Consider the following 68236-nt stretch of genomic DNA (forward strand, 5'->3'; position numbering starts at 1 on the left):
GCTCCAAACCAAGCACCAAACTGGCAAAAACTCAGTGGCATAACAACGAATCCACCCAATTGACGTCTGCCACACCCCCCTTATTCCAGTCCTTTCAGGCATCAGGGGGGTGTGGAGGAACAGGTGATCTCACCAAACATCCCACAGCACACATAGGATCCAAGGCAGCATCCCAATACCTGAAACTACAAGACAACTAAAGATGTCCCAGAGCAGTTTGGTGGCACGAAAGGGAACTATAACAATGCTTTAATGCCATGGCTTATGAGTATAAACACAGTAACAATGAATCTACGTCAAGAAGGTGTGGGTGAGTATTGGTTCTACAAACTTTAGCAACTGTAAATAATGGAGTAGACTTTAAGTGCAGCAAATGAGGTCAGAAAGATGTCACTTGGACATAACAAATTTGTACCTGAACCTGATCGCACACTGTCACTGGGCTCAGCATTAGGGAAGGCTCTAATAGGGTGGGGTGTCAGCTACAGTGGCTTCTCTGCAGATGCAGGGCAGAGCAGCTCATTTCACAGAGAGCACATTTCAATGGGAGTCAAATTAACCACGTAACCCCTGGAACCTCTCTGACTGCATGATTGACGTTGACCAGCGAAACAAAACCTGCCGCGTCACCGAGAAACAACAAGCCCAAAGAGTGGAAGTATGGTGTTGTCACACTGTCACTGTGTGCTTTTTGAAGAGCACAAGAGCACAATCTCGATTAGTCTTTTGTCTGTCACATCGTATCTGTCATGAATCGCTGTGTGGCAGGCAAGCAGGAGTGGTGGACCCAAAATGCAGAACTCAGACACGGAAGTGAAACTTAAGGCGCAGCTTTATTGCTGGGAAAAACCTCGTACAACCAAACTCACCAAAAGAAAACCAAAAGTCAGAACAGAGGAACCAAGGACTGAAACACTGGAAAGAAACACTAAACTGGAGCAGGAGACCAAACACTAGGAACATAGAAGCAGAACACAGGGATGAGAGACAGGAGGGGAACACACCTGGGAGAAATCACAGCTGACGAGACAGGGGAAACGTAAACTGAGCACACTCACATATGACACAAACCTTCACAATAAAACAGGAAACTCAGACACATGGAACCAGACAAGACATTGACCTAACCAGACAGATTCACAAACAGATGGGGTGACACCATAGACAGAGACAGACTCAAAGGCAGACCAAATATAACACACAGAACTCAAACAATAATAATCATCATCATCATAAACTAGAAAATGATAACTAAAAGCGCTGGGTCACCGACCCAGGACCATGACAGTATCATCGTCACAGCACAAAGCAAACGAGAGGTGGAAGAAGAAAGAAGGCACTAGAAAACTCTTCAGGAGTTATATTTGCACTGAGTGCAGCATAGTGGGAGCTCGGTAGACAAATACTCTCACATCTTAATTTTTCAATTAGCATGACTCTTGTTCTCTAAACATATGCAAACACAGCGGGGCGTCTATTAAAATGCAACTCTAGTGTTGAGCCTAATTAGACTAAATTGGTTGGCTTGTATTCGGAGAAATTCGAATGCAGCTTCTTATCCATGCTTTACCACATGTTTTGCCCCAACAACAAACAAAACAGAACTCGCTGCCTCATGCATATGTGCCCAGCTTCGAAGGAGGGACTGAGTTAGCCTGTCTTGCCATTCTGTTCTAATGTAGCTGGGGTTTTTTTTTCTCTCACATTATTACTATAACATTATAAAATCTCTTTATTGTGTGTCCTGATTGCTTAATAATGCATTTGAATGGGGAATTATAGTTTTAATGTGATATTTCCTTTGATTATGTGATCCTCTGCACTTGCATTTTGCTTCATTATCACTTTGTAGAGGGAAATAACTCAAACTAATAAAATGTTGCTGACTTTGTACCAGTGATGTTTTGATAGGAGCAGATCTCCAGTGGGTTTTTTTGCCAGCGTCACTGGAATATTGGAGAGCCTTACAGCACAGCAGGCAGCAGGCCAAATGGACGCTGTGCATTGCAAAAGGGATGATCTGTCTTGGGTGCGCTACGCTTTGCCGATGTAAACAGCTGCCTCCGCATCCTGGACAAGAAGACTATGTTGCAGCTGGCCGCGTGACGACCCAATCCCAAGAGCGGACCAGCGCACGAAGACGGTGAGTTGCGGTAACACTGTGTTAGACATTAAGCCACGTTAGCCTCAGTTGTGTGCAGCCACATATTTTTGGCTTGAGATAATCAGGTTTGTCATACTAAATGCATTTTTTATCTGTGATGCAATGGACCAGATGGCAGATGAAACAACGCTGAGAGCTGATGCAAAACGCAAAGGGAGTGTAAACGGTGGTGAGGAGAGCTCCACATGGGTTAAAGGAGGTGAGTTGTAGATTAGGTTTGTAGAAAAACAGCTCAGTGTCACTTTGGAGTTGTCACGTCTCTTAGAAATCTCTCTTGTGATGATCCTTACTGTTCCATCACTTTGCTTGCCTTGTGCAGTTATTTGACTTTAGTGACTGTGAACAGCCCTACAGTTTGAGAATGATTTCCCCAACAAACCCCCTGTTTTCAAATCATCTACTGTTCTTTGTTAGTTGCTTGCTTACATGCATTCTTTATAGTCTGTAGGCGATTTTTTGTTGTATACTTCCAGTTTGCATTTAGATTTTAAACATGAAGTAAAATTATCTTCAGACCCACCGCTCGGAGCAACTGTGGGGTCTAATGAGTGAGCGCGGCTCAGTGAAACACTGGAACAAAACCTGAAAAATGCATAGTATGCCCCCAGGCCTTATTTCTCTATCAGTTAATGGTCATGGGCATAGACCAGCTGCACTTCTTACTTAATTCATTTGATAACCCGAGAGCATCATGCTCATTCTCAGCTCAAACAAGTTTATTTTAACTTGTACTTCAAATAGCAATCCTTGCCTTCTTCACTTCTCATTCAATCACGGAGACATGACATGTAAAAACACAAACAATTCTAATGAGACATAAAAGAGTCTCGCATGCTGACAAAAGGTGATAACACGAGACACCATGTTTAACTCTGTTATTTGATGGGAGCAGTTGTTTTTTAAACTAATAAAATCTTAAAAATGGACAATGCGGCCCTGAGCAATGTCCATTTTTATCTCTTCTTCAAGAATTTAGGGAAAACAAATACATTTTATTCACTCTCAAAAATTAATAAATCATCGGGCATTAAATCTTAAGTAAAACACAGAAAGGAGTGGTGAATATTTCATTCGGAATAGGTGGTGAAAAAGTAAACAGTCTGCTGCCAGCAGAGTAATTCATTATTATCTGTATTAATTAACGTATTAATTAACAATAACAACCCCTTCATTCCAGAAATTCCACACTTTTCTGGGAACTACCAGCACAGGCTAGATATGTTTTTATCTTTTCATTGTGTCAGCTGTCAGAATGGGATATGGCCAGCAGCGTTTCGTTTTTCATTTCCAGTTATGTTTATCACTTATTTACTATCTTGCTGAGAGTTCAATGCAAGAGTTGATCCACAAAGATGTGTGGTAACTTTCTATTATTGAAATGTACTGAAATCATTTACAAATCTCCCAATTACTGGATTTCCAAAAATACACAGTTTACACAACATCAGTAATGTCTTTACTTGTGCTTATCAGGATGCAGATTTTCTGTGACTGATGGCATATATATATATATTTATTTATTTATTTATTAGGGGTGCAACGATGCACAAAATTCACGGTTCGGTTCGATACTTTGGTGTCACAGTTCGATATTTTTTCGATACAAAAAAATGTTCAAGCCTCTTTAATTTGTCATTTATTAAAATTATAAATGTATATTTTAACTCAAAAGTACAGTTTTTAAATGTAATGTTGCTGAAACAACAAAATAAAAAAAATAAAAAATCTATCTGTTCGAGAAATCACTCATCTTTGGAAAAGAGAGTTTATTACAGAGAAATGGCTCTTTCCAAAATAAAAGCTATACTATCCGCTTCTTCTGGGCTATATTCTCAGCAGCATATTAAACATATCAGGTCCCCATAAATGGTAAATGGCCTGTATTTATATAGCTCTTTACTAGTCCCTAAGAACCCCAAAGCGCTTTACATATCCAGTCATCCACCCATTCACACACACATTCACACACTGGTGATGGCAAGCTACATTGTAGCCACAGCCACCCTGGGGCGCACTGACAGAGGCGAGGCTGCCGGACACTGGCGCCACCGGGCCCTCTGACCACCACCAGTAGGCAAGGGGTGAAGTGTCTTGCCCATGGACACAACGACCGAGACTGTTCAAGCCGGGGCTCGAACCGGCAACCTTCCGATTACAAGGCGAACGCCCAACTCTTGAGCCACGATCGCCCCGGAGAATCATGTGCTAATGGCTGTCTAAATGACTCTGGTAAAGTTTGTAGCATGCTTGCTTGTTGTTTTTGTCTGCTTCCACTTGTCTTTGCACTAGGATGATGTCGGAGTAAATGTACAGTGATATTCGTTGTGTTCCCACTAGTGCTGTCAGCGTTAATCTCGTTAAAATGACATTAACGCCATAACGCAGCAAATCTCCGTTAACAAGTTACCATGGATCGCCCCATGCGTGGGGCTGGACAGCGTCAACACGTTAACAAGCTAACTGCGCTAACGCACTAGTTCCCACCAGTTGAGCATTGCGTGGCACATCTGACATACTGTTTTACTTTAGTCCATGACGCACTTACCATCAGGGTCATGCTTCACATGAAAACCAAGATAGTTCCAAACGTCAGATCTGAATGAGGATGGGGGAGGTTCAATTTCGTCTAGCGTTGAGGCGGTTGCCATATTGCAACGAGCTTAGCTTCTGTCTTGCTAGCTTGCGCTGCGCTCAGTGGATCTGCATTCGACAGTGCAGCCTAGGCGGAGTAGTCGAACGCCCGATTCACTGAGCGCTCAACACAGACAGCATCGTCAGAAGAAAAGTTGATAAAATAAATAAAAAATGTTGTATTGTTCGATACATACTCATTATGACACCTATGTCCAAATTATAACTACAGCAGACTTAAGAGCATTAATGAAATCAAAAACAGAAGCCTACATGCATATATACTAAGCATCTGACTGTTTTGGTTTAAGGTGGCTGCTCTTTTAGAATTTTCTGCTCCTTGTTTGATGTTTAAAATGCGGCAAAATACTGTGACATCCCTAACACTAGACCATATAAACTATATCTCTTAGCTTAACTTCTTGATCCCCTTGAAAAAGTAGTAAAACTTGCCACTTACTTCTGCAGCATTACATTTTTATGGCTCCAGCTCCACGTCTGTTCACTCTTGGCTATTCTGTGACCATAACTACAAAGGTCCAGAAGAACATCTCTCCATTTTTTTAATTCTCATTCTAGTCTTACATCTGTATGCTAATTTTTAGCTAGCTCTACACAGAAAAAGAAAATATTGTGGAAATAGCCTGCTAGTTCTGAAGGCCAAACTGATAGGCCAAAATCTCTACAAAAAGGAAAAATAAATGTGATAGTGAGAAGTTGTAGGTTTTACAAGGATTTAGGTGCTTTGTTTTAAAGTTTGTGTGTGTAGGGAAAGGATGGGGCAAATGAGCTAACCCTGCTAAAGCTAACCTACGCTAAAAGTTTCCTGTATCACCATTCACGATTAGTGTATGGACTTTAGGCAGCACGGTGGTTAGCAAGAAGATCCCGAGTTCAATTCCACCATCAGGCCGGGGTCTTTCTGTGTGCAGTTTGCATGTTCTCCCCGTGTTTGCGTGGGTTCCCTCCGGGTACTCCGGCTTCCTCCCACAGTCCAATAACATGCAGTTTGTGGGGATAGGTTAATTGGAAACTCTAAATTGTCCATAGGTGTGAATGTGAGTGCAAATGGTTGTCTGTGTCTATATGTTAGCCCTGCGACAGCTGGGCGACAGCTGGGCTCCAGCCCCCCCCCCCCACAACCCTGAAAAGGATGAGCGGTTGACAATGGATCGATGGATGGACATTAGAGTGATGCCCCTACTGTTCACCACCCTAAAGTACTATGAGCAGCTTTACACAAGATTACCTGCAAACCAGTGGAACCAGTTACCTCTGCTCTCTGTACTCTTGCACATATACTTGATTTTGGGACATCTCCAGTACTCCAGTACTTATTTCAAAGACTACAGTAGATGTTGTTTGTTGATTCTTTACTGTAGGATTCATTTGTTTAACATTTCATCTATTCGACAGAAAGAATCGAAAGTGAGGTTCAAGTCAGCAGCTGGAGACTTGATACCTCTACAGAAATGGAGCCTGGGGAGACAAGCAGAGACACCAAGGCTAAGCTGCCTAGAGAGCGTGACGCCTCCGCTGCCCCTCTTTTCTCTTTGAAAATGTACCTAAGGAGATCCTCCTCTGCAGAAACGTACAGCACAGACTCTCTTTCCTCCTCGCAGCAAAGCAACACAGGAGGTAAATGACACCAGTACTTCACTCTACTGTTTAAGTCTGTCTTCAGTGCCACTTCTTTTCTCGAGACGTCATTAAAATTGTTTTGAAATTAACTTTTTATCCAAATACAGCTTTTCTGCTGTTGAAATAAATGATTAATATGCAGGATAATTATGAAAATGACAAATTGCAAGCTTTATGTCTTACTATGCTGTGAGAATGCTTAAATATAGTTAATACAATCAATTATGAAAATGTCTGAATAATTTAGAAACTCAAACTGCAGCAAAAAAGAGAAATATTAATGCAAAAAAGGCCACAAGTATCACTACTTCAGATCCAGATGCATAACTGATTACAACACAGACTGTTTATGTTCTGATGCAATTCTTTTAAACTAAAAAAATTAAATAAAACTGTAATGTTGTAACAATAACCACTGTCTTAAATATGGTTTAATATGCAAGGAAATAGAAGTATGTCTTTTTATTTATTGACAATGAGAAAAGATGTGGCTCTTGTCTTGTAGACGCAGACACACTAGAGTAAACGTCTCACGAGTGATTACAAGCAGTCGAGATGACCAACTGGTCGCCCAGAGGATGAACGTTCAACACCTTCAACCTCTGGATGATCACTTTCAATCTCAGGGCAATTGCACATGTCACCTGGCGAGAGGCAACTTGTCTCCATTCAATTGCAGTCTGTCTCGGATGATTGCAATCACTTTCCGTCAGGCCGACAAAGACCGTGCACATCAAGAGATCGTGTGCAAGCTTCAAGTGTCACAGAAAAATAATTGTTTGCGTGTAATGTTTGATGAAGCACTCCGAAGAAATACGCAAATGCTTAAAGAGAAGGAACAACAGGAGGCAGCACAGATGCAGCGCAAACTCCAAGACCCAGAGAAAGAAATGGAAGCATTGCAAGAATTTATAAACACAGACAGATTGCCAACATGTTGCAAATAAGTGTGAATTAGCCAATGAGCACAGCTCATCTGCAACACATCTAAACTGTACTCAGGTTACATTCCTCTATAAAAGCCTGCCGAGCGCCTTTATCATTTTGTAATTAAACTGCCATCCTGCTGCAACTACATTGCTATGTGTGGAGCAATTATGAACTTTAGCCTCAAATCTATGAGGTTATGGCTGGACTCTGAAAGTAGTGCCCATGAATTTCTGTTTAATTTTGTGATTTGTGGTCTTTGCTGAGTTAAAAATTACAAAGTTATCACAGTTAATCACCATATTATTGATTATAGATACCAGCTTGACCCCATTCAGTTGCATGCTGACAGCAACTGACCACAGTTACAAAGCTGTAGCACTACATACAGAGATATAACTTGGACTCATTTCTACTTCCTACCATATTAAAAGGATATGATGATGAAATACATGTAGTTTGCTCATATGTTGCATCTTATCCATTCACGAGAGTTGTTGTCATTTAGGTTGACACGAGGTTGTTTGTTGTAAAGCTGTATTGTATTGTATGGGTCCATATGCTTGACAGTGGCTGAAATATAGATGTAGACTAAATAAGCTAATGTAGGCGATTCACAGACATAATGAAACTAGCAGCAACAACAGTGGGCACCCACGATTAGTGTCACCAGTTCAGTATGAGATTAAAAGTACAATGTCTTTTTCTCTTCCCGAGTTTTGATGTTCAATATTGATTAAGCAAAAAAGTCTATATCAGCGATCCCCAACCCCCGGGCCATGGACCGGTACCGGTCCGTCAGTCGTTTGGTACCGGGCCGCAAGAGTTGAGGGTCGGGTGTGAAATTTATGGTTTTCAGGGTTTTGATCGTTATTTTTTAAATCGCTTTTATCATTAACACGGTTTCCCTGCGTCTTTGCTCGTGTGTTCTGAATAAATCTTCTTTTTTTGCACCAGTACTAGTTTTATTTTGTTGTATTTATCCACAACACCTTAAAGGCCAGTCCGTGAAAATATTGTCGAACATAAACCGGTCTGTGGCGCAAAAAAGGTTGGGGACCGCTGGTCTATATTATATATTGCCAAAGCAGAGTTGCTCTTTCACCTCTTTGATATAAAATATCCCTTCATCATTTTATCTTTTTAGATTTGTGTCATTAGTGTAACAAGTCAAATTTTGAACTATAACCAGATTTTGTGAATTCTGAGTCCAAATTTGAAGAAATGACATTAAGAATCAGTTCACAGGAATGAGACTGACCCACAACCTGTCTTCTCCAACATGTACTTGAACTAAGATCAGATTGAAACCTCCACATATTTATATAAAAGCTTAGGAGAACAGTGAAGCCTTGCAGAGGGTATACCTTCTCTGAATTCTCTGCAGTGCAAGTCATAAGGTCGTTCCTATGACACTCTTCAGTGAGTAACTGTCTGCTCATGGTCAGTGTCATTTGATGATCTCACACTTCATAGCACCCATGGGGGAACCATTTGGCAAAGCATGCTGGAAAGACACATAGCATTGTCTCACTGTAACCACAACACACGTTGGAAGTGCTCCTGGCAAAGTATACAAGAGAGACTTCTGGTAATTGATTATGTCTCCAAACAGCTTTCCTGCTTGTCTCTCTGTGAGGGAGCGAGGCATGATTTCTTAAATTATGCATGTGTAAAGGAAGGAAAGGGGGCTTTTAAAATCTTATAAGATACAAGTGAAGCCCAGCTCTTATAGGAGCAGGGATGATTTATGTCCCGAGATATAATTTAAACGCTATCTATCACGCATTATTTCAAATAGGTCATTGTAAAAGTGTGAAGGGGTTGCAGCCCTTTATGAAGACAAAAAAATGTATATTGATTTAAAAGAAGAAAAAACACACTACTGAGTACATTATTTTCCTGATCATGTGTGTCTCTCTCAGTTGACTGTGCAGGAATTGTCTTGAACTGTCTCTTCTGTCGGTTCTACGATATGATCCACATGCTACCTGACTCCTGCAAGGGACTCGCCAATCACTGCTGCCCCAGCTACAAACACGTCATTACCACAGCGGAGTCTGCATCCAGCAGTGATGATGACTCATACATAGATTTGGATTGTGGTGTGTTTGGGTCCTGTCATGATGCAAGTGACTGCCTGGAGCTGGCTATGGAGGTTTCGGAAATTTGTTATCACTAGTAGGAAACTCATAATATTCACCAGTAAAAGCAGAAACTTACCATTAAACATGTGACGGTTCAGTGTGACGTGGAGGATTTCTAAGGGCTAAAACACAAATAAATACCAGTGTGATATTACAATGATAATAAACATGCATTATTTATCTGTGTATGCTTGTGTTTATGTCTCCTAAATATATGACAAGACCTGTGTACAATGGAGACTGCCTGTTCCACTTCTTTAAATATTTAAGTATTAGATAAGGTCTACTATCCAGTCAGGTACATAAGTACTTGGGCAAAGATATACTTTTTGACATTTTACCTCTTTACACTACTACAGTGGATTTAAATAGAAAAAAGGCAGACTTTCACCTTTATTTCATTTTATTTAACAATAGTACTTCAATAACTCTTCAGCAATTACATCCTTTTTTCTTTCTTAGTGTCCTGTTATCCAATTCTGAGAAAAAACGGAAGCAGATGCTTGATTTTATGCACCTGTGACAGGGGAAGTGACTGGAACACTTGAATATAATGATTGGCATGGTTCAACTATTTAGCTAAACCACATTATTATTATTAATATTATTATTTTTGAACTCTTCTTGCCAGTTGTTATAAAACCTTACATTATAGCAGTAAAAATCACCACCTACTCTAGATACTGTGTGAGTGAATGCCTTAACAGTATGAGTAATTTAGTGTTCTGCATTTCAGTTTTACAGTATATTCACTATGCAGCAAGACGGCAGCGGCATCGCAAACAATTCAACGGCCTTGAGGCCAGCAAATTCCACTGCAGCTGTGTTGATACACACTCTAACACACCAACAAGCACTCCAACTTCAACACAATAGTCTTTCTGAAGTATGGAAAAAAAAAATCTTGAAGCCTGTCCCCTGTTGAGCGTGCCTATTTCAGTTCAAGTGCCACTGGAAACACAGGAGCTGTTAGATATGGCATTTGTAGAACACTTGTCCTTGTCACTCCCCTCAACCTCTGTTCTCAAAGACAGTTCTCTCAAGTGGTAGATTACTGTTTGGATCTCTTCAGTCTGAAATATGTCCTTGTCACATTATGGGAAATGGACACAGGAGCAACGCTGCTATGCCAGTGAGAACGGTATACAGGACAACATTGTTCTTAAGCATCATCTAAGCATCATCATCTATCCCGGAGAGGTCAGCGTGAGTGCACGGAGACAACACCGTGTTACTGGATTATGTTCAATTACTGCACCAAACATTTGTTTTCTCCCATTACATATAAAGACAGAGTAATCTCACTCTGCTAACGAGAAGACCATTGTAGAGCACTCCTGTTTTGCTGCTGCACACCATGGTAATGGTACTATATTGGTACAGTGCTGAGACTGACTCTTTGAAAGACCTTTCATTGTCATGTTTGCAGTTGTTGCACCCTGATCACTGTACAGAACGTGTCCCAGAAGTCAACTTCAGACAGTGTTTATGAGTCTAAACATCATAGCTGAAGGACAGAGTCATGTACCAGGTAATGTCTTAGTCAGCTAACCATACAGTATTAAAGCTGCTTGGTTACGGCTTCATGGCAAATTTTCTTTGTATCAATTTCACTTGAATATTGTTTTTGTTCCCAAAGTGATTTTTTTATACATCTTACTTTACTGAAAACATGTTTGAATTTAATAAAGTGGTTGATGTAAATGGTCAAAATAACCATGAATTGTAAACTGTAAAGTTAATTGTACAGTTGCAGCCTGTTCTCACTCCTGAGGCGTAATATGCTGATGGGTTGTCAAGTCCCGAGGCGTTCCTGAGGAACGCGAAAGGTCACCTTTTGCGTTCTTATGCTACGTGCCGGGTTATGGATGAAATCCAGTAGAATAACGCTCCCACGGTAATACACGTTCGAGCCATGTAGTCCAGCCCTAACCGGAACCTGTAACCTTAATCAGCACTTTAATGACGTTAGTAGTGTTTTCCAAAGCAATTTAAGTAAAACAAATCTACATGTGTAGATTCATTCCAAACGGTTCCCATGTTCACTCATTTTTCCGATGTTGTAATATAGGGACGTGTTGGGTGCCCGGAAGCGTAATATACCGACGATTTGTCACCTAGCGTAAAATGTTACGCTTTGGGAGTGAGAACGTGTTGACAGTTGCTTGAGATGCTGTAGGTAACCAAATGCATGTGGTACTTTCTGACCTTGAAGAGCTTTCTAGTTACGAGCATTAAAAACAGCAACTCATGACCTTAACTTTGAGATGAACACTTACATAGTTAACTTTAGCTTAGTTTGGACACAAGAATCACCTGATGAGTGCTACTTAAACATTACAAACAGCAGTTTAGCAACGATGACTGAATGATACGGGTGTGAACAGTGTTTACGTCACTCATCACATCGCTGTTAACTCACATGATGCTGGGCATTACGAGCACTATTTTGAGTATTTTCTGGCAACCTGACAGAGTGGATTTCAAAAGAGCCTTCTCTGTAACTGCATCTGCAAAAGAAAAAAAATAACCTCAATGTGACATTTGGTAAAGCCTGAATACCAAAAGCATGAGCTAAACAGATAAAGTCACACAAAACCCACAGAGGACACATAACATGGCGACAAAATTCAATAAACTCCTGTCTGAAGAGAACTTACACGTTCACTCACATTAAAAGCAATGCAGACAAGGACACAAAGACTTGAATCCCCTGATCCTTGAACATTAGCGTATTCCAGCACTGATTTCTCCATTCTACAATCTGTGTTACTAATGCTTACCACACTACTACTACCATGGAAATTATACCGGTTGATTTCATTTCAGATAAAAGTTCAAGTTTTCATGACTCACAGCTTAATAAGAGACAGCAGCACAAGGAAATTACTTTTAAAGGCAAAATATAAAATGTTGCAGTGCATTTATCAGCAACTCTTCTGCATGAATTAAAGCTGTACCCATGACATTGCTAACGATGTGTTAGGTACAGTATTGGTCAATAAGATTAAAGTAGCATAGGAACACTACTCTTCATAGAAGCCAAGACTTGATTGACTGGTAATATTAAAACCAGGTCAGAGAAACTACACAGATAATAACACAAATCCTCCAGATTTCTTTTTTTTAATATGATAGTTTAATTGTTTTGCTGAAAGTTGTTCTTTAGTCGCAGAGTACAAACAAGGATTAGTGTGCATTCATCCGCAAATCATCTGCACCTCCGGGAGGCTGTTTTATGTTTGCAAAACCAGACTGAAACACTTTGAAAATGTTCCAGAAATTTTCAATTTCATTTTTTATTTTTTGGAATTGAATGCTAAGACATGACGAAAAGGAGCTTTTTTTTTTTTTTTTTTTTTTTTTTTAAAGAAAAGGGAATTAAATGTTGCTCCTTTATTTACATGATACTGCTTGCATTTATATTCCTGTGCCACAAATCTAAAAAAAAGAAGAAAAACTTTTCATCACCCGTTTCATGCGCTCTCCTTGTAAGGTTTTGTTTAAAGCTCAAATGTGTTGTATTTTTAGATAGAATAAGTCCTCTGATGAGAATTAGGCTCTAAACCATGTGACTATGTTTGACCTCCTAAAAGCTGCGCAGGGCCTCAGACGGCACCGCGCAGACAAATAAAAGTAGATACTGCACATGCTGTGCAAAATTGCATGTTGCGGGTTACATCTACAGGGAGCACTGCTTGTGACCAATTTTCTCATTACCTGGTGCAGCACAATTACAGAGCTGAGTGCTCTAGCTCATACTGCTCCATAAAACCTATTGGAGGTCCTTTGTGGCTTTTCTAACATAAAGCGCGTCTGCATAAACAGATGCCAGTTTTAAAGCGAAAACATCTGCACATCTTAAACTCACTGGATCTCTTTCAAATTACCTGATGGCTCTGGGAGTTGTGCGGGCTTTAGGAACTCTAATGTTTTTTAATAACATCCAAATGGCCTGTCCTTTACTGGCCAGGTTCAAATGCCGTCCCATCCCGGCCGAGCGGATGTGGACAAGGTCAGGTGGTTTTCACTGCTGCGCAACACATGCGTGCACCTTAATGGTCACTCAGAGGATACTGTTAACCCATTAGCTTGCATAGTGCTCCTCTAGTTCCTGGCTTAAATCAAAACAGCTGGGAAGAGGGTCAAAAAGAAACAGAAATGCTGAAATGATTAAATGTGAAATGGGTTGTTGCTAACAAAACACTTCAAACGCCGCGTGCCGCTCTGCTGTTGTGTTTAGTGACACAAGACTCGCATTAGCAAAGTGATCTAATCGCGTGCTGCTTCGCCATGTTTACATGCATCTCTGCTCACTAATCGGATATGAGGTTTCTTCGCAGAGTTCGGGCCCTGATCGCTTCATTAGTGTGAAGCTGCTCTTCCTCCTGAGCACACAGCACTAATACCATCTCCCTTCAGACACAGCGCTGCAGCCCAGAGTGGCCTCCTGAGGAAGCAGCACCATTAAATATTAATGCCATGTGTTTAGAGGGTTTTTATTTCAAACAGCGGGTTTGTCAGCATCTTATGTGGCGTTCTTCAAGATTAAGTCCATGTGGAAAACGGGGGTCCCGATGCTTTCTGCAGCATTGTGCCTTCAGAATAATTTAGATCTGTTTTTCTAATGGTCTTTCTGTGTTAATATCGCCAACATTTTCCATGATTTTCTTAAGCAAATGGAGCATTTTTAAGTGGGCGAGAGTACTGCCTTCTGTACCTTACAGTGTGCTGTGTAGCTGTCATGAGGTGAAGAATGTTTGGGTTCATTTAAGTTGACATCACTGCAGAAATGTGTTTTTTATAAGCCTCTTTTTCAGTTCCACCCATGATGCAGAAAAATACCATAATGCCCAAGAAAATAACTTTTGAGCGTCTATGAATTACGACGCTGGAAGACAATCTCGAAACATAATCAAGTTCATACATTTCCTTTCTTTGTTGGACTGCTCTGATAAAATAGCGCGAGCTCGTCTAAACGTAATAAAAATCAATCAAAGAATTTGTCATCTGTCCTCATTTGTTCTATTGTCCTAGTTTACATGCCAATTTCACAATTACCCCCTCGAATGAACCTGACCTCGCTTGCATATAGGGAAGTGGCGTATGTGAGCATCCTCCTCAATTAGGTCAGGGGCGTTAATAGTACAGCAGAAAACGAACACTCCCCACAACATCCTCCAGGAATTGCGCCTGACACTACTGACTGCCTTGAATCTATATTTGGGCCAAGCGTGTGGATGTGTGTCACCCAAGACTACCCGCCTAATCTCCGCCACAGAAAGTAAAGTGAGTTGTGGGCCCATGGGCGGAGATCGTCAAGACACAAAGGAATCTCCCAGCAGGCACAGCAAAAACCAGGCCCTGGGCAGGCTTTTATGATACCTTTCAATCAGTGGATGATTCCCAGCTGAAATGACAGGTGATTTGACTCAGCCTGCAATTAATGACCTCATTTTAACAATTAAGAGCAGGGGAGGAAGAGGAAAGCCCCCGAAAAAGACAACGAGTTGAGCCGGGGGGCGAGTTTTGATGCCTCGATAGTGCAAGACGGTAACGTCTCCGCGTGTCAAACGTGACTGGAGCTTGTTGTCGCGGCTCAGGTGACCTCCTCCTCTTTTAAGCAGGTGGAATCCTGCAGGGAGAGCACACAGTGATGAGGAGCAGGCATGGGGAGGGGGAGGCTGTGGCAAGGATAGGGCGAAGAGGTGACTGGAGGGTGGCAAGGGAATGATGGAGTGCATCAAGCTGTGTGCCCACCCCCCCAACCTTCTCCTCCACCTTCTCTTACCCCCACCCCCCACAGCATAGAGGAAATTAAAGAGCTGTGTAGCAGGAGGAGAAGAGGAGAGGAGGGTGGTGATTTAGAGCGTGGCACAGGGGGATGGGGACCCGGCGCATTGGAGTTAATTACTGAATAATGAGGAACAATTTATTGTGTTCTTGTTAGAGACATCAAAATGCTGCTGGATACTGCCTATAGAGAGGAGCATGCCTCTCTCACTCCTTGTGCATCGGTTAAAATGTGGCGTTTAACTCAAAGTCATTAAAAAGCCCCCACCTTGCTTTGCCTTGCCTTATAAAGTGGCGGTGTTGCAGGTCTCCTGGGCAGATGAGGGGTCTTAACACATTGCCCTAAAATACTTCCACTTTCCTCCAGGCCTTCTGAGTGTACACTAAAACCTAATGACATTACCTGAGATGGGCTTCTTCTTGTTTTCATGGCATGCCACAAATCGTCCTGATTTTTAGACACAGCTACAGATTAGTTAGCTTCCTAACAAGGGACGCTATCAGCTCCTAAGCTAGCTAATTAAGACACTGCTATAAAATCTCCATAAGTAAAAAGAAAAACGGTCTCCTTTTGATCTTCTAAATGTTTGAAAAGGACTCATTAACACAACCACCTTTTGCATTTCTAACATTACTAGAGAACGACTGCTAGAAGAAGGAATACCATCCCTGATGTCACACTCTGTCAGGTAGCATGGGCTGAGGTTAGCGTAAATTTTCTTCCCTTCCTTTATTAAACCTGTAATCCAATTTGTTTTATAAATTATATGCCACTTCTAATCCTAGAATACAGTGTTTGCTTATTGTTTTAGTAGTTAACTGGACTTGCCAACAATTGCAGCTTGCGTTAGTGTTGTTTCCTTACATCTGTTTTTTTGCCAACTTAACTTCAAGGCTGTCATCCACACTAAGTCTCATTCAGATCTCCACTGATATTTGTAATGTATAATTTGAAATTGTAGATCAGGAATAATGGTGTATCTGAGTCACATGGTAGCTCACAGGCTAGCTAAATGCTATATCATACCCTGCTTTATAGTCTGAACTAAAAATGACCAGTACTGTTTAAGACCATGAACTCTTTACGAAAGCATTTACTGAAGAAATAAAACAATTGAGAAGTAAGTTAATTTTGTCATAACCTTCCATACAAGTCAAAGCAGTTGCCCCCTGCTGGCCCTTAAGGCCAATTCTATTAAGGAAACATGGAGTTGTAGCTACCTCAGTCATGTCTAAACTAGCAGTGGGGAAAAGAGGCATGAGCAGTATAATCATGTGCATTCCTGTGTGCCTTGGATGGCCCCAAGTTGGGAAGTTGTTCCTCTGACTTGGTGGTCATGTGCTTTTGAATTTTTGAATAGAAATATGTAAAAAAGCCATGAGCATAACAAAGATGTATTTTATACTTAAACAATGTGTCTACTGCAGTTTTCAGTACATAATAAATCATTACAGACTTACCTCTCTACCTTTGTATCACAGTTAGCTACTGCTACTACTTCTAACTAGTCTAGGTAACTGTGGTAGCTCTACAAGACAAAGGTTAGGACCTAACACCATATTAAAATTCAATTTTATCAAGCAATTAAAAGAAAATGCCACATATTTGTACTGTTAATTAAAAATGGCCAGCTATCAGCCAAACTGTTACTTTCACCTGCCAAATTTCTACTCATATGATGTCAACAAGTCAGCACTTCATACAAAATTTTTGCAGACAGAATTTTTACATGAATATTCTCATTCAGGAAACCATTTGTACCCTCAATTCAATGACACAGGAATGCACAGTAGCTATATATATTGATGTGGTTGTAATTTTGTTTGTGTTCACAAAGCACATTATTAGCCAATACACTATATTATTATTAAACTATATACTGGCAAAAATGGAATCCATTGGAGGTCCAGGGAGAAAACCACTGCTGACCAAAAACAACACAGAGGCTTGTCTCACATCTGCCAAAAACCATCTTGATAATCCCTAAGACTTTTGGAAATATATTCTGTGGACTGATCAGACAAAAATTTGAACCTTTTGGAAGGTTTGAATCCCGTTAAAATGAACACAGGATTTTAAAAAAACAACAACAACAGTTAAACGGTCTATGGTTGCTTTGGTGCTTCAGGACCTGGACAATTTGACTGAGAGAACCATGAATTCTGCTCTCTACTAGAAAATTGTAAAAGAGATTTTGTGGTCTTGGGTTTGTGCCCTGAAGCTTGAGCACACCTGGGTTACGCAGGAGAACAACGATATGAGCCACACCAGCAAGTCCACCTTTGAATGCCTTGAGTGAGTTATGGCTATTCACATTCAAAAACCAACCAACGTTGCTCAATTAAAATGATTTTGCAAAGAAGGAATGTGAAAGACTGCTTGTCAATTATCGCAAACCTTTAATTGCAGTTCTTGCTTCCAAAGGTGGCACAACCAGTAATTAGGTATAGGGAGGAAAATACTAGCACAGTAGCCTACACAAAGAACATGATAAACGTTAACGCAAAAGGTAGCAGCTAGTCTGAATATATATTAAGAGAAAACAGCCATTCCAATAGCTCGTTCATACTAGCTTTATGTGTTGACGAAGTTACTTCCTTTTTTGGAGCAGTGTTTGGCAAACCACCAGTTTTTCCCTTTGTCGTAGTCCTAGTGTTAAAACTCATCTATGTGCAAAGTCATTCATATCATACAGGCTTACAGATTACTCATGCAAGAGACTTGTAAATAGCTTTCATGTTGCAGAAGTTTCATGCCAATATTCTTTCATTATCGCTGTAAACACGACTCTTCACACCTCGATGATGCTTACTGCGTTCCTCGTAAAAATTGGCTGCGTATAACTTAATTTATCAGGTAAGAAAGTGAAAAAAGGAACGCTGAATGGAACTTGACTTTATTCTCCACCAGAGAAAGACCAAGGCTCTCCTTTCTTAGCAGCAACGTGTCAGACCTGCTATCGGTCCTTAGCAGAGTGTGAAGTATCCCAACTCTTTGATGTGTTAAATATGAAATCTGACCATAGAACAAAGCAGCTGTCAGCAACCAGCACGTGTCAAGAGCAATCCACGCCAATTATTATTGAATTTCTGTCATGCATGCGTCTGCCGTGCAGACACTGAGGTGTGTTACTGTATCGCAGTGCTAACAAAGACTTCAGACAGTCTTCAAAAATAAACATCACAGGCTTCAGTTGTCTATATCAAAAGGTTGCTGATGATCGTCTGCAAATACAAGCCAAGGCTCACCTTTTGTCCAGGCTTCATCGAGAAAGGGTTAAATAATTTGCTGCAAAACAGTCAGAAGCGTTGCACACACTGTACTGTGACCTCGAGAATATGGCTTTAACTTTGTCAAAGGGTCCCATATTAACAGCAACACAATCACTGGATCACAAATCACACAATGTAAGTTATGAGAGCTACATGCTGTGTCTCTGGTGACATTGAGGGAGAACGTGAGAAGGTGCTTGCTGAGTGTGTAGCCATGCTGTGTTGCCCAAATAGATACGTTCCATCTGAGAGTGATGCAGCCTTCGGAATGATCCCGCTAGACAGATGAGTGCTACTTGAATGTTAATGAGGGCTCCTTTAGACACGCATAAATTAAATGATTAGATGTCTGCAATCATGCAAGGTCCTTAGGTGTCCCCTATTTATGGCATTTGAAATGTAGCTGCCTTTATTTACGACATGTCTCCCCTGCACAGGCTTCGCCACCTGAGCAGCCCAATGCTTTCAAAAGACGGGTTTTTTTTTAATGACCTGTAAATGAATCACTCTGGCAGAATCGTAAGAGAAGCGGAGCCCTGCCTCTTTTTCAAAACAAAAAGGGAAAGTGTGCTGTCCTCTGAAAGAAAAAAAAAAGAAAAAGCTCGCAGATGTTTTGAATAAAAGCCGCACTCCAGACAGGGAAAGATGCAGTAAAACATTTGTTTCCTATACGCCGCTAACAGAAAGATACACTGTCGAGCCTCAGAGAGGGGCCTCAGAGGACTGGCACAGTCTCTGAACGCGGTCGCCTAACAATGAATCTTCCTCCTCTCCAGTTCACACGCTCTTCATTGTCGTTTTCTAGATGCAACAACAGCTATTTTCATCTTCATGATTGCATTAATTACAGCATAACTCACATCTCTTGGCTCCAGTACTGTTTTCCCTGTAGAAAACAGCGTGTCAATGCTTCAACAAAGGAAGGGAACAGTACATATACTCAGCTGGCACTTCATTAATCAACATAAGAAATCAGCATGGCTTGTCACTTATCTAGCTGAGTCTGCTACTGAAGTTGTATTATATTCTCTTTAAATGATTCATTCGAGTTGGGAAGATTTTAATGAGATTTAGACTGCATTCATATTACCGTAATACAGCCAGATACAGTACATGCAAACACCTCAATATGTAGACATAAAGCCTTGCGATGGACAGGCAGTGAGCGGCTGCTTCACTGTTGAATCATCTTAAAGACTCTTCACTGTCCCAGGAAGACTCTGGGGTGCACAAGCAGCAATAATAGGAAGCACCTAAGTTACAGCCATCTGCTCTCAAGCCAAAGCCGAGGTTTTTTTGTGTGTGTGTTTTTGTGGCAGCAGAGAGAAGGGGCTAGAGAAATTTCTTTTAAGATTCTTGCTTTTTTCCCCCCTCTATTTATTAGGATAATGAATTTCCGACTGCAGTGCCAGTTCCACTGAGCCTGCTTCTCGGCCTAATTCTCTGTAACATTTCCTCATTGCCGCTGGGGAACATTATATGAAGGCAGGGCTTACAATACCATCAATATGCCCAAGACGACAATCGGACGTCTCATAGATATTAATGAAAGTGCAAATTAAATCAAAGTTGGAGTGCAGCTATCGGGGCTATGATCAATGCCTTTTGCACAGTCAGATTTAATATGGGGTTTGTAATTTGAGTATCCAAACAAAATGTGCATCTTAATGGGAAAGATGAAAGTAATCCCACATGGGGAGGAAATAATACATTAGCTGCATTGTAATTAGAGAACTCAGAGTGCAATGTTTCCCCAGTATTAATGTTGAATAAAAGCCTGATATATTTACGATGTGGAGACAGGATGTGGACGTTTTGAATTGTTTTTAGACACCTCGAGTCGTCTTAGGAAGCATCTTTAAAAAAACAAAAAAGACTATAACGATGTTGGGTAAATGCATGCGTAGGAAACAAATACAAATGATGAAATAAACTGTCAAATGTTAGAGCAAAAAAGCAGACTTGTTTTTGTTAAAGCAGTGGGAGCACATCTGTGTTATCACAGTCATAATGAAAGAAAAACACCTCAGGTATGTTTTGATTTAATTATGAAATACTTGATCTGAATATGAAAAATCCCATGTTTTTTAAGCCAAGCTGCTACAACCAAACAGAACAGAAGTATGTGAAACATGATTTTGGTAAAAGGTTCTTAATAAATAGTGATTGAGCAAGTCTCCCCGCAAGCATTCAAATGAAATACGATATAATAATGCCTCACTTTTATTTATTGGCAATCCTTCTGAGTACACACACAGCAGCCAGTTAAAGTGACCCCATGTGAAGTCGGCAGGTAGCATGCAGAGAGCAAACAGCAAAACAGCTTTTCAATGAATAACACATGAGCCAACAAACGTTGCTAGACAATGATCCAGTGCGTTCAGCGAGTCAAGTGCAACACACACAATCACGAGAGAACACAAAGAGCTAATCAAACTTGATGCAACCCTTCGTGATCAAAATGAAACAGCAGCTACTAGTAGGCGCCCATGCTTTTGTAAAAGAAAGTTAACTTAATTAAAAAGATATGAGCTTTGTAATAATCTAGTTTTTTTTCTTCGTTGTAATTTTTGTTTTGAATAGAAACACTCTGACAGTTTGAGGAAAGTCCTTTCGCTTCTTGGCAGACACTTATACGAGAAGGTCAAAAGCACTCCCATGCGTGTATGCTAAATAGCATGCTAGCGCTAGTAAGCCACAGACTATATAAAAGATAATTTTCAGGTCTAAAAAGTGAAGCCAATGTGGAATTGCCTTAAAACTGCATTCTTTCTCTCCTGGCGAACACAAGGTGTCTTCTGTGGTGGCAATAAAAGTCCAGTTGAATCAAACTCTAACCTGGCTCACTTGCTTTATGATCTTAGCAAAAACCTAACATCAAAAATCTCAATAAATGTTTTGTTGATAAGATTATGGTCTCATTTACTAGCTTCAAGTGAACTGAATACAATATGGTGTTTATTTCATAAATTATGATTCCTATTATGTGAAAATAGAACAGTAAAGCAAGGTATGGTTTTGGGTCAGTGTACTGGGCTTAAGTCACTCCAGTCAGGCAGCTCACATGCTTAGGTGTCTTTTTTCTTCTTTTCTTGTCTGATTTCTATTTTCTACATGCTAAGATGGCAGTGGCAATCACTTGAAAAACAAAATTTCTACAGAAAAAATAGGAACTTCACAACAAGATCACTGTGGCTTCAACTTTTTACAAGCAGTTTATGCTAGCAGACAGTTAGCTTTGCGCTTCACAAAGATAGCTTTAGCTTTGTCTGCTGAATATACTAAATATTTGCTGAAAATTTACAATAGGGACCCACTCTTCAGTGTAATGGTACCAATGGTTCACCTTTTACTAACAGTTTATGCTAGCAGACAATTAGCTTTGCACTTCACAAAGATAGCTTTAGCTTTGTCTGGACCTAACAAAACGCCCAACAGTATCACACTACTTATTTTATCAGTGTTATATTTTGTTTGCTAAATGATTAAAAATAAATAAATGTAAATATGATAAGTGGTTGTGTAAAACTGAAGTTAACTAATGCTAATTACCAATTTCTAAAGAAAATCTTTCTTACAGATATGGAAGGTACTGTGTCTACTTCATTTACAACTGAAGACATTTTCTCAACTTTATACTTAAAAACTGAGTGTCATTTATATAGCATTTCAAGTGTTAATAAGAACCACAAAATTTTAATTTTCACATGTATTTTGAATCAGAATTGCTGAATATTTTGACTGCAGTAAGCATTAGCACCTTCCATCATTTAATCAGTCCAATTAAATTGTTAGGGGTCATTAAGTTTAAAGTTTGCACAGCACTCCTAGCCTTTATAACGAGATAAATGTTGACTTTTTTTGTTGCACAGTCCTATCTCTGATAAAAGCATCAGGGGGGAGAACAACTCAATTTATAAGGGGTAACATTTCATCTTTGAACACTTCACTGAGTGGGTATGTAACAGGACGCTATAATCCATCAATAAAACTGTATTGATATTGTCGAATGTTAATATGTCATCCATAAACCCTTGGGCCCTCTTGTCACCAGGACACAGTCTGCTCAGCAACTCATACTGCCTCATGGTGTTGTTCAAGATCGACCCAGGTCTCCCACTGAACGGCTGCCGCTGTAAAATGTTGCATGCCGTGACAGAGCGGAGCATTAATCAAAGTTGATTTGAAGTGCGAGAGCGCAAGTGCCTTTTTTGTTGCTGGAGAAGTGTTTAGCACAACAGTGCTGTGTACAATGGGGTCCCACTCTTCAGTGTAATGGTACCAAAAGGAGGTCATAAATAATGGATTCAAGATCACTTACACCTCATGAAGCAGGCTATGGCATTCAAAGGGATCATGTTTTGCTGCTCAAATTATGGATTTAGCTCTTTTGGCTGCAATTGTAAAGGAAAACAAGACCTCTCCAAGAGGACTCTGAAACAGTTTAATGTGGTGCAAAACATGACGGAAAAACAACAGTTTATACACTGCCACTAAATGATGACAGAGACTGGCTGGAAAAAGCAGATTATTTTTGCTTTCTGGTGGGATGTTTTGATTTAAAATTCTCCTGGAATATGTCTCATCTTCAACTTTAGTTAACTTGAAAAAAAAAACCAAGCTAAAACTTGAGATTTTTAAATTCAATCTTGCTTGTGTTAAGTAAAGATTTGCAGATGCAAACAGATACTGCACCTTCCAACCGTTTTGTTCTATCGCCTTTCCACTTCACGTAACTTGTAACAATTATCTGAATCTCTCAACAGCTGGACATGATTACATTTTTAATGCATTTGAAATGTAACCGTCCACTATCACACCACATTTAATTAAAGATATATGAGTATTTATTCAGTTTTTCTTTGACTGTCACATTGAGCTGTTTGCATACTAGAATTGGAGAGGTCTTCTTGCAATAATCTGCCCACATACATGTAGCAGCTCGCTGTTATTATCTTTAGATGATAGCAAATAATGTGATAACCCCTTGTTGTAAGTTTTTGTCCTTGCATCAGTGCTGCACCTGACTCTATGCTGCCCCTCAGTGGCAAAACAGTGAAACAGTCCTACAAAGGACAAACTCGTGAACAAATTCTACAAAGTCTCACCTCCAGATGCTGAGCCAAAGTTTGATATTTCACCAGAAAATACAAGGATAAGAATCCCAATAATTTCCAATGTGCCAATGCAGCTGGAGATAAATACAGAAGAGAGAGGAGATGATCAGATCTCACTCCATATCTTAATGGGATCCTCTCACGAGCCATTCCGATTAATGACCAATCTCACAATTATGGAAATCAGAGATTGGTCACTAACAGTGAGAACTTGAAGTTGCTCACACAAACAGCAACAGTGTCACATTGCAGAGAGCGCTAATTGGCCACTACTTTTCATGTAATTGCGGCAACCAGGGTCACCTCCTCTGCTAACCTCTCCTTTAAGTATTGTTTTTCAGCACACAAACAGTTAATGGAGCAATTAAGATGGTTCTCACAAGTACCACTTCTGGGGACCATTTGGCAAGAAAGAGGTAGAGAGAAGCGGACTGGTGACTGCTCGGTCCATCATGCTGGGTGCACGAGTCCTAGGCGAAATAGAGCGAGGTGCAAGACGTGCAAGAACACTCCCACACTGGTGTGACTGGTCACCGATGAAGCAAACATTGTGTAGGAGCAAATTTCTGGAGTTTTTAAGAATTCACAAAATATATCAGTTTACTGGTGCTGTCGGCAAAAACATCAAAACTACCTGTTATGCAGGTCTTCTTTGTCATACCAAACAGCGCACCAGGGCATGTGGCTTTGGGTGCCAGGGTGGTGGCAGCTGATCCTTTGGGTCTTTAAGGTAGCAGCCTCTGTGGATCAAGCTTGTTCCTATTTGCCTAATAGACAAATAGGTCAGGTCAGCGCCTTAGGAGTTTTTGTCACATTCTTGTCCCTGAACAATTTTTGCGTTGTGGCACATCTATGGGGAAGAGCCAGCCGCGTTCAGGCACACCAGGATGCCGGCAAACACATGATCAATATTATTCATTTCACATGTCAGTGGTTTTAATATTGGGACTAATTGTTGTACACAGCACTCAACAGCAGCTAATGAGAGGGAAAAAAAACAGTCACACACAGTCTTTCACTTTAACATGCAAGGATAACTTCCCCCAGTTCATTACAATACAAAACCTTTTTACTTTTTATTACCCATTTGTATTTTTGACAGCATTTATCTGTGTTTGTGTTGGAGCAGATACAATAAAGTGTTACAGTCACAGTCATCAGTATGTTTAAGCAGCATCCAGGGAATAAAACACTGTAACAAAAAAGAAACTGTGATAATTTGGTCTCAATTGAAAGTAACGCTTGGTACTTTCCTGCTAAAAGAATTGGTAATAAAAAAAATGTTTATAACTCTTTCCTGTATTTAACATTGTTGCTTTATTTTCCTTTCAGTAAAACATTTTCTGCTGTTGTACCACACCGGACATTGAACTAAGCCTACAGTCTGCACAGAGAAAAAAAAACCCAAACTCCCAAAACTGATCTCACCTGTCCAGAAACTGCAGTTTCATTTAAACTGATATTACTGTTCAAGTCTCAAAGGGACATAATATGAATGCCACCTATTTTTAATCCCTGGAGAATGAAGAAGAGGGGGGAGGAAAGTTTTCATCTCTTCATCTAACCCTTCTACCACAGACTTTGCCCACCTTCTATGACTAAGTTATGCCCTGTCATGTAGTCAGAGGCATCAGATGCCAAGTAGACCACTGCAGCTTGCAGGTCTGTCACTTGAGCCAGTCTACCAGCAGGAATATCTGACAGCCAGCGCTGCACCAGAGGCCTCAGACTCTCCAAGTGGATGAGAGGGGTGTCAACAATCCCCCTGAAAAGAGAAGCAGACAAAGTGAGAGAGCGAAAGAGGAGGGAAAAGCACACACACACAGACACACACAATGAAATCAGAAGACATCACAGTTCAGAGCCAGGAGTGACAGCGTTGTTTCAGAGCCACCACTTGGGTGACAAAAATAAACCCAATTATCCTTTGCAGAAAGGGCATGGCATGGCATCTCTGATGATATTTACTGTGGGACGGGTGGCACTTTAATGACTGGCACATCTCTGGAAGAGCCCATGGGTACGAGGGGACGTGTGGTATAATTTGCACATAGCCTTTGGTTAAATACTTATTATATTTCCCCATTGAAATGTGCTACTTTGATGCCGAGACAGTATTTAGGCGAAGTTTATCAGAAAACCGCTGCTTTTAGTTTGCTGGTTGCACACTGGCATCTAATAGCGCCGTGTCACAACAAATGCCATTCTCTCCACTCCTCTACAGTCAAATATCACAGAGCTTACATTTGAATAAATATGTCAACATGCCCGCCTGCGCCTAATACGAGACGACTTCTGACTTTCCCCACAATCGCTGTGACAGTGACTAAAAGCCATGAGGCCTGAATCATTGTTCGATGTATCCTGGTGCCTTGATATGGAATTCCAACATTTGGCTAAATTAGCACTTCCAAGGAGCGTGTGACACCTTGGTTAACATATTCCACCTCAATTATATTTCTCTTCAGCTGCCCTGTTATCTGGAACCTTTCCTGGCAATCAGAGGTACTGTTTTCCCTCAGCCAATTTTCTAGATAATGCAGCTTATCACTGCTGCGGCTAAAGTTGCCAATGGAATCAGGCTCCAGTCAACCTCGTGAGCGCTAATTGTGTCCCTTTTTTATGCATATTTACCGACTGTCACTTCAAAGAAATCAGCGGCCCATTGAGACACCCGGTTAGCGAGGGTGGGGGGGGGGGAAGCGAATTGCTTCTTTGCAAATTAAAATTAGCAAACAAGCTGCCGATAAATAAAGCTGAGCGTGGCGCGTGTGTGAGGGCTTTGTTCTGGGGCTGTGACTGGGCCCGGCTCGCCCGGTGCCACCGGACGGATTTGCTCAGGGATGGCTGGGGCTAAGAGATGCTTCACTTAACACCCCCCCGCCCCCTCAACCACCACCCCTACCTCCCCTCCCGACACACATTCAAACAGCCCCCTTCCTGTGTTCTCCTCCTTTTTCTTCCTACTACTCAGCTTCACAGACAAATAGATACAAACAAGGGCGCTATTGTTGCGCCGACACTTGGAGTGAGGTTGCAAATTTGATTCCCTAATTGAACAGAACAATTAGAGCAAGTGTTTGGTTGATTCATCCCTCAAGACGTCATCTAATTAAGCACTGATGCATTGTTTGAGGACTTAAATTAGTGCATCCCCCTCAAACGGGAGCTCTTCATATGAAAGCAAAACGGCGCTAATCACTGCCTCCTTTCGCAGCTTGCTATAATCAAAAGGTGGGCCGCTGTGTTTTGGAGGAAGACGAGGAAGGCCAAAAATAGGCAGTACTTACGGCGAGATGCAGTTGACGCGCACTCCTCTGTCGGCCCATTCAGTGCCCAGAGTCTGAGTCAGTTTGACCACACCGGCCTTGGATGTGTTGTATGAAAGCTGCTTCTGAGGATGGGGGACTGGACAGTGAAGGGTGGAAAGAAAATGAGTTACTGAAAAAAGTCACTGCTGTCCATTTCGGGAAGTGGCACGTGCCATTTAAGAAGGCAACAATTACAGCATCATTAATAGTGGTATGCACTTTTCACATTCTTATTAAAGCCTCTTGTTGTTTTATCATTTGCCTTAACTGAAGAGTTTCCTTCTTACAGCGGGCCAATAGCTTCTACGGTGCACATTCCAGTTCCTGTGGTTTCTTGTGCACACTACATAAAAGCTCTTCCATTAGCTGCTGGGGACTCTGTGGATGATGCTAGGTAAAATTAATTGCTTATAATGTCCAGTTATGCTCTGTCCTCAGCAACAAAGGGAGGGAGCCATTTGTTTGCCTTGACCATCACAGATGCTGCACACTGCATGGGATGCCGGGACAGGGGCTCATTTTCTCCTGGTTGATTAATCATCACAAGGAAGGCTCCAAGTTACATACAACTTTAGTAGTTAACCTCATCACCCGCCGATCTGACTGCCAAATGGCTTCAGTGTGAGACCGGGGATGATAAATACCAGCCAGCTGCGGAGAGGCAGAGAGTGGTCCTGAGGAGAAAAGGGCTGGAGCATCCTGCATGCAATTTAGGGATGTTGGAAAAAAGAAGACAAAGAGGAATAAAATTTGCAGTGTAGGGGTAAAAGCTGGGATGTGTTGAAGAAATAACAAGTAAAGGGTGGGACAGGAGGATGGTAGCCATGAGCAGGGTTCAGCGACGAGATTGCAGAGGAAGGTAAGGTTGGGTTGGGCTGGGCTGGATAAGGGTAGGCTGGGACCTCAGAGGAGCAGGCGAGGATGAGCCGAGCCCAGGGCTTACACGCAGATTGAAGGTGAAATCCGACTTATCAGGACAGGAAACACAGCTCAAAATGCCTAACAGCACTAATCCTTGCTCAAGACCTGATGATACGGCCGCAAAATACCATTCAGAAAATGCCTTCATCCTTTAAATAAACCTGCATTGATGTTTTTCGCCGTCTTAAAGAGCAGTAATCCCCAGAGAAGCGAAAAAGAAGTAGAAGGAGAGCATTTTCCAAAGCCCTCTTTAACATTCACCCTACTTATTGCCCGTTGCAAGTGGGAGAAAACATGCTCTTTATCAGGCACGCCTTTTAAATTTTGAATTCTTCTGAGCAGATAAGGAGTTCAAATGATGTACTCTTTTCCCAGCTGCTGTTGTTATGTCCATTTCTATGCAGGGCAGATCTGCAGGTATGAGTGCGAGAGTCACAAATCCCTCAAGTAAGGTCAAAACCAAAAAAGAAAAGAAAAAAAAAAAATCAAGATAGATATTTCCTGTCCGGGTGTCTTTGAGCTGCTGGCCGTCATTCAGAAAAAAATAGTTGTTGATGTTCAGAGAGTGTCTGTGTGTCGAGGGGGTGTTTGCAGGCCCACGAGCACATTCCATTCAGCAGATGGACAAAAAGCTGTCATTGTGCATTTTAATTGGACATTTACGGCTGCTTTTTGGTCGTCCACTTGGCTAGAACAGGTCCCATCTGATTACACATTATGACAATATTATAACAGATGTCCAGACCAATAAAGTAAATTCCTGAAGGACTGAGCGTAATGCGAGTAATTGATCATTTTCTTTATGCCGGCCTCTATTTACCAGCATGTTCCTGTTTTACAGATTGCCCCTGCAGTCGGGACTGGGGTCCATATGGCACGGCGCTTTACTGGCGATTTGACTATACTGCTGATGAAGTGTTGCAGTTCCTCTGGAGAAACCTGTTGGAGGAGGAACATTACACCGGTGCAGCGAATTACAAGGCTTTTACTAGGCTCCCACTAAACTCTAAAAGTGTCTTCCGCTGTTCAAACAAGGCCGTTGGCACAGGCTGGGGTTTTGCCGCGGCACAGGAACCCTCCCCTCCCAAGTTGGACCTCAGGTTGCCTTCCACATCCTCCAGACAGCTCCGCGGAGAGGGGATGTTTATTATGATGCAAAAATGCCTCGGCGAGATGCAATCACAACACTGCTACTGTATGCAGGGGTGGATGCATCTCTATAGAACTGTTTAACTGGGCTAAAAGTTGCCTAATCCTGTTTTAAAAGTGAAGGCTCACCTTAAGTTTCTCATAAACGAAGAAAACTGCTAAAAAAATGACTTTGTTTGAAGATGAAAATCTAATGCGATGTGCACTCACCCACATAGCTGTACAGCACAAATGTATTTAACTCTCCCTTCCTCCCCCTCCTTCACTCTGCCCAACTCTCCACGCCAAATGGAGAGATTAAAAGCAGACATGGAGGGGCTCCAGAGAGAAAGTGGGGAAATAGAATCATCACTCACCTATTAGACTGGCCATGGAAGCTGTGTTGATAATCTTGCCGTACCCTTGCTTCAACATCACTCGACCTGCTGCCTAAGGCAAGGATTCGGAGGGGCGAGAGACACGTTAAACACCTTATTATTAAGGCCCTGATATGCCATGCCCAAAGCTGAGCACAGATCAACACAAAAACATGCAGTTTATCGTCGGAGACGGGAAAACGTTTGGTGTGGATTTGAAAGCGGCACAAAAAAAAGGGTGGGCGTGGGGGGGGGTTGTAGGTTGTACATATAGATGTCTCGCAGCAGCTCGATAATTTAGGACTAAATTTAGTTTCTACAAAGGAGCTCAAGCTGGTTGGACCATTAATTAGGTCACAGTCTTAACTAGTTTGGACAGAAATAGAGTGCTGAAGGAATACGTCACCGAGAATCTGTTTGGCTCTTTTTTACTCATATTTAACTGGGAATAATTTGTAAATATATTAAACTGATGGATGCATTTTTCATTTTAACAGAAAATAACATTTCAGCTATGGGGTGTTTGCATGAACTGTACTCGTTGTGTGTGCAGAATCAGGATTTTTTCCTTCTTAAGCTTCGAAAACAGCAAGAAAACATGACCCGTCACAAAAGGACAGATAATGTGATTTATGTATGTCAAGTCTTCAGCTGCTATAGAGGCAGCTCTGTTTTAGATTTGCTTCAGTAAACATGTTCATTCAAACACTTTCCTATTAGTGAATCTGACTGATCAATAAGTGCACGATTCATTTTGAATTTGTCTCTGTTTATAGATTAGTTTTTAATTTGTAATGGAAATAAACCAACTCTATAAAATTAGTGCAGTGAGATGAGCGAAAGCTACAGTGGTTAAGTACATTTTCTGGCAGTTCTGGTAAACATAAAACCCGTGTGTATGCTACAAAACGTCTTCCTACCCAGTGTTTATCAAAGCAGAGGTGTATGTGAGTGAATCTCTTACAAAACTAATTAGGACCAAATCACTTGGAAAAATACTTGATAATATTTACTGCTATTGCACTACCCTCGCACAGGATGGGAGGTGACACACACCTGACAGCACATGAAGGTCCCCCTGAGGTTCACATTAAAGGTTTTGTCCCACTCCTCTAGACTGGTGTCTTCGCTGGCTGAGTTCATGTTGATGCCAGCATTGTTACAACCAATGTGGATCACTCCCCATTTGGAAACGATGGCGTCGATCATCCTCTGGACGTCATCTGACTTGCTGATGTCAGCTGTTATCGAAATGGCATTGATACCTGTTTGAAAGTAACACAGGGGTGTACTGTGAGAAAATTCGGCATTTTAGATTCTTTGACACAAAAAGTAATGCCCTAAGTAATGTGGATATAGTGAGATCACGTTTGATCAAACATTTTATCCTTTAGTATGCTGCCATCTGCTGGTCAAGACACAAACTAATGACAAAATTCACAATGTGAAACTCATTTTGAATGAATAAACGCAGGGCATGCTTGTTTTCTCACAAATAAAGCCCGGTTTGAAGCGTGCTATTCAACAGTGATGCTGTCATAGCAGATTTTCCAGTTTAAGGCCAGCTTCACCACTTTGAGGCCAACATATTGTTGTGACTCTTACAGGTTTTCATTTTAATTTCTGGCTGTCATCGATGTCTTTGAACTTTTTGCTCTGCACCGCAAGCAATCTTAAGACATCTGCAGTATTTCGGCTATTGCAGCGAACAAAAGCAGGGAGACTCCAGGCTGTTCAGCATCACATTCCTTTGGACTTCTTTAACAATTGAGTCACAGCAGGGTGAACAGTCCGAAAAAAAGGAGCAAGTTATGTTAAATCAGGGTTGTAATGTAGTTCTTCTTATTAACTTTAAGGAAAGTTTTAAGGAAAGGAACAACTTAAGAACAACAACCATAACAACAATCAAGTGAGTAAAGAAAGGAAAGTAACCAGTAACTTTTTTTCCTTAATTACTGATTACAGAATAAAACTGAACCACACTGTTTTAGGAGTTGTGGATTAAAGCCATCCTAGTAAGTGGACTTCATTCCATATTTAGTGGCGACTCTATCCCTAAATTCTGTCCCAGATATAAATTTTGTTGACCTTGAAGTTACGTGAGTGACGTCCATTCAATGAAACAAACACAAATGGAGAATGTAAAATCACAAGTGCGGGGGGGAGATGATGAAATTAACTTAATGTATACAAATATATATATATATATATATATATATATATATATATATATATATATATATATATATATATATATATATACACAATATATACAGAAATTCAAAGAATTTAGATTTGTAATAAAAGTATTTTCAGAAACCTGTACATGACCTGGCGGGTCGCGGAGGGTGGGAGTGCCTACTGGGGTCAGCGGGGGAGCTGGCCCCAGGGAGGGGTTACCTGCCCCTCCCTTCCTTCCCTCCCCATCTCCAGCTGCCTCCCTCTTCCCGCTCCTCCACAACCACCCACACATGCAGGGCCTTGGAGTGGGGGTATGTCACCAGGGTGCAGAGGAGGCTACCCCCCCCTGTCCCCTTCTGGCTGCCTCTGCCTCAATTTTATCCCACAACTTAGACATTCACATTATTCACACTCTCATTACACATACATATAGGATCTTGGGGGTGGGCACAATCACGGAGTCCAAATCACCATCAGGGTGTATACCTCACCCCTGACGTCGTTGCCCACCTCTCAATTTTAAATACACTTAGTCATTGAGGGCTAGCAGGAGGGACTATGCGCTTACCTGCTGCTCCTTGGCAGGTAGCTCCATGCCCTCCTGGGTTTTAATTGCACCTTAGAACACATATGCATCAACACTACAATGAGCGGGTGGAGGGAGGTTTGGAGTCTTCTCCCACCCCCATTCTCTGCGGCCTGCTGGAGCGGGAGGGCTAGTAGGAGGAGTTGGCCGTCCGACTGCGGTCTGGGGTGTGGGGCCTCCCTGCTGCTGCGGAGTCGGGATGGTCTGCCTCTCCCCACCGCAGGGAAAAGGGTAACACCACCTGGGTCTGGGTGCAGTTCTCCCCTCCAGGGGCAAGGGTACCTAGACCCGGTTTGTAGAGTACGCTTGGGGAGTGTGATCGTGTGTACAGCGTCTCTTTATGTCTGTCTCCACGTTGGTTGAGTGTGGAGTGAGTGCATATGAGAGCATGAGGGTGGGAATGGATGTTTGTGTCTGTGTGTGCCTGTATGTCTGTGTCTATATGTCAGGTTGGGTATCAGACGCCACCTCTCTGGGGACACCTCAGGCCCTCCAAGGTTTGGAGGCCTATCTCCACCCACCACCACTTCCCCTGCCGGTGGCGGACTCCCTCAGGTGTCGGTGTGTTGGTGGTTCTTTGTGTCTGGGGGTGGGCGTCCGGGTACACACCGGCTCACTCCTTGGCGGCCGCTTGTCGGGGCCTGGGGCCTGGGGCTCGCTCGGGCCCCTTTGGAGGTGGGGTGCCCCCGGCCTCTCGGCCTGGGGCTCGGTCACTCAGGCGCAGCTGGGGGCCGGCGGAGCTCACGGGCACGTCACTGCAACTCCCCCTGACTTCTGCTCCGCGGCTGCTGGGCGAGCCCTCATCTGGGACTCTCCTCAGCTCTTACTGGAACAGTGGCGCGGCTGCCCCTCTGTTGGTCTTCCATGGTCTCTTGTGTTCTGGGGGCCTCTGGATGTCTGGAGTTTTGATCTCCTCCATACCCGCTTCACACCCTGGAGGACGGGGCTGTGGCCCCCCCACACTCCCTAGCAGATCATTACATGGAGAAACCTTTGGAATGCAAGCATGCTGATCCACACAGGTATGCACACATGGGTATTCACAGACGCGGACTAAAGCTTTCTTGGCTGCTGCCTCAAAGCACACTGTGCGCTGTCTATCTTGCGTGCTGCACAATATCGTTTATTATTTAGTAAATATTGATATCTATGACTAGCTAGTTTATTGTGATGGTGCTTTGTTTTCTCTATTATTATGTTGCTCTTTGTTGTTTGCTGTCTCCTCTGTTTGTTTTTTTTGTTTGTTTGTTTTTTTTCTCCATACAGGTGACCCAGGAGTTCTTTTTTTTTTTCTCTCTCTTCCCCCCCCCTTCTCACCGTCTCTTCTCCCCTTTGGTTTTCTTTCTTTCTCTCCCCCTCTTTCTCTCATTCATTCCCCCTGTCCTATTTATTAAAAAAAAAAAAAAAAAAAAAAAAAAAAAAAAAATGACAAAGGATGAACTGAAGCTCTGCCATCACGTAATGTCGCATACTGCTGTTTCTGATGTCATTTAAAAAAAAAACAAAAAAAAAACATGTTAATAATCACTGTCTATGTAACAATGTTCGCGTAAAGTCTCACATTGATTGGCTCACCAGTTAAGAAGGAGACATACAGACATATGCCATGATCCTTACAGTATGAACACTGACCATTCAGTCCTAGCCTATATAACAACCATAGCTTCATAATGATTACAGAACATCAGACTACTTGTTCTTATTGCTTAAAAATGCAGAATTATCATATAGAAATAAAAAACCTGAAGTTGTGCGCTATTTGAACACGTTGCCTGCCTGCAGCACTAAAGGACTCCGTGAGAGACGTCTGTCTCGCCCTAGCAGCACCTCTCCTCCCCTTCAATTTGCCTCAACATAAGCTCATCATATTCTGTGACATGATTTACTCTGAGGTGTTTGACGAGGTTAGTGATGTTGCCACAACACCTCACTGTCTGCCACAGTTATCGCAAACCGCGTCTCGGCTGTTTGTGGAGGTAAAATACGTCCACACATGACTCCAGTTACGCTCAGCCATTGTTGTGAGTGTGCACGTCAAGGGGCTGCGACACATTCATACAGCCATATTTCGCACATGACTATGAAAGGTGGAAGAGGAAGTAGTTCCGCTGTGTTCCTGTTAATGGTAAACTACATATTTACCCCAAATTACTAAAATATTGATATTTTAATTTGAGAATCAATTCTAGAACATAAATAACTGGTATCGGAGGAATCGGTATGTCAATATCGATCCGCACACCACTACTTCACAGGGCCAACCTGCAGTACCTTAATAGCCCACCAGGAGGCTGCAGACCACTTTGGGAATCCATTCTCTAAACTAGGATGGGCTGTGAAAAAAAGGGCATTCAAGTCAGTCCTTGTATGTTTTTTGTTACCTTTAAGGAAGAGCTCCTCAACGACTGTCTCAGCTTTTGCTCCATCCAGGTCTACCACAGCCACCTTTGCACCAGCTTCACCCAGAGCGTGAGCGAATGCTCGGCCTATGCCTTGTCCAGCGCCTGTCACATAGGCCACCTTACCGTCAAGACGCATTCGATCCAGGATGAAACGCCCTGTGACCCCACGGAAAACCTCATCATCTGTAATTTTACACTAATGAACGAGAATAAACAGGCAGATGTGATCAGTAAGTATGATGATGCCTGGAGAAACTCGTCACATCAATCATTACATGCTGTAAATAAAACGTAGTCAGAACTACAAAGTGGTAATCCATAAATCAATAGGATTTTGCAGGGAAGCCACAGATAGAATCAATAATGGCACAGTGAAAGAAGGAGTACAAGTAAGCAGATACAAATCAACATAGAAAAGCTCCTGCTAACAAGTGCTAACAGGTATATTTTAAAATAGGATTTAACTTTTCACCGTATGAAAAAACCTCAACACAGACCTTTTAGATCATCTGTAAGTAAAATTAACCACACTGAATAAGTGCCCCAAACATTTCATTTCATTCATTCATTTGTGTCATGATGAGGGAGATGAATTGTTTATATGGTAAACTCTTTCTTTTGATGGGGTCATGAAAAGAATTAAATCACTACTTGGTAGGTGAGATAAACTTGGATCCCGCTTATCCCTGAGTTGTGAGGTGTTTATATCTAGCATTTAATGTTATAGTATTGCTGATACTGTGAATAGTGAAGGCACGTATATCAGCTGTGACTGAGGGAGGTTAACAGTACCTGATGCCGAAAGCACTCAGCAGCCGGAGGTACCCGACGGATAAGAGTGAGGCCGTCTCTTAAAGGGACTATGACCTTTCAAACAAGGAGGCATTATTAGAATAAAGGTTAACCAACAAACAACTGACTGCAACACGAAAACATCTGAAACTCACCTGCTCTACTCGGGGGTCATTAGACACAAACTGGTTGAACTCGCGAAGGGCCAGTCCATTGCTATCTGTGGTTTCATTAAGATAAACCCTGGCTTTGAACAGCGAGTTATCGATACATATGACCCCTCGCAATCTGAGCATGTTGTTGTCCATGATAAATTTGTAGTAGTTGATGTAGTTGTTTTTGTCTGCATCGATGAAAACCATGTCGAACTGTTCACCGGCGGTGGCTAATTCCTGGAACAGAGACAACGTTATTACAAAACTGACCCCATGACCCACAGTTTGTTCACTTATTGACAAAAAGGGTCAGCGTTAGCCTTGGACTGTTCTGATTATGGAACGCATGTGACACGCAGTGAAGGCTAAGTGTTACCTAAATGTATTTTTAGTTTGCAAAACAGTTCATTGGACCTTCAAAAGGATCCAAAGTTGATCGATTTTTATTCACCTTTAGTGTCTCCATGGCATTTCCAGTCTTGACGTTAATCTTTTTACCATGTGGAGACTTATCAAAAATGGGCTGAGCAAACTCTTTAAGGTATGGCTCCAACTCGCAGGCCACTAAGCACCCGTCCTCTGGTAGGGCTTCAGCCATCGACAGAGCTCCATAGCCAGTGAACATCCCGATCTCTAGGACCCTTTTTGCTTGACTCATGTGGATCAGCATCTTCAGCGTTTGACCTGCCAAAAACAGATCACAGATCATGTTATCACAATATGACTAAACCAGTAAAAAAGAAAATGGTATAGTGTAAGCAGCACATGTATGAAAGTCCCACCTTCAACGTGTCCAGTGATACATTCCTTGGGAAGCTTGAACATAGTCTTGCCCTCCTTGTGCACTTGATCCCAGTCATGAGAAAAAGTCTTTCTACAATGGAGTGTAATCGAATATGTTAATGCTTATTTCACACAGCAAATGCTTGCTGTGCTTTATGATTATAAGTGAGGACTTACTTAAAAAGTTCTGCAAGCTGTTCACTTTCCTGTGTGGTCATTTTCTCCAGGTAGTCATCCAGGCCACTGGCGATGTCCAGAGCCTTCTGCAAGTGGCTTGTCAACTCTTCTGGAACATTCCCACAGGATGCAGCTATGTCCTGGGCTTTAGTTAAAAGGTCCACAATGACTTCCACTGGGGTGTCAGGAACTGGGGAGGATGTCATATGTAATGTTACTTAATGATGTCTCCATTCTAGTTTTATTGTCATTTCCTGCTCCAGTAAAATGATGCATCTCAGAAACTCTGAGTCGATGTTTAATATCAAGTAAATTATTCAGCTGGTTTTAAGAATATCAGAAAATTGAGGTAATGACTAATATGCATTATTCATGCATTATCCTTACAGAAACGTTGTTTTCACTTTCAGCATTTTGTGTTAGAAAAATAATAAATATAACTAAAGAAAAATCAGATAGATCAGAAATACTTTATTGATCTCCAAAAATCTGCAAATTATAGAAAGCATTATATTGTGTATACTTACTGCACAGTAAAGTCAATAAATTGAATAGTTTTTAGTGCTAAGTCACAGTTTCTTGCCTATAATGAGTCAGCTGATATCTGCACTCATCAGCCACTTTGGTAAGAACACCTGGTCAACTGCTTATTAATGCAGATATCTAATGAGCCAATTATAGGGCAGCACCTCAGTGCATTAGGGCATGTAGACATGGTCAAGATGATGAAGAACATTTGAATGGGGAAGAAAGGTGAACATGGCATGGTTGCTGATTCCAGATGGGCTGATTTGAGTATCTTAAAAACTGCAGATCTGCTGGGATTTTCTCATACAGCCAACTGTGGGGTTCACAGACAAGGCGCAGGAAAATAGAACACATCTGGTGAGCAGCAGTTCTCTGAGAGAAAATCTCTTGTTAATGTCAGAGGTTAGATGAGAATGACCAGACTGCTCAAAGTGGACACTAACTCAAACAACCACTTGTTTACAACTAACTAAGGCATGCAGAAGAGCATCTCTGAGTGGGATGCGCTGTAACGCCCCACAATAATCTTAATAAAGTGTCGCCTAAGTGTCAAAAGAACTACCTGAATTATTCAAATTATTAAAAAGTTTTAACAGGGACTTCCCAATAAAAGTAAGCAGTTTACTTAAACCTAAAGCCAGTGGCGGCTCCTGAAAAAAATCTCAGGGGGGGCAATTTTTATGATATCGACTAAAATGACCCATTTAATGAGTACATCAAACAACACAATTTTAATTTAAATTTAAAATGAACAACCATATTCTGGCCATTTGTATAGATTTGTAAAAATGAACATGAACAGATTTTTTTTTTTTTTTTGAATGAATGAAAAATAACTATTGAAAACAACAACTGTAAACTGATTGGGGGGGTGGGCTAAAGAGAGAAAGAGAGAGGGATGGAGAAAGAGAGTAAATATGGTTAAGGGTTCTTATTTGTACAAGAACTTTGCTCGTCTGTCTTTCTGAGTGGCAAATTTCTCGATGACCCTGGTGTTGAAATCAGGAAGTTCTTGTGTGAGTTTTTTCTCTATGGACAGCATAGCCAGAGCGTTGAGCCGATCCTGAGCCATATTGTTTCTCAGGAAAGTTTTTATCCTCTTTAAAGTAGAGAAACACCTCTCCGATTCTGATGTTGTCATTGGTGTGGTGATGAGGATGTTAAGAAGACTTACAGTTTCGGTGAATGTGTCTTGAAGGTTGTTTTCCATCAGAACCTGATAGAGCGCCAGCGCCAGCGTGGCTGAGTCGTCAGCCACGACTTGCGCTGGAACCAACTCCGACAAAAAGTCCTGTTGTATGCTTTTGACTTCTCCTTCGTTGCCTGGGTTAGTTGAATTTCGGGCTTGTCAGGTCCCAACTCTTTAACTTGCAGTTTTTCTGCCATTGTCCTTCTGGCAAAAGGGTAGGTTAGAAGCGATCTAACCGAATTTGGGGGAGGCTGTGCCTCAACCGTTAACAATACCGCTGCCATCGTCTCTCTCTGACCTTATAGCTCACTTAGGCTACTGACTGAGGTAAAATTCTAGAACAGCAAATCTTCGCGCGTTTTCTGCAGGGGCGCAATTTTAAGCGCCCCCAAACCATTTAATTCAGCGACGCTGATAGGTCAAATATTTATTATTTTCCCCTGGCAACCATTTAATGATAGGCTATTTCGCTGCATATCAAGGGCGCTTTGACGAGCGCCCCAGAAGAAGAAAAACACCGTTTGTTGGTTGAACTTTAATGAGTCAGCTGGTGAAAATGTTAAAATACGCCTGGCTGTATATGGGCACACACATAGTAAAACTATCATTGATGAATTTTTTAAAAATATATATTTTTACTCCTCCACATTTGGGGGGGCGGAGCCCGAGCGCCCCCTATGGGCCAGCCGCCACTGCCTAAAGCACTCTACTCGAAATAAGTACTTTCACTTTTATACTTTAATACTGCACGTGTTAATATTTCAGGAAAATATTCCACCTTTTATTCAACTGCCTTATGCACATAAAGTTAACATAACGTTGAGAATTAAAATTGTGCATATGACACCAGCACACTAACGCATTATAGCGTAGTTTAATACACAAGTAATACAAATATGCACCGTTTATAGAACTGTTCTGCCACATATACGTTGTTCACGTGTCTGTGTTAATATATCTTTTAAAATCGAAAAACTTACAGTACCGTTAAGAATTGAGATATCGATTTATCAGAACGGGAGTAAAAAAAATGGCAATAGTCTTACCTTTTTCGGTTGACATGCTTCCGTTTTATGGGCGTGACGCTTTTACCGAGTAGAGGACGCTAATCTGTACCTGCGGAGGTAACTGAAGTTTCAGTTATATCACCAAAACTAGCTAATTGTTAGGTAAGGCGGAGAGACTGGCTTACACAACAACGACTCTTCATTATTCAACTGGTTCTGGCACGTGACAGCGGCTCCTGCCTGCCTCCGACCAGTGTCTGAACACTGGTTATCAAACAGCTTTCCCAGCTCAGGGTGTCACTCTTTCTGAGAAGAAGCTGGGTAGTGAGTGGGTGGGTGGAAAAGGGGGGGGGGGGGGGGGGGGGGGCGTCAGTGAGCCAGTTTGTGGGAGGGCCTGAAATGTCTGAAGTTCCTGAAATGATTTTGGCTATTTACGGCTGACTGCGATCCAAGAAGAGAGCAAAACTCCAACCAGTACCATTAGCCACACGTGTGTGTGAGATATAGATAAATAAATAGATACTTGATCCCGCAAGGGAAATTACTTCATTACAGCTGCAGCAAAAAGAATACTAATTGTGTAATCTACAATAGAAAAAGCATTGTAAAAAGTACCACAGGACCATACTGAATGCCTTATTATGTGGAATTCTATATGGAAGCGTTATAAAATAAGCTAATACCATACAATACTAAGTTTAAAGCACTTTAAAACAGCTACATCAGATACAGAAAAGTGAATAAATACATTGAAAACTATTTTTTTTAAAAAGTTGATACAAAAACAACATTAAATGCAGCTATACCACAATGAAAACAAACAGTCACAATGTTATAAAAACAAATAAGATCAATGTTTCGTACTGGGTCGAATGCAAGGGAGTTTAAGTTTGCTTTTAAGTGTTGGTGATTGTCTAATGTGCAGATAAAGCAGATATAGTGAAAAAAGCAATGTCCCTAAAACTTAAGTAACTCTACACTTAAGAGTACCTATGTTAGCTTACACTAATGCAGAAAGTGGTTTTGAAACACATCCATGATTTTTTTTCCCGTGGTCTTTAGCCTGAGGTAAACCAGGTGCTGTGTTTCTGAGAACTGTCTGCAGTTTGTCAGATCATCACCTGGGGCGGGTGTGGCACCTTTGAAATGCAATTAAAAAGCCTCACTAGTTTTTTTTCGCTCTAGATTTGCTCCGTTAGCTCAGACATGAGAAATATTTAAGCCGTTTGAAAAATAAAAGTTGAGTTGTCAAGATCAGCCTTTACACAAAGTCTTTTACACGTTTCAACCACTTGACACAAGTGATGATATAAGGCCGACATATGTTCCTCTTCTAGGTTTCGTAATGTTCCACTCTGTTACAGCAGCAGTGCAAATAATGCTTATATGTTTATAATGTTTAAAAGGAAAGAAGCTGTATTGATAAAGTTTATCTTCAAGGATCTGCACACAGCCTTTTGTTGGAGCAGTTTGACTACAAGTGCAACAAGTTAAGCCCTGGTGAAGTGAGTTTAGGTTAAGTGCAGTGTAAATGTTGGGGGCCAACTGTGAACACACATTCTGCCTTTCATTAGCTGGCTTGTAAAAAATGTAAAACCCTAGTCAGAGATAAGGCATATAAAGATTTTCTTTTTGCATATTTGCCACACATGTTACAGATCATCAAACGACTTTTAATAATAGACAAAAAATAACATGATTAAATACTAAAGTTTTATTTATTAAGGGGGAAAAAGCTATCCAAACCTACCTGACTCTGTGTGAAAGAGCACCCTGTAATCAACCATTAGTGATACCTGGCGCAGAGTCTTGCACATTGCTGTGGATGACTGTTTTAAACGAGAATGGTGTGTTTAAGGTCACGCCAAAGCATCTCAATTTGAATTTAGACCTCATTGCATGAACTGAATCTCCTTCAGGACTTTCTGGTAGAGAGCAGAATTAATGGCTCCGTCAATTACAGCAAGTTGATAAAGTCCTGAAGCTGCAAATCAGCCCCAGGCCACTTTTTCCGAATAGTTTTGTCATCAGGATGCTTTTAAGATGTATTTATATTTGGTTATAAGCTTTTGCTAATACTCTTGTACAATGCTGAAATTGCAAGTATACATCCGTAGATTATAAAAGTGATCAGGCTTTTTTATCGTCAACAATACCCGTCCAATCAGTGAAACTGATGGGGGGGTTTTCTAATCTGGTGACAAACGAAGGCGATTTCTACATATCCTTTACTAGACAATACAGCAGTAACCTGTAGTGTTTAAATGTAAGCACTGTAACTGTATGCAGATGTAAATAAAGTTGCGCTTTGCATTTAGCTACCACAACAGAACAGGAGCAAATATAAATGCAAAGAGCAAAGTGGCATGTAATAATTTGAAACGAAACCTTTCAAACAGCTCAAAATATCATCAAACAAAGTGTTCGTGTGCAGTTTGTTAAACAGTGTATCTGTGAGCTAAATGTACAGTTGCTGTAGTTCCCACTAAGTGGAAAAAATGTTATTGTGTGGCCCCCGACAGAAGGAGAAAGATATAAGATGGGTACAGGACAGAAGAGGAAGAAGTGAGATCATTTTCAAAGGTAAGGACTGCTCAGCAGGAGGAATAAAATAATCTGTAAACGTAAATCCTACTTATAACATTCTAAGTCATTTCAAACCTTTTAAACCAGATATCAGATCGATTCATGATGTATTGCCAAATTATGTTTTTGTGAAGGGTTTTGCGAAACAAACAGAAGTACACGGATGTCGTGTTGTTCAAAGGTTGCATGAAAATGCTATACAAAGCAGTTTAGTACACTTCATTGACCATGAACACGCCAGTGTCATTTTAGGTCAATGTTCATGGTCAGTGTTCAGTTACATTAAGGGTAGCAGACATTAATGTATCTTTAAAGTGATGATTTAGAATTTATTTACTCACAAAGGCACTTTTTCATACTAACTTTATAGTGTCCATGAGTTGGAAATCAGCTATATAGCTTATGTAACATCTTATATGCTGATATGTTGAAGTTAGTTGGCTAAATACATAAAGAGCAGGAAACCTCAAAGCAGCAGCAGCAGCACAGGTCAGCTGATCAGAGCCAGGGAAAATCTTGCAGAACTCCCTCCTGCTTCATTTCCCACGTGCCAAATTACAATTTAAACCCTTAGTATACCCTTCTCCTCCTGACTAAGTCACGTGTTCGGCATATATTGGTGAAAAAAGGGCCACCTCCATCACACAGAAAACTCTGATTTTAAGCTCAACAGCTAATTAACACCTATTAATTTCCCTGAGCAATAATTTTGTTTTGCCCATGTTCTAAAGTGTCCTACCTTTCCATTTGTTTCCTCTTACTTCATCTTTCTGTTATCTGCGGGGATCCACTCATTTCACAGTTACTTCCTGTTGTTTTTGGATGTTAGTTATTTTCTTACTCTCACGAGTGCATTTTCCTTTCTCTATTATTTCTCGCCCTGGTGTGTATTTAGTCTGTGTCAGGGCTGGACTGGGACAAAAAATCAGCCCGGGCATTTTGACTAGAGACCGGCCCACCAGGTATTATAGGAAAAACCATAAAGCCTTTGAATGAAAACAAACGTCGTTGTGACAGTGATGTACACTGTCTTGTTGGTACATATGTATCAATCTAATAAACTTAAACCTACACCATCCTCCCTATTCTGGTATTCTAAACAGTACTTAGCCGAAACCCAAAGACTGCATGGTTGAGTTAACTTCCTGAACTATCTACAACATATGGTGGAAACCTGAAATTAAGACAGAAAAGACTAGAGGTGAGACATGACCATTACTGAATATTAAAAATAATAAATGACAGATTTAGTGATATTTTCATAAACTATTTATTTACCACATCAATAAACAGCATGGCAGGGCAAAATATTTTTTCTAACATGGCAACCTTTTAAAAGTGAAAGGAGACAGAAAGACAGGTGAGAAAGAATAAAAATTTAACTGACTTTTTGATGGCATTTTACACAAAGTACTAGTACAGTATCTAGAAAATGTGGGAAAATACTGGCATCTGAAGAAATTATGTCGGGACCCTGAAAAAAACTTACTATGTACAATAATGGATTTCTATACATTTTACATCAGATGAAAACTTTGGTTGTAAGATTCGGATAATTATTTGTTAAAAGCTAGAAATTTTAAATGAGAATAAGAAAGAAAAGTATTTCTTTGTGCCCCCCTTTCCCTGTTAATGCCCTACATGCCCCCCTGGCAAAACTTTGCTAGACCCGCCCCTGCACAGTTACCAGCTGTCAGCTACATAGAAAAGGATCCTGGTGTAAGTTGTCTCTCAGAAACAGTTCATGGCTTTCCTTCAACCCATTCATGTCACCTGAAAGCTAAACCTGTTTCTCCATCACCTGTTCAGCTCTGATGATTCAGTAAGGACATCTCCTGGTTTCATCTTCATGTTTCCCTCTCACCAGATAACCAAACCGATCTCATGACCAGCAGCTTTTACAGCTCCAACAAACATCAGCTGATACTAGAAAGTAATATTAAATAAATTCTAACAACAGCTGATCAAGTTTAAAGGCGCTTCTGCTGTTTAACGCGACCTCCGCTAGTTTCCTCTTTCTGGCGCAAAGCGGGAGATAAACAAGCAAGAGAGACGGGACTTGTGGCAGAAACGCAGATCAGCTGATCACTGATCAGTTTCATGATTGAAGTAACAGCAGGAGAGGGAGGGGGGAGAATGAGAGAAGAAGAGGCAGCTGACAGCGTAAAGACACAGAATAACTCCAGCTTTGTGCCTTTTTTTATTGTAGCTGAAGTACGGGACAAATCGCGTTTATTTTCAGCTCAATGTGAAACGCGTAATATTAACTCTGAATACCAGAGGATTCCGTTTTTTATGGCACGGTTGGCAACTCTACTAACTAACCATATGAATAAAATAAAGTTCACCAGTAACATCATAGCACCCACCCAACTGTATAGAAACTCCGTCATGCTAGCTAGTACACAGTACGAGTTATTGTAACTGACTGTAGCACAACGTTAGCACAACGAAAATAAACTACACCTAAACTTGGTTTGACTCAGATAGACTGCAGGTCATAACTTCTTACCTGAAGCTCATTTCACCTGACAGTCGGACTGGCGGCCGCCTTGGGTCTCTCCACCTCCGCCACCCCTTTCCCCCATCCACCTGCTGGCCTCCACCACTTGCTAATTTTACTGAATCTGTGAAAGCTCCACCATAGCCACTACCAAACAATTGAGTTATTTTTACACGTCTGCCAGCATCTGTCCAATCCGCCACCTTTCACTGTTTACACGGTTACGAAAAAAAGACAACAACAACAAAACATTGGCCCATTTAAAACGAAAAATTACCATCGGCCCACTGGCAAATACCCGGTATGCCCGATGGCCAGTCCAGCTATGGTCTGTGTCTGTTCCCTCATCGCCCCTTTTGCTTTATTTGGTTAGTTCACTGCCTTTTTCTGCATGCTCTTCTTGTTCAGCTCATATTGTCACAAGATATTTTAGTACCTACTTTGAGTCTCACCTTGAGTCCACCTCGGAGCTTTGTAACCAATGCCAAAGAAAGAAAATTACCATGTCAAGTGAAACCATTTCAATTCTGCAAAATGAACTATATCTATTTAACCTCCTAGGACCTGGCGTCCACATATGTGGACATCACATTTTGGGTTATTTAGACCAAAATACTCAATTTTGCTCTACATGGGCCTGATATCCACTTACGAGGACATTATAATGCTACTGTTCTATCAAAACTTTAAACAAATATCCTCATATGTGGCTCTTATTTTTCTTAAAAACAAAAATAAGGTTAAAAAAAATCTGGTAATTCTTTGTTTTTACGTTCATCAGGCCCCAATATGCCCAAATATCAAAGACAAATTAAAAATGCATGTCGTGGAAGAGTTCGGGTCTTAGGCACTGCAAAACCCCACTTCCTTAATACTAGATAAATACACTTATTTTTGGTGAAGATTTGCTTAAAACAAGTGAAATTATCTGCCAGTGGGGTAGGTTTTTTTTCTTACTAAGATTTCTTGAAATAAGAACAATATCTAGATTTAAATAAAGCTAAAAAATAAGACTTTTACACTTATTCCAGGTAACAAATCAGAACAATTGAAACTTAAAATAAGATTTAACCACTTATAGGCAACAAATAAGATTTTTTTTTTTTTTTTTTTGTGACACATTACTTGGTATCGGATCGGAAAGAAAATCAGTGGTATCGCACATCACTACTGCTCCCTCATGTCCTTCACTCCGATTCAAACAGTGAGATAATGGACAGAGCCACTTGAGGGCAGCCAGGGGGGAGGTAGTGTTACACATTTTCGTCTGTGTAAAGCTTGTAAAACGTGAACATAACATGCATAATGAACTGGCATTAGAAAAACAAATTTTAACAAATAACCCATCAATTACTATGACTGTTGTAGTCGTCTTTACAATTGCATTACTACACAAGTTAAATGCAGACTTGGTATAAACCACCCCTTCAAACTTGGTATTGACCTCTACTATTCTGCCCGCCAAGAACTTCTTTCAGGTCTTTTTCCCAAACAAGATGGCCTGTTGGAGGTGTGGGATTTGTTTTGTTTTTGTTGCCTTAGCATTAAAGTCTCTTTTGAGACATATTATTACAATTCATAGCCGTAGTCCAGACTTTCGTGTGATATGTGGGATTAGGGTTGCCAACTCCCTGAAAAATAAATAAGGGACACCTCGTGGCCAGGACCGGGCGACCCAGTTGTCTTCACCCTTCCCAGTGTGGTGAATTTTCTAGCTCTTTTTTTGTGTGTGAAATTATTTTTTTAACCATTTGACTTGAAGTTGATTTAAGTAGATGCATATTCTATTCTTTGTGATATCAACACATGTGAAACAAATGATCATTTAGCTATTTATTTTTAGCTCAAAATGACAACATTAACACAATAAAACAGGTCTCTTTCTTAAACAGAAGCCTGTCATGCTTAACTTTTGAGAATATAAGTAAATCTTTCTTTAAAAGAACTCTGTCCTGCTTAACTTAAAATAATAGAAAACAATAGAAAGAAAAATATTCTTGTAACAGTGCCAAGCTGGTCAAGAAGGCTCACCAGCGCCTCTTCTTCTTGAGGACTCTGAGGAAGAACCACCTGTCCTCAGACATCCTGGTGAACTTCTATCGTTGCACCATCGAGAGCATCCTGACCAACTGTATAACAGTCTGGTACGGGAACTGCTCTGCCTCGGACCGGAAGGCGTTGCAGAGGGTCGTGAAAACTGCCCAGCGCATCGCCGGAGCACCACTTCCTGCCATAAAAGACATCTACAGGAAGCGGTGTCTGAAAAGGGCTGGGAAAATCATCAAAGACCCCAGTCACCCATCACATGGACTCTTCACCCTCCTGCCCTCTGGGAGGCGCCACAGGAGCCTCCGGACTAAGACCACCAGGTACCGGAACAGCTTCTTCCCCACAGCTGTCAGACTCCTGAACTCTGCCTCCTGACATCTGACCCACGTTAAACTCATGGACTGAACATACACACACCCACAATGGACAACTGTACCCTCAAACACACAATAATAACATGGACTGAACCACCACTCACAACCACTAGCACTTTATATAGCCTCTGTAGAAACTATCTACACCCTCACTTATCTTAACTGCACTACTGTATAGCTCTGTGTAAATAATCATTCTGTACATTCAATAATCTTTAATCCTACAACTGTTTACAACTTGCATAGTTCCCATTTCTGTATAGCTGTATATCTCGGATTCTGTAAAGTTATTTATTTCATATTCTGTATAGTTTTTCATATTTATATCCTGTTCATAGCCTGTACATACTTATAGTTATAGAATATTCACAACATACTTCATACCGTGTACATTATAACATACCATAATAGACCCATTTCTGTAATATACTCACATGTCTATATTATTGCTAATATATATTGTAATATATCTATATCACTAAAGCACTTCTGGATGGATGCAAACTGCATTTCGTTGCCCTGTACCTGTGCATGTGCAATGACAATAAAGTTGAATTCTATTCTATTCTATTTAGTGCATTTAGTACAATTGGCTTCAGTTGAGGTATTATTTCAGCTTTTCTAATGCTAATCAGCTGCTCCTGTTTGTAAACCCACTTGTTCCCATGATTACGCATCATAACTCATCATCATTATTCACCTATGTATTACTTTTATGTATTAGTCATCTATTTGTTGTAATCATCTATCCTTGCAGTTGTTTATTACACAAAATAAATTATATTATCACACTTCTGGCCACATAGCGCTGATATTCACTGCACATGCCCATATTAACTTTTTCCAGCCAGGTGTTTTCCTTTTCCCATTCTTCCCTTTCTCTGAGGGGAACAAACATTGCTGCTCTAATGCTGGGCTTACACTGTGCGGTTTTAGGCCCATTTTGAGCCGATTTTTGAGTGATCGGACCGATTTTGGCCTTCATCGTGCGTCATGTAGTATACGTTGGGTAACGAGAAGTGATTAACACCTCACGACCAGTTCCCGATCATCAATCGCTCGTGAGGGTGTCACCGCAGCTGCTCGCGCGCAAACACGTAAACGTCGGTGAAAAAGACGGAGCAGCACGGCAGTGCAGCGTGTGATCTGGACACAAGCGATGGAGGCACAACTTGTAGAACTTTGGAAAGCTCATCCGAGCCTTTTCGATGTGGCCTCACAAAATTATCACGACCACAACAACCGTGAAAATAGTTGGATTTACATTGCTGCTTAATCACAGCTGCCTGATCAATGTTTTTCATTAGCAATTTAGCAAAGTTGATGGTGGTGGTGTGTCTGTGTGAGTGAAAGACAGAGAGAGAGAGCGACAGATTTTCTGTTATAACCTTCATTTTATGGCGGGGGTAACTACTTTGGCACAACAGCGGCACAGTGTGAGCACTCAGGTCGCATCAGAGCATCGGGCGGTACAGTGTGAGAGTACATCGTGACCTATGAACTTCTAACCCCTGTGAGTCAATCGTGCAGTTTGAGCAGGAGCTGAATAACGTGACTGAAAAAATCACACAGTGTCTGCCCAGCTTTAGGTGTACTGTCGTCCGAGACTTGCACCGCTGTTTCCCTGTTGGCCCTGCTTCTTGTTGTGGTCACCTGTTGTCTTCCGGTATTTTCTCCGAAAGCGACCTTTCCTCGACCAATGAGATGAGCGGTAATCTGAATTGTCATACTCGAATTGTCATAAGTGTGCTGTCAGCTCATTGGTCACAAAGCAGGAGAGGGGCTGGGAATTATGTTTTCAAACAAAGTGTTAATTCCATTAAAAGTTATAGACTACTTTTGATTCTCACTGTATTACGGGACAAAGTGCGTCCCTTATTAGCTCAATACGGGACGTGTACTTTTGTTTCGAAATACGGGACGATTCCGTATTTTAAGGGACGGTTGGCAACCCTATGTGGGATTGATGGTTTTACGGAGGAATACAGGAACCTAACCTAGTGCTAATACATTATAGACTATGTGCACATTAGCATATGCTACTTCCGGTGCGGAAACTCCTGTGGGGAGCTTTGTTTCCGGTGTCCTATTCGCGCCCTGTTTACGGTCCAAAACAAGTTAAGCAAATGAATGAATCAAGCGGCGATTTACATTTCTATAGATGTCTTGGGCATTTACCCAATATATCTGTAAATGATGTTCATCGACTTGTCGATATTTTTTCCCCCGCGCCTCAGAGCAAAACAGAAAATGGATTCAAATGTTATATTTCTCAGTATCTGTAAACAGCGGTCTCTCGTTTATCGCGGGTGTTATGTTCTAAAAATAACCAGCGATAGGTGAAATCAAGTAGCCAAATTTATTTTTTGACGGTGCAAAAGTTTCGTGGACATCTTGGACATACAGTACTGCACTTCAGAGTCACACTGCCAGCGATGGATGCAGCGATTCTGTACTGTACAGGAGAGACGTCACGGAGGAGATCGTCTGCAGCGATCAGGACGCAGGACACAATGTGACGTAAAAAAAAAGCATGCAAACTTGCACTAAAAAAATCTGCGAAACAGCGAGGTGAAAGGTGAACCGCGTTATAGCGAGGGACCGCTGTAATTTTGAAGGTAAGTCACAACTAGGGCTGCCACAAACGATTATTTTGATAGTCGACTAGTCACCGATTATTTTTGCGATTAGTCGACTAATCAGATCATCATCCATTGGACGTACAGCGTACAGCTTATTGCACCAGCAGCATCTGGTCTTATATAACTATCATTAGCTTACAGCTTGAAGTGTTTGTGCTAACTAAAAATAAAGACAAGATGGTAGTTTATTAATTTTTAATGAAATTTGCAGATTGTTTCGGTGAAGTTTAATAAACTCCTTGCTTTCTAAAATATAACAGGACACCGGAGTATATTCTCCAGCGTCTCACACTTCTGATAATCAGCTGTCTGCTTGACAGTTTTAGCTGTGCAAAAACTATAACTTTAATCTCAGCCAAACCGATTTACTCAGGAACAAATAAAATACTAAAGAAAGCCAAACAATAACATTTTTAAGTTATCTAAGTGACTTATATATATGTTTAACCTGACTAGCGAAAGACGGCGGTGGGTTTGAAAACGATTTGCCGGGAGTCCGGTGTTCTCACGGCTCTAGTTAGCCTTGCCCCCGCCTAGCTAACGAGCTAGTGGGTAACAGACGTCTCCGAAAACGTCGGAGCGCTTTTGAAAATATGTGGTGTCTTGATAAACTGAGCAGATATTTGAGGTTTACACAGCTACATTCTCGCCTGAAAATATGTTAAACGTTTATTTTGTGACCCGGAAAGAATAATAAGAGTAAAGTTAAAACTAACTAGCTGCCGCCATTGTTGACAGCTGCGCTATGAATTCTGGGACACAGCTTCTTCTTCTTCGGGGTTTAACGGCAGCTGGCATCCTTGTACATGCAGTGCTGCCATCTTCTGTTTCAGTCTGTTATTACACTCTTAAATCCTACTACTCATTCCTGCGTCCTTTGTGATCTTACAAAGCTTCAAACGATGCGTCGACTATTAAATTAGTCGTCGACGATTTTAATAGTCGACATAATCGTGACTAGTCGACTAATCGTGGCAGCCCTAGTCACAACATACCCTTCGTAAATACTAATGTATAGAAACCGTTACCAGCAATCATTCATTTTTTGTGTGGCTTTTTTCACGGTTTGTTAACATGCTGTGTAGGTGTGTACTTGACTAGCTGATATCGACATAATGGGGGAAACATCTGGTTTGACTATTCTTCACCTGTAGTTTGAATGCTGAACATTTGCCTGTTTAAATCATAAGACCAGTCACTATACAGAGATGTGCTTCTGAATGTGGACGATGTGTCTTCTGATTCTGTAATGCAGTTCTGCTTGTGTTGAGTGATGTAAACAACTGATCGATTTAAACTCTTTAAACGTCAAAATTGATCATTAGATTTTTTATGACACAACAGTGGTGAGTGTTCCCACCTTCTCCTCTTTGTAACTTAACGCGATCTTTCCGTTTTCGAGTTTTGGACATGATTTTGGAGTATATCTTCGCAGTAGCGATTGACGGCAAAGTAAAGCTACCGGAAATGTACAACCCCACATGCGGTCTCAAACCAGAAAGTTAGCATTTTCTCTTGCACAGGGTCTATTTAACTTTTTAATATGAACTAGACTATGGAACACCAAAGTGTTAAAATGTGTCATTTAATTTTTATTTTACATTGTATATTTTCTATAATATTTTATTAAATATTTATTTCACTACGATTTTTTTTTTGTAATAATAGAGACACTTTAATTTTAAGCACCTGTTTAAGCAGCAGCCAATGAGCGATCAGGTCCCACCCACTGACCCTGATTGCCTGAATAAGAAATTCAGTTGTTAAATGACCTTCTGAAATAAATACACCAATTTGAAAAACCCATTATGAAACAAAAACAGACTTTGGGAAAAAGAGATTTTGGAATATAAACTCAATGAATTTAATAAAATGTCTCAAAAAATGCTCTATAATTCATAAAAAAAATTTAATGTTACTTTAGCTTCAAGTGACAACAGACTAAAACAATCCTCTGGACAAATGCTTATATTGATCAAGATTTTGCCCTTCTTATCCCTTTATCCAGTTTATTTTGGATTTGATTGAAATTGTTAAAATACTTTTTGCCCCAGTTGTGTCTTTACAAACTGAGTCCAAACTAAAAAAAAATGATAGAAGATTACATGCTGCATCTTCCCTCTCAGATTATTGCCCTGGGACCTGTAATACGTCATACGTGTATGAAATTCGAGTCTAAACACAGTGTTTTTTAAACAATGGTCAGCCAAATTAAACTTTAAGAATGTGTGCAAGTCTCTTGTAAACCACAATCAGCTGCTGGAGTGTTGTCAAAGTGAAGCAGGAAACGAGCATCCGATATTTGTAAATGAGAAATGACTAGGTCCTGTTTCAGAGGTTGCTAATATGGAGCATTTGCAATCAAATGTTGTGGATTTTTTGGTGATTGAAGATGCTATACATCATGCCGTTAGAGTAAAGTGGCTTATTTTACATGGTAACAAATACATCTGTGACAGGTTTCAGAAATAAATATACCTTCCAATGATTGACTTTCTTATTTCAAGGAAAAAGGTGAATGTTTCTTATTTTGAGATAATTTTTTGTTTTACACTCTATCTAAAAGCTATTTTTGCTAGAAATAAATGTAAAATGGTTCATTTTTAGATTTACAGACTAAATAAGAAAAAAAGTAATATATACTTGAAACAAGTCTAATCATCTAACACATGAGACTGGAAACTAGCTTGTAATGTTCAAAACAAGATGGACAGGATAATCTGGCTAAATTTAAGACAATAAATCTTGTTAAGCTACAAGAAATATGCAGTGGGAGGTTAATAGCAATAAATAGTCTGGATTTAAAAGTCTGTTTCTTAAACAAATGTTATTCTATGGGCATAAAGTCACATATTACAACACAGAGCCCTGTCAGTCCTGTCAACAGACTAGAAACAGATCTCAACAGATCTCATTGCTAAACTTCTACTGTTGTCTTTCATACCTTGCAAGTTGCCCTGGGGCTGTGAAACTCTATGAACTCAGAGTCCATGGAACCTGTTTTGTAAAATGGCTTGGTTAGACAGTTACAAAATATGACATTTTAAAGAAAAAATAACCCATCAGCATTTCTCTCTGCGATTAATCTTCCTGGACATAAAGCCAGGATTCTGGAGCTTTACTGGAGCTAAAGCCTATCTATTACTGTACCGGAGAATAAAGATGCAACAAGTTAAGGCTGAATTTGTTTTACAACATCTGTATAGCTTCAGTAACACTCATAAAAGATGTGTTGGTAGATACTGATAAAGTCTTCAACAGGTAGAGAAGAGTTCAGCAAAAGAAGTTTCTCATGGAAAGTTCAACGTGAGGATGCCTCGGGCATTTCGTAAAAGATTGAATTTGGCCTGCAGGTCTCAGTGCCTGCTTTAAAACTGATTTGTAAAGGAAACACTGAAGGAATTTAAAGGCCGGTCAGATAAAAGCAATAGACAAGTTAGAGGAAAAAAATGTAAGCCTCTCCAATGACCTTTCACCAGTTCCCAGAATCCAGCTGAGCACCTGAGCTCCAAACACACAAATGAAAGAGCGCAGAAGCTGTTCTGCCCAACATTTCACTTAATGCTGCTTTGTCCTTTATTTGTAATCCGTCTATTATTCTAGGGTCTATACCAGGGGTGTCGAACTCCAGGCCTCAAGGGCCGGTGTCCTGCAGGTTTTAGGTCTAACCCTGGGTCAACACACCTGAATCAAATGATCAGTTCATTACCAGGCTTCTGGAGAACTTCAAGACATGTTGAAGAGGTAATTTAGTCATTTAAATCAGCTGTGTTGGATCAAGGACACATCTAAAACCTACAGGATACCAGCCCTCGAGGCCTGGAGTTCGACACCAGTGGTTTATACCTTTTAATATTAAGTAACTTGAGGCAACTGTTGTTGTGATCTGTTGCTATATAAAGGAAGGGTTCCAACACAAGGACGAGGGGACAGAAATGTTTAAAAAAAAAAAAACATTTTTAACAGGTTTTAACAAAAACTTTGCTTTATAAATATGGGGCAGTCTGGGCCAGAGGTCAGCAATCTGCGGCTCGCCACATTTCTTTAGTCGCATGCAGCTTGCGAGCCATGGGTTAGAATTAGAGTTAACAGTAACCCTATTAATACATTTACTACATGTGTTCATTTATCCTCTTCCGTTTATATCTGCCACCCTTCCCCATCACCTGCGTGTCCTGCTCTTTATCTCTTCTTATCTGGTAGGAGGAGCTATAATGGCTCTTTTTCATGTTGTGGTTTGCCAACATCGGATCTGGGCAGTGACCTACCAGACCTTCATGTAGAAAAACTGAGACGTGCTGCTGTAATTGCATTTCTTTACGTAATATTAAGATATGTCAAGGATTGAATGTGTAAATAAAGTAAAAAGTAAAAAGTAAAAGTAACCCTTGCTACCCAGACCCAGGTAGTGTTACCCTTTTCCCTGGGGTGGGGAGAAGCAGTCCGCCCCGTCTCCGCAGCAGCAGGGAGACCCCACATTCCAGACCCCAGTCGGATGGCCAACTCCTCCTCCTAGCCCCTCCCCCGCTCCAGCAGGCCGCAGAGAAGGGGGTGTGTGAAGACTCCAAACCTCCCTCCGCCCGCTCATATGTAGTGTTGATGCATGTGTGTTCTAAGGTGCATTTAAAACCCAGGAGGGCATGGAGCTACCTGACAGAGAGCGGCAGGTAAGCGCATAGCCCCTCCTGATAGCCCTCAATGTCTACATGTATTTAATATTGAGAGGTGGGCAACGACGCCAGGGGTGAGGTTGTACACCCTGATGGTCTTTTGGATACCGTGTAGCGTGCCCACCCCCAAGATCCTATATGTATGTGTAATGAGAGTGTGAGTAATGTGAATGTCTAAGTTGTGGGATAAAATTGAGGCACAGGCAGCCAAAAGGGGGCAGAGGGGGGGGGGGGGGGGAGCCTCCCTTGCACCCTGGTGACACACCTTTACCCCAAGGCCCTGCATGTGTGGGTGATTGTGGTGGAGCGGGAAAAGGGAGGCAGCTGGAGATGGGGAGGGAAGGAAGGGAGGGGCAAGTGACCCCTCCCTGGGGCCAGCTCCCCCGCTGACCCCAGTAGGCACCCCCATACTCCGCAACCCGCCAGGGAAAGGGGGTCCAGGCCCCTCCGGACCGGGGCCTAGTTCGGCATCGCCACCTGGCCCCACAGAGCCCGGGACAGCCCACCCGACCCCACCACAGAGAAAACTGCACCCACCCCGTCATCCACTCATCTTCCAGACTACACAAGACAATAGACGCTCAGGCTGAGATCTTCCTCTACCTCTCCTGTATCTCCCCCTCCTGCAGAGTGAGTTCCTGAAGAGAGGAGACCTCCTGCAAGATGTGACAATCTCCCCCACTAGTTGAAGAGCCCCCCCGGTGGCTCGATGAACCGGCGGAACCCTACGCCAGGGCTGGGCCCCCCATACACCCACCCGCCCACAACCCCGGCAACACACCAACCGGGACCCAAGCCACCGAGGCCCAGCCAGGGCCCCAGCCCAGAGACGGAGCGACCCCAGAACCTCACGCCCGTCCCGGACCCACCCAGGGGCAGCCAGGCTACCAGGTCAGTAACCCACGTCCGTCAGCACAGACCCTCCCCTAGCCCCGCTGCACGCAGCCACAAGGAAACCGTCACCTAAGAGCCAACAGAGCTCTTAATAGGCCATGACCGCTACCCTGGGTTGAGCCCCCCAAGGAAGATGCTCCTGGGGAACCCCCTGACGCCCTAAGCTTGTCCCTACCCCCACACCAATCACATCAGCAAAGATGGGACCAAACTATAACCCCCCCCCACCCCCATTAGGTGATGGAGCTGATCAATGGAGCCCAGAGCAATTGATCTGATGTGGTGGCAGAGGCTGTATCAAGACTAATGTAATCTAATAGATAATTTCTATTTGGTTAGAATTAAGATTATTTTTCTTTTTCCAGTTCATGAGGACTGTTGTCTTGGCTATGCATAGGGCAGTGAAAACCATATGGGCTATATTCTTTTCTGTAGTGACATTATCTAAGCTGCCCAACAAACACACTAAAGGGGAAGTTGGAATGTTACATTTGGCAGTGTGAGCAGTTGTTGGTAGACGTAAAGCCCATCTTGAACATCCGATGACCTGTATAGTGCACTCTATGTAGTATTTTGTATTGAATTAATTGAAGACTGGGATTTCTAATTAAATGAAAGGTTTTTAAGCAAATTTGAGACCAGAAGTTTTGGTCTAAGTTAACTGATAAATCCGCTTCCCATTTTGTAATAGGAAGTGATATTGATTCATCTGTTTTAGAAAGCATTCTGTAAATTTTGGAAAGTAGTTAAACTTGACCCGGTTTAAATTTCTTTTTTACTATGAATTTAATTTGTTGATATTCTAAAAATCTTTTCTTGTTGATCCCATATTGTGTAACTAGTCTGTCAAATGGAATAAATTCTGTTCCTTCCATTATATGTTCTAAGTATTTGATTCCTTTACCACTCCAATCTGAAAAGTTTATCATATTATTGTTTTGTAATATGTCAGGGTTGTTCCAGATAGGTGTACGTTTGCATGGGATTAATGAAGACGCCGTCAATTTTAGAAACTCCCACCATGCTGTCAGAGAAGAGCTGATGCTGACGCTTTTGAAGCATTCATGTCATTGGATATTTGAGCTGATAAATGGTAGGTCTGAAATCTCTAGATTATTGCAAAGTGCTTGTTCTACATCTAGCCAAGGTTCATCTAAGAAGGTATGTTTTAGCCATCCTGAGATAAACTGAAGCCTGTTGGCTAAGAAGTAGTGCTGAAAGTTAGGTAGTTCTAATCCTCCTTTATCCTTGGTCTTTTGTAGTGTTTTTAAGCTTATACGTGGTGGTTTCTCTTTCCAAAGGAATTTGGACATGTATGAATCTAGAGATCTGAACCAATCTTATGGCGGTTTAGTTGGGATCATTGAGAATAAATAATTTATTTTTGGTAAGACCATCTGTCACGTCCGGTGTCTCCCTGCATCTGAAATCACTCACATAAGACGCAGACCTTCACAATAAAACAGGAACTTACACATGCAAGGACACAGACTAAGAAACGCGGACCTGATACAGGAACACACGGGCAGAACAGAGTAAACACTAAACAGAGGAAGAACAGAACCAACAATCACACTAATAGAAAACACAAAACGCTGGGTCAAAAGGACCCAGGACCATGACACCATCATTTAGTGGCAACCCTTCCCCCTTCCCATGAGTGATATGGGTAGACATTTCCATCTAGCCAGATCGCCTTCTACCTTCTTTAAAAGTGGCATATGGTTTAATTTAGTTAGATCTGCAAACTTGGGAGAAACATTAATACCTAAATATTTTATATTTCCCGATTGCAGTGGTGAAGAAGAAGAATTATAGAAGGAGCAATTAATTGGGAGGACTGTAGATTTTGACCAGTTAATTGAGTAATCTGATATTCTTGCAAAAGAGTTTATCAATTCAATCACCCCAGAGATATTGGTTTGTGAGTTTTGGAGAAAAGGTAGCACATCACGTTATGTGTCATGTTATGTTCCACATTTTTGCATTTTATGCCCTTAATTACTGAATTTTGTCTAATTGCTGCTGCTAGTGGTTCAATAAAAACTGCAAACACTGAAGGGGAGAGTGGGCATCCCTGCCTGGTGCCCCTCAGGAGACAGAAGCTGGAGGACGTTTGGTCAATTGTTCTGACACAAGCTGTTGAGGAATTGTATAATATTTTTAACCAGTTTATGAAAGAGGATCCAAAACCAAATTTGTGTAAAGTTCCAAATAGAAATTTCCAGTTAACTCTGTCATATGCTTTTTCTGCATCTAAAGAAAATATTGTAGTTTCTAGGTTTTTACTGTATGAGTAGTCTATCAAATTAAGTAATCTACGTGTATTTGTTGATGAGTGCCTACCTTTTATGAAACCAGTTTGGTCAGGATGAATTAAGAGGGGGGTTATTTTCTCTAATCTCTTTGAGAGAGCTTTGCAGATTATTTTGAGGTCTACATTTATAAGGGATATTGGACGATAGCTTGAGGGATATACAGGGTCTTTGCCTGGTTTTAGCAGGAGATTAATGTGGTGAATCCAGTTCCATTGCTTGAGTGTCTAATAATTTTGGAAGAGCTATGTTGTCTAAAAACTGATCAATTTCCTTTTTAGATGGATTTATTTGTGGTGAATACAACGTTTTATAGAAATCCCTGAAAATGTTGTTTATTTGTTTCGGGTCATATACTGTGTTCCCAGATGAATCTTGAACAGCACATATAGTTGCTTTTTATTTATTTATTTTTAGCTGGTTTGCTAGAAATTGACCGGATTTATTACCATGTTCATAATTCTGTAAGCGTGGTCTTTGTACTAAGAATTTTTTTTTTTTTTTTATCAATTATCTCATTTAATTCTAGTTTTCTTTTGCGTATTTTGTTCAATGTTTCCTGATCTTGGTGGGACGCGTAGGCTTCTTCTAGAGATTTGATGGTTTTTTCTAATTCCTGAATATTTTTGTTTTCTTCTTTCTTTTTATGTGATGAGAAAGAGATAATTTTACCTCTCATCACAGCTTTCCCTGCTTCCCATAGAACAGAAGCTGATGTTCCGGGAGTGTCATTATAATCTAAATATGAAGTCCATTCTTTTTTAAAATATTTAATAAAGTCTTCATCTTTAAGAGTGATGTATTAAATCTCCAGTTTTTACTTGGCGTAGTATTATTCTTGTGCATTAGTGTTAAAGATACAGGACCATGATCGCTGACAGCTATAGGGTGAATCTCAGTGTCTGAAATGTCGCTCAGCAGTGAGCTGCTGACCAAAAAATAATCCAGACAAGAGTAAGAGTGATGGACATGTGAGAAAAAAGTATATTCCTTACTGGTGGGGTGAAGTGAGCGCCGTGCATCGCAAAGACCAAAATCGCTCATATACTGTTTGATTATATTTGTGGACTGCCAATTACGCTGAGTTCCCGCTGTATTGACCCTAACCATTTCTTCATTTAGTCCAAGGTTGAGGTCGCCTCCACGAACAAGTGTGCCATCTAAGTGTTCAGAGAGTGCACTGAAAAAACCGTGAAAGAATGAGGGATCATCAACATTTGGACCATATACACTTACAATACATAGCTTTTTTTTTTTATCAAGTATAGATAGTTTAATGATTAAGAATCTGCCCTCTGGATCTATAACTGTATTGAGTACTGTGAAATTAATTTCTTTATGTATTAAAATTGCTACTCCCCTTTGTCTAGAATTATAACAAGCTGAGAACACATTAGGAAACTCAGGTGTTTTAAGTTCAATCGAACCTCTAAAAGGTCTGTGGGTCTCTAGTAAAAGGACAACATCTGCCTGTAGTTTTTTGAGTTGGTTAAATATTTTTAACCTCTTTTCTCTGGAGCCAGCTCCATTTACATTCCATGTAACAAACCTTAGTGCGCCCATAGATGTCTGTGTATAACTAGGGGTGTATGCTGTGTGTGTCGCTTCAACAGGTGGAGAGAATACGTCACTTGTTCGTAAATAAAGAGAAGGAGAGAGAGAAAAAATGTGTGGCTAGATGCTCCCTGAGTCTGACTATGTGTGTGCATACAGTATTTACTAATATGAATAGGCTTGGCTTAAGTGTGTGTATCCTGTACGTCTGTGTGCGCTGTCTGACTGATGTAAATGTGCTGCCGTTGAGCGCATGATTGTGCGTGATCGTGCTGTGCGTATAATGTCAAAATAAAGGATGTTGTTTGTGGATGAGTCTGGAAGCAGGTGATCGAAGCAGTGAAAGAAAATAAAAAAGAAAGAAACCAAGGACAAGGGTGAGCAGCATAAAAACAAGAGGGGGAAAATGAGAAGATGCGATATAATACTGGTAAGTTAAACAGATGTTAATGCAAGTTAGTCTGAGTGGATATGAAAAGAGTGTAGCGGATTCTTATCTGGTGTGAAGTTAATACAGCCACGGAGTGATGTTGGGGTCGCGGTAAAGCTGTCCATCCACGTACAGCCGGTCCACAGCGATGACAGTGCGGGAGCCCTTCTGGATGAAGCCGGGTCGGATTGGGAAGAGGACCCTGCGTCGTTCCAGGATCTCTTTTGGGAACTGGTTTTGTTATACTTTTTAATACAATGGAAATCTATGACTGCTGCATTCTTCTTGCGAGGTACTTCCTTTCAGTTTTTTTGTTCTAATTTATTTTTTTTTAAATTTGCTGGTTATGGTTGCTTTTTGAGAAAGAGCACTACAATACCAATAAATAGCAAAACACATTCATTATTGCAGTGGATCCAAGTCAACTGGTTTTATTCATGGCGCTGCCCACACCCAGTGATGAAGGGCTGTACTTCGGAATCACACTGCTGTGAAAGTACTATTTGTATAAATATGGATCACAACAGGTAGTGCATACCCCAACAAATACTACACACAGTTGCACATTTAAGCAAAAGCTTTTACATGCATTTCTACATGTGTGCATATATACAAGCAGAGGAGAGAATAGTGTTCTGTAGTAATGCTATAAACTCTAACCATGGTTGCCTCTGCATTTAAAATAAGAAACCACAGAAGGCCCACATCCTATGATCAAATAGGTCAACTGCTGAATAAAGTCTCAGATATCATCGCATGCTTTTCCTAGTGAAAAGTGAGTTCTAGCAATCCAGGGGTGAGAAATTTTAATTGTAATAAAACTTTTAAGCAACTCAGTGCCAGCAAAAGTGTGATACGTGAGTTTCCTGTTGCTAAAAGCATCAAAGTAAAATATCTCTCTCACAGGTTTTTAGCATTGCATACACTTAAAAACACCAAAGAGTAAGTGTATCTTTTATTTTCAACAATGCTTATCTTGCCTTTGTACCGATTTTATTTAGATTTAGACTGCTCTGAGCTTTTTGTTTGTTTGATTATAGTGGCCATGGAGCACCTGTTTCGAAAGCCACAGATACACAGCAGATAAGACTGAAGCCATCTTAAAATGAACGATAATCTTTTAAACAAGAGTGCATAGTTAAAATAACCCTCTACTGCATAGCGTTGCCCTGAGGCAACAAACCACATTTTCATGCCTTATGGTGGCCCTTCAAAAAAAACCAAAACTTTTTTTCAAACAATTGGGGGGGGGGGGGGCTTTCTGCAAGCTGCACTACATGAGAGACATCTCCATTAGGAGGCAAGATAAAGATCACTATTTTACATGTTTATAGTGAAATAAATGTATATTAAAAAATACTTGTATGTGCATGAATATGTTAAGAGGCATATTTGATTGTTTGTTCTACTTTTTTAAATTTATTTATACAGTAAAACTGTTAATTTTCATTCGTTGCCTCAAGGCAACACTGCGCAGTTAGCCCAATTTTTTTCAGGCAATATAATGCATTTGGATATGTGTGTAGAGATGTGTTTGTGTGCATTTATATGATCATAGTCAATGTTTTTTACTTTACAATCTACTCATAATTACAGGAAATGGATGTAAAAACTTTTTATGCAAGGAAACCAAGGGAATGTGCACTTTCTGTCCTCAGAAAGTGAGGACAGTGAGCTTTCAGGGAGTGACAGTGAAGTAGAGGAGTGGATCCCTGAATGAGGTTTGAGGGACACTTAGGAGCTCAGGGGTCAGTTGGTAAAGTAACTGTGTCTGTGTGTGTGTTAGTGCCCACATAGCAAGCAGGTCTGGCCAGGATCTGGTATCAAGCCGGCACTTTGAGTAATCTGGGAGAGTAGAAAAGCGCTACATAAAAATCAGTCCATTCACTGTCTGAACAGAGTTTCGGCATGTTACTTTTGCACTGTTTTGCATGTTCTGGCACACGTTGTTATTGCATGGCTTGATTAAGGTACACATTATGCTGACATCTGGGGCCAGAGCTGAAACCGTTCTGGGCCAGCACAGGGCCAGCAGTGTGTCTACAACTGGCCCGTGGCTGCACACCACCTACAGATGGCCCACATACCGCAATGAATGACAGCCCTTTGGTGGCCCAGATCAGGTTTGCCAGAGGTAATCCACACATGGGCCAGCACAGGACGACCAGGGTGTCTGAAACTGGCCTTGTGCTGGCCCATGTGTGGGCCACCTCTGGCAAACCAGGTCTGGGCCACCAAAGGGCCATCATTCTTTGCGGTATGTGGGCCATGTGTAAGCACATTGTGTGGGCCTGATCCCTGCCATACCAATATTGCTGTGTGGGTGTCAGTGTGTGTGGTCATGTATTACTTATTGTTGTGGGGACACATATTTGTTTACACACTCATATTGTGAGGTCTCGCCTACTTTATGGGGACAAATTGCAAGGTAAATCATTCAATTTTAGGGTGAAGGCTTGAGTCAGGATTAGGGTAAGGTTCAGGCAGGGACTTGTGATGGGTAGAGTCAGGATAAGTCTCCAGGAAACCCCATGCACACGCGCGCGCGCATGTGTATGGGGTTAGGGTCCAATGTTGGATGTATTTTGGTGTTTTATTGTTTTGTGAAATGTTTACATTGTTTATTTGTTGTTTATTTATTTGTTCATCCTTGTTGTACTAATACAACTTATTATAGAATAACTTGGCATTTTACTACCCTTGTTGCACAGTGTTGCCTTGAAGCAACAAACCAATATCTGTTTGGGGGTGGACAGGGTGTCAAATTTATGATTGATATATTATTAGAGACCCTAAAGCTCCCCCAAAATAGGGAGAAATATTTTTTTCCCCCAAAATTAAAAAGTCATGCAGTAGAGGGTTAAAAGAAGTGTAAAAAAACAACTGATTGCAGCTTAAAAACATATCTTCTCAACTCATGGATCATTAGAGATAAACTGGTTGAACTCATAAAGCCCTATTCTAAGATAAATAGTTATCTATACCTATAACCTGCATAATCACAGAAAATTGTTGTTGCTGATTAGTCTCTTCTTCGTGATATTCTTTTCAGGCCTCATCAAACTGCTCATCTGCAACAGCTTGAAAGGGATTATTACAAAACTGACCACGTGACCCAGTTATTCACTTATTGAAAAAAAATGTCAGTGTTAACTTGACATGTCTTTGTAAACCAGTGTTTACAAATATGAGCCTGTTCTGATTGTGGAAAGGATGAGACCCATCACAAAGGTATTCTTAATATCCAAAAAGGACCCAATGCATCTTCAGAGTACATCAAATTCTCTGATTTTAACTCACCTTTAGCACCTTGATTGCATTTTCAGTCTTGACAGCGATTTTTTTTCCATGTGGAGAGCCATGGCCAGAGCTCTATAACCAGTGAACATCCCCATCTCTAGGACCCTCTGTGCTTGACTCAGGTGGATTAGCATCTTCAGTTTTTGACCTGCCAAAAGCACACGAAAGATCACAGCAAAATGTTGAGTCTGTTCATGGACATAGCATTTTCTTTGTCAGTCTCACTGAAGACTGAGAAGTCACTTGGATGAGTGACAAAATGTTTCTCTTACTGAAAACGCTCCAAACAGATCAACAGAATCAACAGTGTGGGATCACTGAGCATACATCACGTCTTAGCCTTGCTTTACTTGATCCAGTCAAATTAAAATCGAAAAGAACTTTAAGTGGTTAAGTGGTCAAGCCATTTATTATCAAGGAAACCATTGGGTTTACATGACTACAGTTAGTCAAGCCTCTCAGTTTAATGGGGGTAGGGAAGTTTTAGTTGCAAGATTGACTAATGTATGTGTCAAGGTACTGTACATCAAATGCAGTCTTTTTTGGTTCACTCACTCAGTTGTGTGTTTCCTGTTCTGCTGCTTGAAAGGTTGACATGGACATTAAAGGTGTTCAACAATAACATGAACTATAAAATGTAACAACAGTCCTGTGAAATAGAATTTTCAAATATAGCTCAAATAATATCGCACTAGGAAGTGCCAGGTTTTTTTTTTTTGGAATCCAATACACAGATTTCTGTCATGCAGCAACATGTTGGGGTTAGAAAGTCAAGTTTCACATGCTGAATATTAGTTCCCTTATTTGCTGTTGAGCAGTTGTGTTTATAAAGGATTTCCTTGAAGTGCATGTAGCACTTGCTGTATTCATTTTGTCCTGGTGTATTGTCAAAATATCTAACATGGCTGTGAGCTTACACTATTCTTACTCCATGTTAAGTTGCAAAGCAATGCCTCTTTCCAGGACTTCTTTCTCCATTTTAACCATCAGATACATAGAATATTCCTGACAGGAAGAAGATTAGAACTGAGCGAGTTTTGGTGAGCTTGTAAATCCTTCCAATCTCAACGTTTTGGATTCTTTTCTCGTTGTATTTGTACTTCTGTGTATCCTGTAATTAGTGTTTACAGAATAAGTCAGGTTGTGTTTTACAATGTTGTTAATTAGATTAAGAAAAAAACATTAATACTTAATCAGTGTTCTCAGTCTAACATATTCAATGCCAGTGCCATGTTGTTTGATGCCTTAAAACTTAACCTTGAAGTCAGTCAAACCTGTTTTGAAAAATGTCCTTGTTACCACATGACTGTTTTTCAAAGTGTGGTTTGAAAAAAATAAAAACCCAACAAAAACTGCACCTTCACCAACAGGAGCAAAAAAGTGTGCATATTCCAAAACTGTTCAACTGCTGTATGTATTTATTGTGGTTAAACTGTTATACATACAGTTAAGTAATGTCATACTTTATTCAAAAAGCAGGTGTTACCTCAGAGTTACGCAAAATGCGTGCATTGACATGTGAAGCATCTCAAAAAGCTCCTCCCTTGTCCTAAGGGCATTCTCTAAACACTGCTATATCTAAAGGCTCCTAAGGCAGGATGAACTTGTCACTTGCTTTGTTCACACCTGTAACTTACAGCCTACAAGAATGGGAAAAGTTCAACCAGAGGAAAAAGATGTCAAAGAAAAGACAACTGAGTTTAGTTTAGTGCGGGTCAAAAGTACATGGAAGGGCCAACTGGGAAAAAAGATCACTAAGGACAGAGTGGACAGTGTCTCGGCTGCAAAAATGTGAGTACACACACCGTAGTCTAATTTACAGAAATCACAGGGAAAACTGTGATAAACCTTTAATCGTATTTTACGACTGACCTCTTTTTGTTTGCAAATTTCTTTCATTTTCTTCAGTCTAATGCTCTTCTCAGTAAATTCTACACTGCAAATTATCACTTAGTTAGTTTGATAGTAGTAATCTGATATTTGCAAATATTGCCGAGTTAAATTATAATTTCTGCATTATTTAGTCTTTTCTAATGGCAGAAAGTGCCACTGGTATTTTTCAGGAAGTGGGATTTAGCCAGAGGTTTGTGGCTAAATTCCACTTCCTGAAAAATACCAGTGGCTGCTTTTGGCTGCAATTCAAAAAACCCATTTTTCTTTGCTTTAAGTCACACATCAGTTTGAAATGTAACACTACAGTCTTTTTCTGTAATAATGCATTACATATGATTACATAACACAGTTTTTTTTATTGATAAGTACAACATCAAGCATTTTGAAGACGAGCGTTTTAGTGCTTTAAACTGTTTGTATCCTGACATAATAAGATTCCTGCTTGGAGATAAGAAAGAAAGAATGCTGTAAATGAGGCTCAGATGACACCTCTGTCTAATAAAGAAGCTATTTATTGTTTTTAATCTTGCATAATTGTGAGGTTAGACCAAGACGATGGACAGGTAGATGACGTCTCTGTTCAGAAATACTTTAATTGTTACTGTTAACTGTTATTAACTTACAGTCTTTTTAATCTCAGCCCAAATACAGACCAAAGGTCATCGTAGTGTCCTGTGATTATAATAAATACTTTTTTGTGTCTTGTCTGGCAGCTGTGAAAATGTCACAGAGAAGGGTACAACCTGGACAGTTATCAGTCCCATTGTCTTTACTTACAAGGTAACTGAAACTCAGGGCTTGCTGGACCCAGGCAACGACACCCTCCTTCTGGGCCACATCAATGACCCTCAGCAGCTAGAGGACATTAAAAAATCAAACAAGCCAATCAGACGCTTTGTGGTGGTTGACCAGGCAGTCTTTCAAATCTATGGCTCCAAGCTAACTGAATACTTAGAGGCCAACAATGTCTCTTACAAGATCTTGGCTCTACCCACCACTGAGGAGAACAAATCTATGGAGACGGCCCTGAAGATCTTAGATGAGGTCAACAACTTCTCTCTTGACCGACGAACAGAGCCCATCATTGCCATTGGTGGAGGCGTGTGCCTTGACATAGTGGGCTTTGCTGCCTCACTCTACAGGAGGCGCACTCCTTACATCAGAGTCCCAACCACACTGCTCTCCTACATCGATGCCAGCGTAGGGGCAAAGACAGGGGTTAACTTTGCAAACTGCAAGAATAAGCTGGGTGCCTACATTCCACCTGCTGCCACCTTCCTTGATCTATCATTCATACAGACTGTTTCCCGACGACATATCTCCAATGGGCTGGCAGAGATTTTAAAGGTAAGGCAAATTTAATTTATGATAAAGTCTGTACGTTGAAAAAAACCCAGCAACTTGTGCTAATCTCATGGGCCATAAAGGTCAAGTACTACAGTCACACATGTGCCATTTATAGCAGAGAAACTAGTCCAGAGGTCACTAAAGATGAGTGACCCCGACAGCAGAAGTAACTCCATGCAATTTTTGTCGGTTTTTTGCAGATGGCTATGATGAAGCACGGCGGCCTCTTCGAACTTCTCGAGAAACATGGCTCTATGCTATTGAACACTAAATTCCAAACTGATAACAGTGTATATGGGTGCAGCCCCCTAAAGGCTGCATCACAGGCAACTCGCATAGCTATTATGACTATGTTGGAGGAGCTTGCCCCAAACCTTTGGGAGGATGACCTTGACAGACTTGTGGACTTTGGCCATCTTATCAGTCCAGCATTAGAGATGGTAATGATCACTAATGGCAAATACAGCTGAACCCTTTGTATCTTTTGCTGATAAAGTTTATGGAGTATGTGCAAAATATACATTAACGCTATGTAGAGCTTTAAACACTTTTGAGATTTTATATATATATATATATATATATATATATATATATATATATATATATATATATATATATATACACACACACACAGATATCTTAAAAGTGTAGGGTTTCACATTTTCATTCAGGTTGCAAATGATATCATCTCACCTTTCTCTTCCCCGTCCAGAAAGTTCTCCCGTCTCTGCTTCACGGTGAGGCAGTGAACATAGATATGTCCTATATGGTTTATGTGTCCAAAGAGAGAGGTCTATTGACAGAAGAGGAGAAGCAGAGGATCATCAGCTGCATGGTGAGCCTGGAGCTTCCTGTCTGGCATCAAGAGTTTACTATGGAGCTCATACAAAATTCTCTGCAGGACAGGCTGAAACATTCTGGCGGCCTGGTCAGAATGCCTCTCCCTGTAGGTCTCGGGGAAGCAGGTACGGATCCTGTTGCTTGATTTAAATGTACTTGTCACTGCTACAAAACACGTTTTTTCCTTCCAGAAAGAAGTAGAAGTCATTGCTTATGTATTTGCAACAAAGGCGGAACTGGAAGTTTCACATTTTTTGCTGCTGAATTAACTGTTTGAGTTGGTCTTTTGTACTAAATATTTAAAAATTTTGCTTTGCTCTTCTTTTTATTGCAGAAATTTTTAATAACACATCATATGAGATCCTGCACAGAGCTTACGAAAAATGGTGCGAGGAACTGAGCACCGCTTCTGAGAGCAACTGTGACCCTTAATAGTGTCATCCTACAACCCCCTCAATACTGTTTTTTTTTATGTTTTGTTTTTACATTTTTAAGTGTGTAGTATTATGTACTGTACTTTTAAATGTTTCGTACTGGTAGGAGAAACTGGTTTATAGCATTGGTCTGCTGCATTTTCAGAAACAGTCACATTGTGAGATAACTATTTTTGTATTGATAATCTTAAAGCCTGTAGAAATGGCCTATAACTGTCAGAATTATTGTTAGTGTGTGTTCCTATTGTTATTATTGTCCTAAGTGTTCTCATTGTTGTGTGATACAGTCAAAAATAATTTTTCACATAAGGGCAGCAACAGCTAGCAAATAATATAAGATCCACAGAAATATAAGAAGCCGCTTACAGCTTGTGTTCGTTGCTTGTTATGTCTGTCAAATATATAAGCGCCATTAAAGATTTTTAATTGGTTATCAGTGGAGTTTGTGTTTGTAACAGTTCACTCGTGTTTTACCCTTAAAACTTTTTTAATAGCATTATTTCAACTTTAAAATTGATTTAACATTTATTAAAAAAAATTAAATGTTAAGTGTATTTATTTGCTTATTTCATAGCAAACCTGATATGCTAAAAACGTCAACATCAAGGCAAATGTAGAAACAGCATCACACAATCTTACCACACGTATTTGTTTTTTTTAAATGAATGATTAAAAAACAAACGAATAAAAACACAAAATGCAGTTTCAATCCTGATACTGTTCCTGATCCTTTCTTCTGGGAAAAAAAGGTGCAGTTGGAAATATATGATTTGGAAAGTGGGGGAAATTGCATTTTTGTCAACATCAAAATGCAACACAAAAATCTATAAAATGCACATTATTGATTAATTTCCTCTTCCTCTGTATGTCCCACATTTCCTGATATATCCTAATACTCCAACTGCCACATCCTTACACCAGCACCCTGGCATTAAGTTTTGTTTATGATAGTATGACTACTTATCTTCTTTAAATTTCTCATTTTGGCTGAAGATGCAGTTACAGGTTTTACTTAAACAATTTATGGATGGATGGATAGGTTAACGTAAAATATAAACTGACTAAATATTCAATTCAATTTTAATTATACAGATGCTTAATAATGTAAGGCACAGACCCTTCAATAAATAACATTGCAGTGATAAATACGTAACCATGGGTGCTTTTTGACAGAG

General features: G+C 40.8%; 3 protein-coding genes across 3 annotated transcripts; 2 read left to right on the forward strand and 1 right to left on the reverse strand.

Moving 5' to 3' along the window:
* The first annotated feature begins 2275 nt into the window (after nt 1–2275).
* mdfic2 (MyoD family inhibitor domain containing 2) lies at nt 2276–9622 on the forward strand. The gene is made up of 3 exons (XM_085407852.1): nt 2276–2363; nt 6212–6433; nt 9289–9622. Exons 1-3 carry the CDS (start codon nt 2276–2278, stop codon nt 9543–9545), a joined length of 567 nt encoding a protein of 188 aa, XP_085263978.1. The 3' UTR covers nt 9546–9622.
* Nucleotides 9623–24486: 14864 nt separating this feature from the next.
* LOC146669210 (uncharacterized) lies at nt 24487–39513 on the reverse strand. The gene is made up of 12 exons (XM_085405699.1): nt 39416–39513; nt 39270–39339; nt 36507–36696; nt 36329–36420; nt 35998–36230; nt 35547–35783; nt 35392–35466; nt 34579–34795; nt 30487–30695; nt 29431–29503; nt 26984–27101; nt 24487–25458 (listed from the first exon to the last, which is right to left on the reverse strand). The coding sequence occupies exons 2-12, from the start codon at nt 39283–39285 to the stop codon at nt 25263–25265; spliced, it is 1656 nt and encodes a 551-aa protein (XP_085261825.1). The 5' UTR covers nt 39286–39339; nt 39416–39513; the 3' UTR covers nt 24487–25262.
* A 24682-nt stretch (nt 39514–64195) lies between these two features.
* Nucleotides 64196–67397, forward strand: eevs (2-epi-5-epi-valiolone synthase). The gene is made up of 5 exons (XM_085407853.1): nt 64196–64338; nt 65154–65787; nt 65988–66227; nt 66500–66752; nt 66962–67397. The coding sequence occupies exons 1-5, from the start codon at nt 64196–64198 to the stop codon at nt 67057–67059; spliced, it is 1368 nt and encodes a 455-aa protein (XP_085263979.1). The 3' UTR covers nt 67060–67397.
* The last annotated feature ends 839 nt before the right edge of the window (nt 67398–68236 follow it).

This window comes from Rhamphochromis longiceps, linkage group LG5 (genome assembly GCF_057381845.1).
Source record: "Rhamphochromis longiceps isolate RC_006_pf linkage group LG5, R_longiceps_female_GT1.1, whole genome shotgun sequence".
Classification (NCBI taxonomy): Eukaryota; Metazoa; Chordata; class Actinopteri; order Cichliformes; family Cichlidae; genus Rhamphochromis; species Rhamphochromis longiceps.

What these genes read in the sequence shown, in the direction of transcription:
- mdfic2 (XM_085407852.1), top strand. Translation starts at nt 2,276, where the DNA reads ATGGCAGATGAAACAACGCTGAGAGCTGATGCAAAACGCAAAGGGAGT. An exon ending in CTCCACATGGGTTAAAGGAG is followed by an intron (nt 2,364 to 6,211) that starts GTGAGTTGTAGA and finishes TCTATTCGACAG; the next exon opens with AAAGAATCGAAAGTGAGGTT. An exon ending in GCAGCAAAGCAACACAGGAG is followed by an intron (nt 6,434 to 9,288) that starts GTAAATGACACC and finishes TGTCTCTCTCAG; the next exon opens with TTGACTGTGCAGGAATTGTC.
- LOC146669210 (XM_085405699.1), bottom strand. An exon ending in ATGACCCCCGAGTAGAGCAG is followed by an intron (nt 35,467 to 35,546) that starts GTGAGTTTCAGA and finishes CTTGTTTGAAAG; the next exon opens with GTCATAGTCCCTTTAAGAGA. An exon ending in TGAGGAGCTCTTCCTTAAAG is followed by an intron (nt 30,696 to 34,578) that starts GTAACAAAAAAC and finishes ACTTTCAAACAG; the next exon opens with GTATCAATGCCATTTCGATA.
- eevs (XM_085407853.1), top strand. Translation starts at nt 64,196, where the DNA reads ATGGGAAAAGTTCAACCAGAGGAAAAAGATGTCAAAGAAAAGACAACT. An exon ending in TCAGTCCAGCATTAGAGATG is followed by an intron (nt 66,228 to 66,499) that starts GTAATGATCACT and finishes TTCCCCGTCCAG; the next exon opens with AAAGTTCTCCCGTCTCTGCT. An exon ending in TGTAGGTCTCGGGGAAGCAG is followed by an intron (nt 66,753 to 66,961) that starts GTACGGATCCTG and finishes TTTTTATTGCAG; the next exon opens with AAATTTTTAATAACACATCA.